The 63,822-nt window shown below is 41.4% G+C and overlaps 2 protein-coding genes across 4 annotated transcripts; one reads left to right on the top strand and one right to left on the bottom strand.

The window, feature by feature from the left end:
- Positions 1 to 9,429: 9,429 nt before the first annotated feature.
- On the bottom strand, positions 9,430 to 33,227 carry fam114a2 (family with sequence similarity 114 member A2). The gene is made up of 14 exons (XM_067996239.1): positions 32,978 to 33,227; positions 28,414 to 28,727; positions 28,103 to 28,202; positions 25,841 to 25,942; positions 24,250 to 24,359; positions 23,540 to 23,674; positions 21,861 to 22,019; positions 21,425 to 21,548; positions 20,577 to 20,662; positions 16,616 to 16,756; positions 14,686 to 14,825; positions 13,585 to 13,657; positions 12,839 to 12,892; positions 9,430 to 11,143 (listed from the first exon to the last, which is right to left on the bottom strand). The coding sequence occupies exons 2-14, from the start codon at positions 28,723 to 28,725 to the stop codon at positions 11,042 to 11,044; spliced, it is 1,638 nt and encodes a 545-aa protein (XP_067852340.1). The 5' UTR covers positions 28,726 to 28,727; positions 32,978 to 33,227; the 3' UTR covers positions 9,430 to 11,041.
- Positions 33,228 to 33,392: 165 nt separating this feature from the next.
- LOC137332421 (microfibril-associated glycoprotein 3-like) lies at positions 33,393 to 44,159 on the top strand. Of its 3 annotated transcripts, none has more exons than XM_067996240.1 (3): positions 33,393 to 33,514; positions 36,847 to 37,347; positions 38,491 to 44,159. In XM_067996240.1, the coding sequence occupies exons 2-3, from the start codon at positions 37,068 to 37,070 to the stop codon at positions 39,222 to 39,224; spliced, it is 1,014 nt and encodes a 337-aa protein (XP_067852341.1). In that variant the 5' UTR covers positions 33,393 to 33,514; positions 36,847 to 37,067; the 3' UTR covers positions 39,225 to 44,159. The 3 variants fall into 3 exon arrangements, with proteins under 3 accessions (XP_067852341.1, XP_067852342.1, XP_067852343.1); XM_067996241.1 differs by lacking the exon at positions 33,393 to 33,514 and adding an exon at positions 33,546 to 33,771; XM_067996242.1 differs by lacking the exon at positions 33,393 to 33,514 and adding an exon at positions 33,831 to 33,869.
- The last annotated feature ends 19,663 nt before the right edge of the window (positions 44,160 to 63,822 follow it).

Raw genomic sequence — 63,822 nt, 5'->3', positions numbered from 1 at the left:
TCTATTCTTCCTAGAAAGTGAATAACCTCACATTTCCCCACATTATACTCCATCTGCCACCTTTTCGCCCACTTAACCTGTCTATATCCCTTTGCAGACTCTTTGTGTCCTCCTCACAGCTTACTTTCCCACCTAGCTTTGCATTGTCAGCAAACTTGGTCCCTTCATCTAAGTCATTAATATAGAATGTAAATAGCTGAGGCCCAAGCACTGATCCTTGTGGCATTCTACTAGTTACAACCTGCCAACCTGAAAATGACCCATTTATCCCTACTCTCTGTTTTCTGTCCATTAACCAATCCTCTATCTGTGCTAATATATTACCCCCATCCTGAACAACATTTTAGAACCAAGACTTCTACACAGGGATACATTAAAACATAATCTACACCTTTTGTTAATTCATCACGGTACTTTTTGTAGGCAGCTGTTGCTTTGCAAATATATACTTGTATGCTTGAGAACCCATGTCTGTTTGAATCATTGGCCCCAGTGTTTACGGGGAGGCAGGGAGGGAGTGTGGGCGCCTGTCAGTGGCCAGGAAACCCAGAAATATGGGAAAGCGGATGTCCTGCTGAATTTAATGGCAGGACCTCATTAGAATTTTTTTACTCCAGCCAGTGGCTGCTGGGCATGAAAGCCTGCTGTAGAAGGCAGCAGCCGGGGACTGGGTGGTGGGGTGGGGGGGGCGGGCAGGCAGAGGGATGGAGGGACGGAGTGGGGAGGGATCGGGGGGGTGGAGAGAGATCGGATTGCGAGGGATGGGGGAAGAGATCGCAGGGAGATCAGATCGCGTGGAGAGATTGGATCATGGGGAGGAGAGATAGCTGAGGTGGGGAGGTTGGCAGATCGTGGCAGTTTTGCTTGGGGGGGGGGGGGTGGCAGGGGGAAGGAATCCTGCTTCTTCTGACCCACAAGCTGTGCTGGAAAAGCACTTACCTACTGGGTCAGGCAGTTCTCGCCTCCCTTCAGCTGCTGGGTTTTCCGGCCCGCAGCCGTTAAATTTAAATGGCTGCTAAAATCTGAGTAACGCAGCCTCATTAACATATTATAATGACTGACCCGCCTCTTGAGAGCATGTTACTCGACTGCCCCCACAACTTGCCTGGGTTAAACTGGAAGTAGGCCCGTTTGTGGCAGGTTGGGGTTGGGTTTCCCGCTCATCATGGTGCGGTGGGGATAAAATTCCCCCCGTTATGTTTGATATCATACATGTGGACCAAGTCTAATCTTTTCATTATTTCAATATTTTTCTCAATCAGATCTTCTCAAAGTCTACACTTTTCTGGAGTGCAATATTCTAGTTTTAGTTCATAAAATGGATCTAGTCAAATATGTAACTTTTATTAGTCTCAGAATAGGGTACTGCATGAATCTTAGACTCTCAGTTATGGTTGAAGGGAAACAGATGGGTTAAGTCACTTTATGGGAAGCACTTCCCATCAGCAAAGCATCAAATGACCTTGTACGTTAACACTGAAGAGTCTACAACAAGGTCATACATTCTCCGGCAGCAGGAGGATGTATGGACAAAAACTCGTGAGCAGTGTAAATGGAAAATCAGAGCCAATCACATTTTTTTTCTTCAGGGAATGAGACTTTTAATCTATAAAAGTAGTTTTAAATTAATTTTTTTTGCAAAAAAAAACACTTTTTATGTTAGATCCAGTTTAATCTTCGCTATTTAAAATTTATTTTTTATTCGTTCATGGGATGTGGGCGTCGCTGGCGAGGCCGGCATTTATTGCCCATCCCGAATTGCCCTTGAGAAGGTGGTGGTGAGCCACCTTCTTGAACCCCTGCTGTCCGTGTGGTGAAGGTTCTCCCACAGTGCTGTTGGGAAGGAAGTTCCAGGATTTTGACCTAGCGACGATGAAGGAATGGCGATATATTTCCAAGTCGGGATGGTGTGTGACTTGGAGGGGAACTTGGAGGTGTTGTTCCCATGTACCTGCTGCTCTTGTCCTTCTAGGTGGTAGAGGTCGTGGGTTTGGGAGGTGCTGTCAGAGAAGTTGGCGAGTTGCTGCAGTGCATCCTGTGGATGGTACACACTGCAGCCATAGTGTGCCAGTGGTGAAGGGAGTGAATGTTTAGGGTGGTCGATGGGGTGCCAATCAAGCTGGCTGCTTTGTCATGGATGGTGTCGAGCTTCTTGAGTGTTGTTGGAGCTGCACTCATCCAGGCAAGTGGAGAGTATTCCATCACACTCCTGACTTGTGCCTTGTAGATGGTGGAAAGGCTTTGGGGAGACAGGAGGTGAGTCACTCGCCGCAGAATACCCAGCCTCTGATCTGCTCTTGTAGCCACAGTATTTATATGGCTGGTCCAGTTAAGTTTCTGGTCAATGGTGACCCCCAGGATGTTGATGGTGGGAGATTCGGCGATGGTAATGCCGTTGAATGTCAAGGGGAGGTGGTTAGACTCTCTCTTGTTGGAGATGGTCATTGCCTGGCACTTGTCTGGCGCGAACGTTACTTGCCACTTATCAGCCCAAGCCTGGATGTTGTCCAGGTCTTGCTGCATGTGAGCATGGACTGCTACATTATTTGAGGGGTTGCGAATGGAACTGAACACTGTGCAATCATCAGCGAACACCCCCATTTCTGAACTTATGATGGAGGGAAGGTCATTGATGAAGCAGCTGAAGATGGTTTGGCCCAGGACACTGCCCTGAGGAACTCCTGCAGCAATATCTTGGGGCTGAGATGATTGGCCTCCAACAACCACTACCATCTTCCTTTGTGCTAGGTATGACTCCAGCCACTGGAGAGTTTTCCCCCTGATTCCCATTGACTTCAATTTTACTAGGGCTCCTTGGTGCCACACTTGGTCAAATGCTGCCTTGATGTCAAGGGCAGTCACTCTCACCTCACCTCTGGAATTCAGCTCTTTTGTCCATATTTGGACCAAGGCTGTAATGAGGTCTGGAGCCGAATGGTCCTGGCGGAACCCAAACTGAGCATCAGTAAACAGGTTATTGGTGAGTAAGTGCTGCTTAATAGCACTGTTGATGCCACCATCCATCACTTTGCTGATGATTGAGAGCAGACTGATGGAGTGGTAATTGGCTGGATTGGATTTGTCCTGCTTCTTGTGGACAGGACATACCTGGGCAATTTTCCTCATTGTCGGGTAGATGCCAGTGTTGTAGCTGTACTGGAACAGTTTGGCTAGAGGTGCGGCTAGTTCTGGAGCACAAGTCTTCAGCACTACAGTCGGGATGTTGTCGGGGCCCATAGCCTTTGCTGCATCTAATGCACTCAGCTGTTTCTTGATATCACGCGGAGTGAATCGAATTGGCTGAAGACTGGCTTCTGTGATGGTGGGGATATCGGGAGGAGGCCAAGATGGATCATCCACTCGGCACTTCTGACTGAAAGTAGTTGCAAACGCTTCAGCCTTGCCTTTTTCACTCACGTGCTGGACTCTGCCATCAATGAGGATGGGAATGTTTACAGAGCCTCCTCCTCCCGTTAGTTGTTTAATTGTCCACCACCATCACGACTGGATGTGGCAGGACTGCAGAGCTTTGATCTGATCCGTTGGTTGTGAAATCGCTTAGCTCTGTCTATAGCATGTTGCTTCCGCTGTTTAGCATGCATGTAGTCCTGAGTTGTAGCTTCACCAGGTTGTCACCTCATTTTTAGGTACGCCTGGTGCTGCTCCTGGCATGCTCTTCTACACTCCTCATTGAACCAGGGTTGATCCCCTGACTTGTTGGTAATGGTAGAGTGTGGAATATGCTGGGCTATGAGGTTACAGATTGTGCTGGAATACAATTCTGCTGCTGCTGATGGCTCACAGCACCTCATGGATGCCCAGTTTTGAGCTGCTAGACCTGTTCTGAATCTATCCCATTGAGCACGGTGATAGTGCTACACAACACGTTGGATGGTGTCCTCAGTGCGAAGACGGGACTTCGTCTCCACGAGGACTGTGCGGTGGTCACTCCTACCAATACTGTCATGGACAGATGCATTTGCGACAGGTAGATTGGTGAGGACGAGGTCAAGTAGGTTTTTCCCTCGTGCTGGTTCGCTCACCACCTGCCACAGGCCCAGTCTGGCAGCTATGTCCTTCAGGACTCGACCAGCTCAGTCAGTAGTGGTGCTGCCGAGCCACTCTTGGCGATGGACATTGAAGTCCCCCACCCAGAGTACATTCTGTGCCCTTGCTACCTTCAGTGCTTCCTCCAAGTGGTGCTCAACATTGAGGAGGACTGATTCATCAGCTGAGGGAAGACGGTAGGTGGTAATCAGCAGGTTTCCTTGCCCATATTTGATCTTATGCCATGAGATTTCATTTTAAAATAGCAGCCAAATAAATTGAAAGTGCCCATGTACTGCTTCCACCATTAAATGATTGTCTCCCTGCATTACACTAATGCAAAAACACTGTTGCAGCAATTTCACTTTGATGCTTTATGAAGACAGCAATACATAATTATTCATGTTAATATTTCTTTCAGCTCATTTTTTTAATTGAATGCATGAGAAAACAAAGGATAAACCATACAATCAGAACTATTGAAAAATTGCAAAGAATTTGATCCTGTCTTTGTTTTTATGTTATTTCTGAACAGTTTCGTTTAAACTGTGAGTGAATATAACATTGACAAGGGAACTGTCTTAGCAAGACTAAAAGTGGAAGGGTGTTAATGAAGATTTGAAATGCCACAATAGTTGAAGCACCCCTGGCTAACGACTGTGAGTGTGATTTTCTATTAGAAAGAAAGGAAGACGCATTTATATAGCACCATTCACGACCTCAGGACATGCCAAAGTGCTTTACAGCCAATGATGTACTTGAAGTGTAGTCACTCTTGTAATGTAGGAAATTATTAGGGAGGAAGTATGGGTTGACTCCCAACACAAATCACTTGTCTGATTTTGGTTAATTTCCATTTCTGGCTGCAAGACCATTTAATTTTCTCCTCTTATCCCTCCTCCTCACGATGATGGATCATACTGGAGTACCATTCCACACGCTGACAGTCCATCAGTATTTCACCCAAGCAGCACTTTTTTTTAAGTCCGGACATCTGAGCCCTGGCAGTCTATTCAAGCCAAACCTGGTCTGGTTTTACCTAATCTACATACATGCTCCAGCAGAGTCATTAAACAGCTGTCAGGAGCAGAATGCCTGGCCATTCCCATTTTCTGGTGCTATTTAGTTGGGCGTGAATCCAAATTATGAATACTAACAGAAATAAGGAAGGATATCTGGCTTAGTAACAAAGTACAGGCAAGAATGTTGTGATTTAAGATATATTTTAATAGCTGATTTGCAACATGTTAACCAAATGTAAAATGTGCATTCTTAGTAGCATGAAGGAATAGTTTAACATTATGGTATACTCTAGGCTGGGTTTATGTTTACATGAATGAAAATATTCTCATTTCCTACTAAATGTGTACTAAATGTGTAAATAAAGCAACCCCAGACTATGCAAGCCTGCTATTTTAAAAACAGGAAGTTTACCAAAATACCTCTGTGAATAAGCTCATTCCTGTAAGTCTGCACATCCTTCTGTACACCAGATTTGATTTTTACTGTTACATGAAGGAAAATGGCCAATAAATTAAAATAAGGAGAACGTGATGTTCAGGGTTCATAAAAGAACAAAAATATTACAAGGGAAAAGTCAAAATCCTTTGAAAATGTATGGAGACTATAGAATCACTCCTTCCAGGATTTTACTAGTCCATGCCTTCTGGAATCTATTACAAATTTACATTCTCTCACATTTATGCTTTTAACCACTGCCCTTAGTCATGTTGCCAATCCCATGGATCACCAATTTGTTTGTGGGATTTGTTAGTTATGCTCTGCAATCACACTTGTAATATATGGGCTTTGTCTAAACCTCTTCTCTTCCCTTATCCCATCCCCCCAAAAAAGCATTTCAATTATTCTTAGAAATTCTACATATCATGTACACATCATCTTGTACACATCATCTTCCTAATGTTAACAGGTGTTGTGTAATCATAATTGTTGGGTTCATTTAGGATATTGTCATATATCCCTATTGCCCTTATGTGGAAGTATTATAGGATATTGACATACATCCTTTACCTCTAATACAAATTTGAGGAGTAGGACTCATTCTCTTTACTCAGAGCGGCGAGAATGTGGAACTCGCTACCACATGGGAGTGGTTGAGGCAAATAGCATAGGTGCATTGAAGGGGAAGCTGGGTAAGTAGATGAGGGAGCAGGGAAGGATATGTTGATAGGGTGTGAAGATGTAAGGCGGGAGGAGGCTCACGTGAAGTATAAACATCGGCATAGACCTGATAGGCCGAATGGCCTGTTTCTGAGCTGTGAAATTCTATTAAAACACTGAAAAATGTCTGGTTGTTACTTTTTATTAAATCAAGTCAATGAGATAATTAAACATAACTTCTTACATGCAGTGTACTTGAGATATAGGTACTAATTATACTCACATACCTCACCAGATTGCAAGCATGTCATTTTTACTGCTTATGCTAGACTCAGGAAGAGCAGATTGAAGAATCCTCCCTTGAGCTTCAGAATGTTGTATTTTTTAGGTTAAATTATGTGGGACAACTGTGTGTACCATATGTCATCATCACTACCTCTGCATATTGATACAGCTGCAATTAGTTGTTAATGTGTTGTGTATGCCTGTGATGTCTTATCTCTTCCAATCTTTATTCTCTTATTTACACTGGCAATTAATTCTTTCACACTGCTGAGTGAAAGCCTCTCTGATGTGTCTTTCTAGTGTGTTTTAACCCAACAACTCTTGCTCACTATTGGGGCAGAAATTGCTTCTGAAATAAACGGAAGAGCTCAATAGAGCCCTCCATTTTTTATGGCGAATTGAAGGAGAAAGTTCCCGCGTTTGCACGTGTGCACTAAAACGTGGAAGTCGTGAACTTGCTCCTCCTGGTTTGTCAGCAATTTGACAGCTGCGAATTAAAAGGGTCATCACACTCTACAATCATTGAAATCTTTGAAAAATCGCAAACGTGCTCATTCGCCCAGCTGGAAAATAACTAATTACGCCACCAAAAGGTACGCTTAGAAATACCAGGTCTAAACTAAGTTTTAAAAGCGCGATAACTCTTAATGACTGCCAAACAACTAAATATTGAATTTTAAAAATGTGGAGACTCATTACTCTTTATTTTAAGTTTTTGGTCATTAAAAAAAAATTTAAATTAAAAAAGTTAAATATTTTCTTTACTTTTCCCTGCTGTCTCTTTAATTTAATTATTTCTTTGGCTTTTTATAAAACAAATGAAGTCTGCTTGCCTACTTGTGGACGTGACTTCTCTTCCAGATTTTGTAGGCGTGTCTTCTATTCTCACAGACTGTTCCATGTGCATCGACTTATCCTGCTCAGAGGCTGAGTTGATTTTGAACTTTAAAAAAATTGTGTGCAATCAAGCAAGTTGACATCGCAGAGCCCGCAGTAAGTACGTTGGTTAATTTAATTCACCGGAGCTGCAGCGATCATTGTCACGCTACTCTGCGCAAGTTCTGGCCCATTATATAATTCTATACGTTAATCTATCTTTACAATATTGACCTGTGAAAATTGTCTTAGTCATTTTAGCTGGGTTAATATATTTAACTGTGTGTTATGTGAAATGATCAAAAGGTCGATACCAAAAAATCTGTATACGAACTGATTATACATACATGTACATGAACTTTTAAAAAATAAAGTTCACTGTTTACAGAACGTCATCCCTCGGCTTTGCTTGTGTTCTGGGAGTTATTCATGTTAATAATTAAAAGCTTCAACGGTCACAAGGGACAGGAACAACCATTATGTAACATTCAATATTTACAATTATTTATGTACAGGTACAGACCACTGACTTTTGGGTGCAGCCCATTTCCTGTAGTGCTTAGTTCCCCAAACCACCTCATACAATACTCTGAAAACACTATTTTAATAATATTCCAAATTTCTACCTCGAAAATGTGCTGTGAATACATTCTAAAAACTAAGCTTGTAAAGGCACTGAAATAGGATGTTCGTATTATTAGCACTGAAAGAATCATCTAGTTCTAATATTTAGAATTCCAAACAGAGTAACAGAAATTTAAATTAATATATATTCACAATGGATGTATCTGGCCACAATTTCAAATTTGACTCTGGAATAGGAGGAGTTTCAAGATAGTGAACAAAATCTGGAGAGATGACAGATACTAAACAGATCTCCACTTTTATGACAGTACAAAGTAAATTACAACTGATAAAATCAAAAAACATAACTTAAAATTATTTATATTTATTAATAATCTTATGTTTGCACACACTTCTTGCCAACTTTCTTCATTATAAATTCCCATGTCCACATTTATAATCAAAACTGTCCATACTAACTTTTAATTACACCCTTCTGCTGGTAGTGCTGCAGCACCACCACTGGCAGAGCAGTGTAATTACAAGAAGTTTTCAGTGACAGCACTCACCTCCAGGTCAGAAGGTTGTGGATTCAAGGACCACTCCAGGGACTTGAGCACATATTCTCGGCTAACACTTCATTGCAGTACGGAGGGAGTGCTACACTGTTGGAGGTGCTGTCTTTCAGATGAAATGTTAAACAAAGGCCCTTGTCTGCCCTCTCAGGTGGACGTAAAAGGTCCCATGGCAACATTTGAAGGGCGGGGTGTTCTCCCTGGTGTCCTGGCCAATATTTATTCCTCAACCAACATCACTAAAACAGATTATCTGGTCATTATCTTATTGCTGTTCATGGGATCTTGCTGTGTGCAAATTGCTTTGGGATGTCCTGAGGTCGTGAAAGGCACTATACAAATGTCTTTACAGACAGTTTCTATTACAAATATAGGCATGGGAATTTGTAACGGTCATGTAAAAAAAAAATCGAAGAACACAAAGCATGAATTTAAAACAGGGACTGAATTACATCTACGTGGCCTGGTCCAATTATCCCCTGGTTTCTAACCCTGCTTCAGCTAAAGACTGAACTTGGTTTTAACTCTGTGTGCAATGTTATCGGAGATTAGTTGGCATGTAGAAGCATATAAGTTGATGGCAAACACTGACTGCAGAATTTACTCCATTTATAACCAGTACACAACTGATTTATTCATTAACGCTCACTCATGACGTAAATGCTATATTCAGTGACTTATCTCTGAGCATTCTTTGCATATTATTACTGGGTAATGGTTAATAAACGAGATAAGCACAAACAGGTTGTCCATTTCCTGAATAAATCACAGATTACCACAAATCATCAGTAACATAAAAAACCTTTACAAAAAGACAGTTTACATAAACTTTTATTCTGCAAGTGTTGAACTTAAATAGGTTGATATGACAAAAATATTTTGAAGCAATGTATTTTTTTAAAAAAAATTCACGAAAAAAAGATTCTAGAGAGTCATGAGAAACAAGATAAAGTCAAATAAATTATAAAGTTCTGGTAGTTTTTTTTTTACAAATGAAGCCATGAGAAATGTACATCATCACTAGGTACCACAGATATTACATGAAAATGCGAATATTCATAATAAGAGAAACAGTTCTATATTCCTCTACACTCCTTGGTGACCATCAACTTCCTGAAATTGAAAATATGGTTAACTAAATACTATTTTCTCCAGATGATATTGGACCCACTTAAGGGAAGCAGCCACTTTAATTTGCGACAGCTGATGAATAGGAACCCAAATAAGTGACAGGCACTGTTGTATCCTCCAGCAGCTGGATGCATGTAGGATATTGCTGCTGGTGTGGTTGAAGTATTAACCTCACTTTAAGACAATACATTAAATAGGTGTTGCATAACTAGATAACATAGCAACAAAAGAACAGGCTTCAAAACTCAAAAGCGCTATTTTTTTTACCTGTGTGTGGGAAGAGGTAAATGACACAGCTTATGTAGCTGCTACAAATACACTTCTTTTTCTTGATTATGGGCGGATATCAACATTACTTAAGAAATAAAAAAAACCTTGCATTTATTTAGCACCTTATCATGTCTCCTGTAGGTACATACCACAAAATGCACACCTTAAACAAATATCTGTCAACGGGCCATTGCGTCTCAAGTACAGTGAATTACTTTGAAGTGTGGTAAGCAGCAAGGTCCACACACACACACACGCGCACACACGATGATTGACTAGTTTATCTTTAATGGTATTGGTTGAAGGAAGAATGTCAGCCAGGACACCGATATGGCTCCCTGCTCTTCTTCGAATAGTTCATGGGACCTTGAACTACTGAATCAGACGGATAAGACCTTAGAGAGTCACAGCTCATCTGAACGAAAAATAGACAATGTTCAGCTGGACTTCTCACAGCGCAGAATTCACTTTTAACTACATGTCAACAGTCACTTCAAAGTAATTCATTGTACGTGAACTGCTTTGAGATGTTTCTGAGATACATGATAAGAAAATATAGATGTGCATAAAACTGCATTTTGCTAAATGACCAGTGATAACTGGCACAACACAGAAAACTGGTGGCACAGTATTTCACTATAGTTTGGTCACTTCCGTATATTTTTAATTACTTTATAATCTACATATAGCAATAGCCAATAAATATTTCACACTGTAAAAATCAGTAATAATGAAAAAGAACTTTTGCTATGTATAGCTATTATTTTATACTGGGTATTAAAAAATAAATTTAGAAGCAATTAATTACGAGGAACATGAAGCTTTCTATGACTCAAAGACAAAAGGTCGGATTTTAAGAAAATCTTAGCATCAGAATCACATGCTAGACATGAATATCTGAATATTGTAGTACATTCTGGCAGAAATGGGACCGAAAAGAGAAAACAAACATCTTATATATTTTTACATGCATCCATGAAGCATCTAGGTTTTTATTTTGAGCAGAGACATTTTCCTGCGCTCTATCAAACTCCATCTCTCATCAGAATCCATGTCTAAATGAGCCCCCGATTGCTGCAAAATGCATTCCAACATAATCCACATTTGCAGATAAATTTTTGGCATAAAATTCACAAAAAGTTTTAATATCAAAGACAAGAAAATTAAACCAGTCAGTGTCCTGTGGTGTCTGAGCAAGTCTGGATATGAGAGATTTGAAGAACTGGAAGCAGGAGCTGGAATGCATCCTGAATGTAGGTTGCACTGTTGGAAGCCTGGAAGAGAAGTTTAAATACATTACAAAATGCTGCAGGCTAGATTTGTCTTTGGTCAAGAAAAATTACATTCAGATATTCACAAGCATGACAGTAGAGGGATAAACAGGTGCATGTTGCAATCTTGCCTCTTCATCTGAATTACAGGATGAATTTTACTAATGCAGTGGGTGCTGGGATCTCAGAGCCTTTACTGAATGCCAGCAGACCTTGTTTTTTTTCTTCTACATTTTCTTTTATCGACAAACCAGAGTGAAGGACCAAGACTAATAATGAGGGACACTCCAGGTTGTAGGAGATAAGAAACACAGAGGAAGGCAAGAACTGGCAGAGTTCTGTGGTGCTAGAACAGCATTTCACCCAGCCCTCAGTGGCTTTTAGTATTTGGTCCCATGAGTAATTTGATCTTTTCCTCTATGCTCTCAATGGCTGGCTCACATACCAGCTCACGAAGCAGCAGATGCACATTGCAGGTTTTCATCGGGTGAGGTGCAAAAGATGCACATCATTTAGTAATCTATGGATTGTTAAAAAACAAATTTGAAAAACAGTGAAAACAGAAGTGCAATGGGCCACTGGCCGACTATAGATGTTTTTTGATTTACCCGTGCATTTTGTGGCATATTTCTCAAGGAAATTGGGTCCACTGGCAAATTGCATAATTTTCCAATATTCTTTATGGTATCCAATTTACAAATGCTGTATACATGAGCCTTGATGTAGAAATCAAATACATTTACAAACTGCTACATAATGTACTCGAAATATTTCTGTAATGAAGTCTAACAGCACTTCACTAAACCAGCCTCGTCATCTTTTAGAGTATAAGAGCTGCCAATTTAGTTTTAACAGAAAAACGTGCATTTATAAAGGTCATCATGCCCTTAGGATGTCCTACAGCACTTCATATCCAAAGCATTTCTTTTGAAGTGTAAACATTGTTATGCAGGCAAACGTGGCAGCGGATTTGTGCAGAGTATGATCTTCCAAACAATAAATAAGATGAAATGACCAATCTATTTTTGCTGCTGTCCATACAGAGAGATATTGAGCTAAAATTTGTTCTCCCAGCTAGATTTTCTATGAAACAGATTAATGATCTTCAATAGGAGCAAATAATTAGTTTGACTGTTTAATTGGATTTCAAGTAAATGATCATGTAGAAAGAAGAACGAACTTTTATCTATATAGCACCTTTCACATTCTCTGGTCTTTCCCAAGTGCTTCACAGCCAATTAATTACTTTTGAAGTGAAGTGTAATTACTGTTATTATGTAGGCAGCCAATTTACATACAAGGACCTGTAAACAGCAATGAGATAAATGACCAGTTACTTTGTCTCGTCTTTGGTGGTGTTGGTTAAGGGATAAATTTTAGCCATGACTCTCCTGCTTCAAATAATGCCATAGAATCTTTTTCCTCCATCTGAAGGAGCAGGTGGGGCCTTAATTTAACGTCTCACCTGAAAGATGGCAACTCCAACAATGTAGCACTCCCTCAGTACTGCATTGATGTCATCTTAGATTATGTGCTTAGGTCCTGGAGTATGGCTTAATTCCACAATCTCCTGATTCAGAGGCAAGTGTGCCAGCATGGAGCCAATCTGACACTTATGTAGTGAGATTTTGGCTCATGTATGATGAATATAACCAGTTACAGTTTGTAAATTAATCTCACAGATTAGATAAAATTTACCTCCAAAAATACTCCAGTAATTAATGGATTAAGAACCTCTACCTTCTCTTTAGCCTGTAAAGAAAACAATGAAAGGTATTTTATACAGGTATATTCATTCACAGAAACTTCAATGAAAAATAGTGGAAGGAAAGAGAGTATAAACTTATTGAATAAAGAGAAGAAAACTAAGCCATGGCCAAGAAACAGGAAGAATATATAATTCACCTCATTCAACTGAGAGGGAAGAGCAATTCTGATCACAGGCTTCTTTATCACTGCTGAGGAGTGAATCAGGCGCATGTGCAGCAGCGTCAGATGAACATTTAGTTTTTTCTCCCTTCTCCAAGTTAGGAAGCTGCTATAATGAAGCTCACCTAACAAAACATCCCAAATACGATAAGCTGACAGTCCCACAAAATGTAACATACAGCCATCTATTTAGGATGTCAGAGTTACACAGAATTTTACAGCACTGAAACAGGCCATTTGGCACAACAGGTCTATATCTGTGTTTATCCTCCACACGAGTCTTCTCCCACCTTACATCATCTCACCCCATCAACATATCCTTCTCTTCCTTTCTCCCTCATATACTTATCTAGCTTCCCCTTAAATGCATCTATGCTATTCACATCAACCACTCCATGTGCTAGCGAATTCCACATTCTCACCATTGTAATCTCAATGCTACAGCACCAGCCGCTTTAACAGATTTTATAACTCTATATAAAGTTCTGCATCAGAAGAAAAACTCAGTTTCTTACCCCTATTGTTGTCAAACAGGAGGTAAATTGTTTAGAAAGAGCAGCCACTTCCTTACATAATACAACAGTCACTCTGTAAAAGGAAACTGAAATTAGGAAAAAACGTTCAACAATTTTTAAAAAATAAATATGTCCTTGAAATTTCCCAGGTTGTTCTTTCCTCTTCCTGCCCCCGACAAAGTCTTTTATCTCATTACATTATCATTCAATTGGGAGAGAAGGATAATCCAACATGAGATAATTCTCAATCTCAGCGCAGCCAATCAATAAAAGAGGAGGGTCAGGGGAAGAGAAAAGATGGGCAGTATCAGTTTCCCTTCCACTCACACAAGATAGAATGCACTATTGTGATGCACTCCATCAAGAACTGATTACATTTACCAGACGGATCCAAGTATATAGCAGCCCCACTGTACTGGATAAACCATGATCAGGTAGACAAATTAGTATCCCAGGTTGCCTCAAAAAGCACTTGGTCATTCGTAAGACTAGAAAGCTATGCTAAAATTACAACATTTTTAAAGATAAAGTTCTGTGCTGAATGCCATTTATGGTTTTAGTGTCCTTTCTATAATTTGATGCCCAAAACTGCATATAGTACTCTTAAGTGGCTAAACCATCTCCTTGTAAAAGTTTATCACAGCTTCTTTACTTTTTATGCCCCTATTTATAAAACCTAAAATGTTATTGGATTTTGGAATGGCTTTATCTTCTTGACCCTTGTACGGTTTTATGGAGGTGAAATTTGTGTTGGATGAATGGAAGGGGGCAAAGAATTGGCATCCCATTTTATGCCCATGATTTTCTTTTCCACTGCCTTCAATGGAAAACAAAATCAGGTGGTGTGTATAATGGGCTGCCAATTCACTATCACCCGTTTTGTGCTATCGCCCAAAACCAATTTTCACCCGTTATGTATTTGTATCCCCAGGTCATTCTGTTCCTCCACATGCAGTACTGCATCTAGTGACATAACCGGGAATGAAGCTCACAATATTCCACTCTGAAGTACATGTACTTCCACTCGAACTAGCAGACCACTGTTAAAATTCCCAAGCAAGCCTCCTCTGGCCATTGTAGGAATGGTTTAAAATGTCATACTTAGAAAGTGTTTTGGCACGGTCCAGTGCCCCTACATCTTGGTCCGGACTGTGAAGGATTAGTTCTGCTACTTTATGGAATTGTTCAATGGATCGAGCAGTGAGTTCCGCCAGGCTCCTGATAGCAGACGTATGGATATTCTGTGAAGTACACAGAGACAAATGATCATATTAAATTTTGAGGTTAGAACAAGCAGTGTACTGCCCTTGCCCCTCAATCAATTCATATATTTAAAATCAAGAATTGCAGTTAAGCCAGAGTTCAGCTTACTTATTGAGTAATGAGGTTTTATGAAAAACCTAATGCCATTTTCTGAGATTCTGATTACAAACCTTTGTCTTCCCTGTTGAATACCACACACTAGGTGATGGGAAAAGTACAAATCACATATGAAAATACAATACATGTTTACAAGGTGCATAATTAGTTTCTTTGCCATACAAGAATGTTACACATTGGTGGGTGTGTGTGCAAAGGATGGCTCAGTATTAAAAGAACCATTATGAATGTGCTGGCCAGAGATAGATGGAGCAAACATGCTTATTTACAAAGGAATAACATCATCTGGTGCATGTTTGCTTAATATATTTCTAAACTTTTTTGTGATCAAGACAATGCATTGTACAGAGTTGCTTAGACAGGCAACTCATTATCAACTGTGGTGACCCAACATTTTTCTTGTTAAAAATTTTCAAATACTTGATGCATTAGTAAACTGCTGATTCACAAGCTATTTAGCAAGTCTGTTTAAGCCAGCAATTGTATTATTTACTAACTAGTTGATGTCCTCTGGCATTGCTCCTGCACAAGCTTTTTTTTAAAAAAACGAATTCAATAGACCGTAGTAACCAACAACCGACTGGCCATGTGCATAAATTGAGTCCCAGGCTTGAACAGGCCAAAATCTTGAACTCAGTAAATAAATTTGGTTATAACTTGATTTTTCTTTTTAAATGATTTCAACTACTTCAACTGACTTAGTTAAACTTTTGGTTACCATCTTTGACTGGTTAGTCATTTGAACTTAAACTTTCAATTGGTGTAGATGTGTGCTTGCTGCCTTCGTTTTTTGTCGATTACAGCTAATGACACAAAGTAGCTCATAGCAAGAGTAGTATATCAGGTTATTATGCAGCATCACTATTTTCCATCTCCTAAGCTGGAATACTCAGCCAATTTAATACTTGGCTTCATATAGCAAGCTGTGACAGATGGATTTGAGTCACTAGCAGCCCAGCTTATAAACTGTTTTCTTATACAAAGACTTATTTAGTGATGTTTTAACAAAATTCTGCTGCGAAAGCAATCTGCCATTGTTGCCTTATGTGCCAAATTAGCAATTGCTAAAAGCTAATATTTTACTGTATTTCTCTAAGGAAGTGGAATAGTCTCAGTTGTCGTCTCCCTGTGACTTTTATCAATACCATTCTACGATATGTTAACAGAAGGTATGATTTGAGAGAGGCAATCGTGATTCTATCACGAATGCCTTCTCCTGCTCTGTTCTCTTTACCTCTCCAGTCATCATCACCTTTGAAATGGAGCTAAACAGTTTGGCAAAGATCTACGAAACTCTGCTTGCTGAAACGGTGGAGCTGAAACGACGGGCAGCCACATTATCGTCTAACAGGAAGTCGAGTGACCAACTGATGGAGCTGCTGCAGTAAACAGCACATTTAAACCTAGAAATGACTGTTGGTGATATTAGCAGATTTTACATATTTGTAAAGCATTCCTTTGCCTCCTATTTTAGCAGAAGTGTTAACTCATTTAAAAGAAATAGGCTAATGCCAATGTTAAAATAGGGGCTATAGCAATGACATATTAACATGTTAAACATTTGCTTGTCATGTTACTGGAAAGTAATTTCTAAGCTTTAACCACTATTGGAGACCCAGTTCGCAAGGAATGACAATGCAGGTTCCATTACCTCAACTGAAAATTTCTGATCTTTGCTAAAGTCATCAGACACATCCTGTTCTTTCTTCTCTGGATCATTTGACATCTCTTCTTTTTGTGCAGGCGAGATAGAGTTTACTTCAGTTATACAATCATATGCGTTCTTTCTGGACTGAAACAGACACAAGTCTTCGATCATTCAGCGCACCAAAAAAATTACAAAAACTGTTCACAGGTGAAGCAAATCATTGAGGCAGGGTAGAAAGACCTGGTGTGCCTATGTTATAGCTGACCTGAGTGCTTGATGCCTAAAATGGGAAACTATTCTATTCCTTTGAACCAGAAGTAACCAAAACTGCATTGATTATTCTTTGGATCATTCAATGGTTCATTTCTTTTTAAAACAAAAACACAATATTGCAGATGTTATACAATACTTAGGGACCTTTAAATCAGTTTTTACCAATTCCCACCAATATTTTTTTTTGGGTGATGAATTGGTAAACGACTGAATTCCTCCCGAAATTGAGAACAAAAGCCCTTAAAATTTCCCATTGTTTTCTTACCAAAAATTAAGTCCACAGATACATGCTCATTGCGTCCATAATGTCAGGACACACATCGAAGAGCCTTGGTAATGATTACAGCAATGTTATTAACAGAATGTATACACTGCATATGATGATCCAAATATACCATTCATAGCACATACTGAAAAATTAAGTTTTAGCATCAACCATTTTATAATTCAAAAATATTTGTATTTACAGTACTACAGTGCTGGTGTGCCACTTCAAACATTAATTTTAGCAGTCGACATTTTGCAGGACACAGTTCTTTCACAAATACCATTAATGTATTTTATTGCTAAAATAAAGTGAGAATATTTTATGAGCACAGTATCAAAGTATGGTACAGTGCAGGAGGTCATTCAGCCCATTGTGCCTGTGACGGCTCTTTGAAAGAGCTATCCAATTAGTTCTATTCCCCTGCTCCCTCCCCATAGCCCTGTAAATTTTTTCCCTTCAAGTATTTATCCAATTACCTTTTGAAAGTTACTATTTGAAGCTGTTCCCACCACCCTTTCCGGCAGTTCATTCCAGATCATAACAACTCGCTGTGTAAATTTTTTTTTCCTAATGTCGCCTCTGGATCTTTTGCCAATCACCTTAAATCTGTGTCCTCTGGTTACCAACCCTTCTGCCACTAGGAACAGTTTCTCCTTATTTACTCTATCAAAACCCTTCATGATTTTGAACATCTCCATCAAATCTCATCTTAGCCTTTTCTGCTCTAAGAAAAACAACCCTAGATTGTCCAGTCTCTCCAAATACTGAAGTCCCTCATCCCTGGTACCATTCTAGTAAACTTCTTCTGCAACCCTCTCTAAGGCCTTATCATCCTTCCTAAAGTGTGGTGCCCAGAATTGAACACAATACTCCAGCCGAAGCCTAGCCAGTGTTTTATAAAGGTTTAGCATAACGTCCTTGCTTTGGTACTCTTATGCCTCTATTAATAAAGCCAAGGATCCCATATTCTTTTTTTAACACCCTTCTCAACTCGTCCTGCCACCTTCAAAGATTTGTGTACATACACCCCCAGGGCCCTCTCTGTTCCTGCACCCCCTTTAACATTGCACCATTTAGTTTATATTGCCTCTCCCCAGTCTTCCTACCAAAATGCATCACTTCATGTTAATTGTATCCAAGTGATTTATATCAATTAGTGTTAACTGTATTCAGGTGGTGTGTAGCAATTGGGGCTCTCTTGTATCCATATATAAGAGAGCTTATCTAGGTTGTGGTAGGTCTAATGTGGAGTTTTGTGAATAAGGGCTTGGAAGCAACTGAAGTCCAGGCTCTAGTATTCTATCCCTCCCCCCAGGCCATCCAGCTTATAACACTTCACACTTCTTTGCAGTAAATTTCATGTCCATTTCACCAGTCCACGTCCTCCTGAATTATTATCCTCCTGTTATTATCCTTCACATTGTTTACTACATTTCCGAGTTTTGTGTCATCCGCAAACTTTGAAATTGTACCCTGTATACCCAAGTCCAGGTCATTGATATATATCAAAGAGCTGTGGTCCTAATACTGACCCTTGGGGACCACCACTGTATACTTCCCTCCAGTCTAAAAATCAACCGTCCACCGCTACTCTCTGCTTTCTGTATTTTGTATCCACACAGCCACTGTCCCTTTAATCCCATGAGCTTTAATTTTGCTAACAAGTCTATAATGTGGTACTTTATCAAACGCCTTTTGAAAGTCCATATACACAACAGTAACCGCACTACCCTCATCAACCCTCTCCGTTACTTCATCAGAGACTTACATTACATATATATAAAAAAAGTGTGAACTACATTACAGTGTGAACTGTGTAATTATTGGTTGTCATTTAACTTAACTGTACATTGTTAGTCCCTTACTGTTTTCTTGGTGTTTCGTGATGTTCAAAATGAAAACTGATTTTCTCTGAATTTACCCAGCTTTTCGGGGTCTAACCCCCACCACCCCCCGCCAATTTTCTGCCAGTTTTTGATGCTAAAATAAAAACAAAAACAAAAATACCTGAAAAGTCCAGCTTTTTAAACCAGCAATAAAGATTGAATTTAAAGGCTCTTAACAATAGTGCTAGGATTGAAAGGTATTTCCACTTTTAAACTCCAAAATGGGGATAATTTGACTGAATTTAACAAGTGATTTTGTTCAAAATGTTTCTACTTTCTTGGTGTTGAAATAAACAGTATGGAAAAACAGAAAAAGTTCCAGTGAAAAAAGCAAATTAATTTCATTTATGTTTCAAACAATATAATGAAAATTTTTGAAGCGATTGCTTTTTAGTACAATTCATTTTCCAGCCTGACAATCGTCACATTATTGGACATAGGGGAAGATGACCTCTATGGCATAATAATAAACACTATGGCTAAGACATCTGAAAGAGGTTTCGTAACTTTTTTTTTAAAAAAGCATATTTTTAATGCTTACTTTTTCAATGTTTAAAGCTACTCAATTATAACCTTTAACAAAAAAAAACTTTGATGCTGCAAAGCTGATTCTAATGAATGGTCTACGCTTGATTTTTCCGTTCTCGGACCTGCCGAGTGTTTACTGCGTTTTCTTGTTTTATTTTTGTGATTTTCGTTTTCTAATGGTTTTAAAATATTCTTAGCAATTTAAAAAAATGATGTTGATAAAACAGATTTATAGAATCATAGCATTTTACAATATAGAAATAGGCCATTTGGTTCATTGTGTTTGGTGACAGCTCTTTGTAAGTGATAGTCACTTGGTCCCTTTACCCTGCCCTTTAAAGTTTTATTTTTCAAATTTTGCCCACTTCCTTTTTTAAAACCATAACGATTTCTGCTTCCACCACTGTTTCTGATAGGGCAGTCCATGAACTAACAACTCTGCACAAAAAAATTCTCCTAACCTCTCTCTTCGTTCTTCTGGTGATATTAAATTTATGTCTTCCAGTTACTGACTCGCAAGCCAGTAGAAATATTTTTCCCTATTTACCTAAAACTCTTGATAATTTTGAACACCCCATCAGGTCTTAATCTTGGTAACAAGGTTAGCTTCCTAACAGACAAAAACTGGAGTTTTCAATATCCAGGATTTCTTTAGGCTTTCAAAGGCACCCTAAACTTAATAGCCATTCTCCACAAATAGTTACAAGCGAAGAGCACATTCTGTAAGCAGCACATAGGCAAGAAAAGCACATTTGTTCTTAAAAGCACAATGCAAAATACCATATTGAAAACGCCAGCAATAGTATACTAAATTGACATGGAAATGGTTACTTGGTATGTTCAGCTTGTTAACTGATTAAGACCACTATGCTTTGTGTACACTGGAAACATGGCTATTATTGAAATGCCCCCCACCCCACAAAAGAATTCAAGAAACCGCATTTTGTGAAAAAGTAGCCTGATGAAATTAAATGGTTTCAGTGACGCAATCATATCAATGTAGACTTACTTTACCCAGTTTGTCAGACGTTGCAGCTATATTCAGCTCGGATAACAACTCAGACAGTTCTTGCACAAACTCAGACCCATCATCCCCTGTAAAGCCAATCAAAGGATTTGTCAGAAGTGGCGAACCTTTTGCTTTAATTTATTCTTGGGCAACACTGGCATGACAGTATTTATTGCCCATCCCAACTTGCTCTGAGGGCATAAGAGTCAACACATTAAGTGGCATTAAGATTGTGGGACTCGAGTCACATGTATGCCAGACCTGATAGGGGTGGCAGGTCCTTCCTTGAAAGACACTAGTCAACCAGTTGGGTTTTTACGACAATCCAGCAGCTTTCAAGGTCATGTTTTCTGATGCCAGCCCACAAATTACTAGATTTACTGAATTCAGTTTCACAACTTGCCATGGTGTGATGTGAACTCATAACCTCTGGGTTGCTAGTCCAGTACCATAACCACCAAGCAACTACACCCTAATATTGATCTCAGCATTACTCTAATAATACTGCAGTTCTTCTCATCATGAAGTCCATAAGCAGTCTCTTCTACAATTCCCCTGTTGGTCAATCTGTGTAAGAGGGAGTTATATTTTTATTATTTACTTTAAAAAGAAATGTAAAGCTAGTAATCGATTTATAACGCAATGGAAAGTTAAAATGGCTTCTGATATTTAAGAGTGAAAGGCTATTAAAAACGTTAAATACAGAAAAACACCCAATTCCATTGACCTATTACAAACTACTGTTGAAAGGTTATGAAGGAGCTGATAAGGACCATATGGTCACTTAGTGAATGATAAGCTGAACTCATAGAAAAAACTATATACAAAGCATTTTTTTTTAGTTTCACCTTTGTTGTCCTCTTCCTCCTCCTCATCAAATTCAACCAAAGAAAAGGCCTCTTTAACGGCTGCCAACTCCTCCTTCAATTTCTCCACATCTTCTCCAGACAGAGCATTCAGTACTGATTTAACCTACAGAATGTAATGAACAGCCACATATATATTTAGAGGACATTAAAGTAAGTATGAAGGTATGACATATACCAGAATAAGCTACATTTACTATATACAGCATGAGCTAGAACATATAAAACTGAGATTAATTTAATAATAAGCATCACAAAATATACCAATATTACATATCTGAATGATCCATATTTCTAATAAAGTACAATTCTCTATAAGTTAGGAATTTGTGTGCACAGATTTAAAGCAAATTTCTGGCAACGAACACTGAACAAACATGCAAAAAGTATAAGCTGGGTTTCCTTGTTCATTATTTACCTTTACTTCACTTTCATTGGACAAAATCTCCAAAGCTTCCAGATGGGACAGTCCTTGAAACTCATCAAACAACATTCCATAATGAGCCTTCTTTTCTGTATCCACAGAAACCTCATCAGCTGTTTGCTGTTCTTCTCTTTCTTTTGCCTCTCGCAGAATCTGCACACAGAGAAAATAATCACTTTCAGGATTATCTACTATTCAGGAAAGTGGATAGCACTGGCGTTTGGAACACTATCATTTCATGTGTCTTACCTGTGTTCCAATTTGGCTTAAGAGATAGAGGAGAAAAATTCTCATAAGAAAGCCATAAATAAGATGATTTTGATGGATTTCTACCTAATTGCCCGTAGGCTTAAGAATCCATCTTAAATCTGCTTAGAATTCAACAATTGAGCATTCCAATAAACAATTTAACACTGAGTTCTCAAAGCACTTGGAATTTAGTAACTTACCACTATAATAGCGTCCATCCAGGAAAGAAGTGCCAAAAGTAAAATATATCATTTAAATTTTAAAATATCAAAATGGTGGTATTTGTCATCAGTTTCACTAATATAATGTGAATATTGGGAAGGGCTGTCAATTACAAAAAAAAAAGTTCAATATACAACCTTCTGACAGCAAGGTTAGCACTTTAAAAGACATAGCCAGTTCCTGGGTCATGACTGCAAACAAAGGCATAGTGCTTTCCTCAGTGTCCCCCAACAACCCCTTCCCACTGTTCCCATCATCCAAGGATACTCCTACCAGTACTCCCACACCCAGTGTTCCCACTCCCACCAGCACCATACCAGTTCTCCCACAAATCAAGATCACCTCTGACCATTGCCATACCCAGCCCCACTTCCCACTACACAACCCCCAGGACTCCAATTCCCCTCTCACTGCTACAAAATCCTCAGATCACCCTCCCCAATACTCCCACGCCCTTCATTTGCTCCTTTCAGAAACTACCACTCCCTCCAGCTCTTCTCATAACTCTAGACCACCCCCTCAACACTACTAAACCATATCACCACTCCCTCTTTAGTATCACCACCTTCCTACCTGCAACCTAGAACAGCTTCCTTACCATCTTACTTCTAAAAAAGATAGATCATAAATTTTAGTACATATCTTAACATAATACATGGCTACTGATTTATGATTTCTACAAACATGTGGGCATAATCACACAATTTGAACTCAAAAATACAGTGAACACTCCCATAATACTTAGTAATAAAAACAATATTTCACTTATTCAGTCCCATAATTCAGTGGCCCTGGTAATATATTGTATGTTGCAAAGCATAAAAGAACATATTCTCCAACTCACTACGAGCAACGCCACAGGAGATCCACTAAATACAAAAAGGGGCCTTTTGGGGAGTTGTCAGACGGCCTCAGTAACTGCAATAGACTAGTTTGGAAACTTGATTTTACAAACGTATCATTCAGGAAACTGTTACACTCCAGCACAAACTATTGCAATGCAGTTTTCATGGCACTACAAATATGACCGCTGGCATTATAATGTCATTGCAGCACCAGTCATATCATTGTGCATCTGCTTATAAACAGTAAACACAATGGTTCTTCAAGGCAATCAGAAATTGCCGTGCAAGTGACACGTTCCGACACTGATAAGAAACATCAATGGTTTTATTTTAGTCACTGCGAAGTTTAGAGAGTACCTGAGACAATGTTGTAGTCCTGTACATTAGTCCTTTTGTCTTCTTGAATCCAGGATCCCCTTCTGCGATAACATCCATGGTCTTTTTACCAATAAACTCAAGTGCATCCAAACCACCACTTAGTACTGTTTTCCCCTGAAAATAAAGTGATCAATATTTATATTTATCTGTGGACTGTGTACAGAAAAGGTTTGATTGAACACTTTCATTGAACATGAAGGTCAAAGTGTCAGTATGGTTGCAGTTTTAAAGCTTTGGATAGCTTATACTGCAGAATGCAAAGTTCATTTGCCTACCTAGTTAATACATTTATAACAAAATGGTATTTTGAAATTTCAAAACATATCCTTGATAATTATACAAGCACGAGGTTCTAATATTCTCCTGAACATTTTTAGATATTTGAGTGACCATTATGCATATATTTTGAACTTTAAAGTGTAATGCAAGACAGTCATGATATTAAAGCACAGAAAGCTTCTGAATATGAAAATCAACTTAGAGATGTGGGAGCAGTTTAGTTAAAACCAGAATTCAGAGAAACAGAATATTAGACATGTGGTGGGAAGAAAGGAAAACACTGAACTGTACTGATTAAGTTATGATTCAGTCCTCCCTAAACAAATTAAAATGATCCAAATACAGTATTAAATATCAACCACAATTATAAAGGTCATTAACCATCATTTTAATAAAAGACGCATACTCACAGTGCTCTGAACTGCACTAGTGATGGTAGAAAACATCTCAAATGCTCCACTGGTTGGGGAGGAGATCCCGCTCTCTGCTTTAGGGCTGTTCTCAGAGTTCTCTAAGTCTGCTGTTTTCCAAAAAGAAGCAAACATGTCTGCAGCTCATAGAATTATTTATTCAAATCAAATAAACCACACATCATGTAATGACATTTATGGAAAGCCATAAGCGTACTCCAAGGCGGCCTTCGAGACACACGACAACGCAAAATCATCGAGCAGAAATTGAAAGCCAAGTTCCGCACCCATGAGGACGGCCTCAACCGGGATCTTGGGTTCATGTCACGCTACACGTTACCCCACCAACGAACAAATTTTATCTGTTTTTAATATAACGGGTCAGTTGCTGTCTTTTCTATGTTTCTACCTCTCTATCTCTGTTTTTTTTTGGTGATTTGTATATTCGGAGACCTTGCAGGTAACACCTGTCTGTCTGCACACTGATTGCCTTGGCAACGGGCAGTTGAAAAAAACTGTCTGTAATCACCAAGCATTGTTCTGTGATTTATAAATGCGATTTCATTTCGAGGATTTCATTTCCAACAACGTTCACCTGAGGAAGGAGGAAGCCTCCGAAAGCTTGTGAATTTAAAATAAAATTGCTGGACTATAACTTGGTGTTGTAAAATTGTTTACAATTTATGGAAAGAACTTTGAATTCTTGATAACAACAACTTGCTTTTATATAGTGCCTTTCCGACTTTCTACCTCTCCACCTTTAAGACCCTCCTTAAAACCTACTTTTGGTTACCTGTCCTAATATTTCCTAAACAAAAGCAAAATACTGCAGATGCTAGCAATCAGGTCAGGCAGCTTCTGTGGAGAGAGAAACAACTTTGTCTCTCTCTCCACAGATGCTGCCTGACCAGCTGAGTGTTTCCAGCAATTTCTGGTTTTATTTCTAATATCTCCTTACGTGGCTCGGTGTCAAATTCTGTTTGATAACACTCCTGTGAAGTGCCTTGGGAGATTTTAATACATTAAAGGTGCTATATAAATGCAAGTTGTTGTTGTCTTTAATCTAGTAAAACATCCCAAGACACTTCACAGGACCGAAATCAGACAAAGAAATTAGTATATAATTTTAACATGTTTACCAGTCAGTTTGTTACCAAACAGTACATTTTTATATTTATTTTTGTGAACACGTCATTTCTGGCCTTCAGAGTCACAAAGGTGATCAGGTTCAGCTCGCATGACCCCAACATTACCGTAAGGACTCACATGAAAAATAGTTGCTTCGGCAAGGTACCAAGATGACCACAGCCCATGAAACCATTTCCCAACAATAAGTCAATAACTTTATACTAGAAGAGGGAAGACATAAAGGTTCATTATCACTGTACAGCATAAACAGAATTCACAATAAGGTGGGATACAAGATTATTCTCATTAAGTGGCAGACCGTCATGATTTACTTTATTTACAGATTCTATCTTAACGTTCCCTATAGCATCTTCATCTTTATCCCTGACCCTATCACAGGTTTAATCATTTATAGAGGCTAACTTTTCAGAAATCAGAGGTATCTCTATTGTCAAGTCATCACCTTCGTCTCCGTCACTCATTTTCACTTCTGCTGAAACTTCTACAGGGTTGGGAATTCCAAGAGAGGACTCAGCTTTTTCAATCACATGGGAAATCCCATGACCTGCAGAAATAAAAATAAAACACAACAAGAAGTTGTAAGAATAAATTAACAAAGCAGGCAATTCAGTGTCGCCAAACTGATGTGATAAATATCTCATTAATAATCGCCAACGGAAGCCAAATTACATGGGGTGGGAGTTCTGTTTTGCTTTGCAACCATAAACATCCCAATTTATCCGGATTTTGTTTGTTTTGGATAAACTAAATGCTCTTGACGTCGGTAAGTTCTACTGTAGAATTTGGGGTGACAAATCAAAAACTGCCGTCAACCCATCTTCTTCCTGCAACTGCCCCACTCTTCCACTTAGTTTCAGTTGCACTTACTTTCCATTCACCATATTAAAATGTTGCCAACTTGAAATAGGTCTTTCAAACCCAGTGAAACCACAGGACTCTATTCAGAATTACAGCTAACTGCACAACCAACTGGATTACTGGATTCTACAAAAACTAATAAGCAACATCAAGATCAAGGACAGGATGAGTTATAGCTTGGAAAAGGAACAAACCCATTGGTTGAAACAGGAACTTCAAAATGAAGAAATCTTTAACTCTGGGCCTTCATTATGCAACAACTATAAGCAAATAGAAATGTAAAAAGCTACGATTCCTTCAGCAGAAGAAATAATTACCCAGCCACTGTGTAATTTACATAGAATTTACAGCACAGAAACAGGACATTCGGCCCAACTGGTCGACGTCATTGGGTATGCTCCACACGAGCTTCCTCCTACCCCTCATCATCTAACCCTATCAACATATCCTTCTATTGCTTTCTTCCTAGTGATTATCTGGCTTCCTCTTAAATGCATCTATGCTATTCGCCTCAACTACTCCTTGTGGTAGGGTTTTCCACCTTCTTACAACTCTTTGGGTAAAGAAGTTTCTCTTGAATTCCCTGTTGGATTTATTGATGACTGTCTCTTATTTATGGCCCCTAGTTTTAGTGGAACTAAAACTAGGGGCCATAAATAAGAGACAGTCCCTAGTGGAATAAGCCCCTAGTGGAAACATTTTCTCTACATCTATCCCATCAAACCCCTTCATGATTTATTCTATAAGTTCACCCCTTAGCCTTCTCTTTTCTGGAGAAGAGTCTCAACCTGTTGAGCCTTTCCTGATAGGTATAACCTCTCAGTTCTGGTATCATCCTTATAAATCTTTTTTGCACCCTTCTCCAGTGTCTCTACATCCTTTTTATAATAGAGACCAGAACTGTGCACAGTACTCCAAGCATTGTCTAACCAAGGTTCAATGCACGTTAAACATAACTTCTCTGCTTTTCAATTCTATCCCTCTAGAAACGAACTACAGTGCTTTGTTTGCTTTTTAAAAAAATGGTCTTACTAACTTGTGTGGTTACTTTTAGTGATTTGTGTATCTGTACCCCCAGATCCCTTTGCTCCTCTTATTTTCCAAGCCGTATGTGGCCTCCTTATTCTTCCTACCAAAATGTAACACCTCACACTTATCTATATTGAAATTCATTTGCCAATGACACGTCCCTTCTGCAAGTTTATTAATGTCCTCTTGTATTTTGTTGCAATCTTCCTCAGTATTAACTATACCACCCCAATTTCTGGAAAGAATAATTGTTTAGGAACAGTGCGAAGTTTAGAAATGCTCTGAGTATTAAATACAAATGGGACTGCGCTACATAAAATATAAAAATAGAATAAGGAACAAATTTATTGCAGTATAGGTTTAAAATTCAAATTCTTTGAAACTTTAATAAAATAGAAATTATGTGGGGCAGTTTTTTAAAAAATTTGTACAATAGGTTTACACACTTTCTCAAGTCATGGTTTGACAAGAGTACATGCTATAAAACACATTTCACAATAGTTGCAGGTTCATGCAATGAGAGCCATGCATATCATACATCATAATATTCTAATAGTTTTAACTTAGGAACATAGGAATAGGAGTGGGCCATTCAGCCCCTCAAACCACCTCCACCATTCAATTAGATCATGGCTGATCTGTACCTCAACTCCATTTACCTGTCGTAGCTCCATATCCCATACCTTCATCTAACAAAAACAAAACTTACAATGTACTCTATCTTTAATGCAGCTGCTTCACTTATGAAATGAAGCAGTAAACGAGCTTTGAATGATAAACTGTTTAATATATTTCTGCAGAGCACCAGTGAACTCACCAACAGATGCAACAGTGGCTGTTGCTGTAGAAAGCAATGACTTTCCCCAATTTCCCCAGTAACCCCAGCTTCCTGCCTCTTGACCAGAGACCTCTTGCGCCTGTAAAAGAGATCAACCAGGGTTTCTGTGGTTATTGAAACACTTAACAATATTTCACATTCTTAGACAGGTACTTGAAGACTAATGTATACAGCTAAGTTCTGGCAATACAAGTAAGGTAATACTGAAGCACTATCAAGCACAGATCAAGCCAAGATTTGTAAGATAATTTAAAATAATCATGAATACAAGAACCTCTAATATTGCTTACCTTGTCAGCAACCCCTAAGGGTTGTTGTTCAGTTAACCCAGGCTGGCTGGATCCCTTTGATTCTGGTCTCTTTCTCGTCATGCTGCTTGACTCCCTCCCTTTATTTGCACTGCTTTCAGGTATGCTATCAGCAGACCCACAGCCCTCATTTTCGACATTGCCAAGTTCGGTCTCAGAGTGCTGTACTAATTCAATATCTTGTTTACAGTTTTTTCCCCTATCTGCTCCAACACTGAAAGAACTGCCTTCCGCAACTACAGATTCTTTATTCACAGGTACCTCAGTAGTCCCAGTACCTTCCAGTTCTGACATACCTGTAAATGAATGAAATCCGTTAATAACAATCAGTTGTGGTTGTTAATAAATTTAAATCACAGTAGTATTTTAAATCACCGAGGGTATAAAAGAATACAGAACTTGAAGTTGATTTTACTCATTGCAAAATAATCAGGGCAGATCTTCGAACAAAAAGCATGACTGTTACTTACATATTTTATAACAAATTTTCATAAACAATAGGTAGAGTTCTTCAGTCTGTTTTTTTTTAAATTTCCTAGAATGTTTTTTTCATAACTGAATCCTTGTGAAAAAGGGAACAATGTACTTTCAAAGGGAAAAAAATCAAAATAAGAGGGGACTTACAATAACCAAGGAAAAACTTTTACACACTTGGCCTCTTTTATTGGTTTTACAATTTATTGTTTTTGATCAAATGAGGCCATATGGGTTGAGCTAACAAACAAAAAAGGGGCAGTCACACTGCTGGGAGTGTACTATAGATCCCCAGTCAGAGGGAGATAGAAGAGCAAATATGTAGGCAAATTTCTGAGAAGTGCAAAAACAATAGGGCAGTAATAGTAGGGGATTTCAGCTACCCTAATGTTAACTGGGATACAATCAGTGCAAAAGGTATAGAGGACGCAGAATTCTTAAACTGCATTCAGGAGAACTTTTTTAGCCAGTACGTAGCATGCCCAACAAGAGGGGGGAGGGGGACAGTTCTGGATTTAGTTTTAGGGAATGATGCTGGGCAGGTGGAAGGAGTATCAGTGGGAGAGCATTAGTGATCATAATTCAGTTAGATTTAGCATAGTTATGGAAAAGGACAGAAATAGAACAGGAGTAAAAGTTCTAAATTGGAGAAAGGCCAATTGTACTAAGCTGAGAAGTGATTTAGCAAAAGTGAACTGGAAACAGCTACTTGAAGATAAATTAGCATGACAGCACTGGGAGGCATTCAAGGGGGAGATTCAAGGGGTTCAGAGCAAATATGTTCCCACAAAGAAAAAGGGTGGGACTGCTAAATCTAGAGCCTCCTGGATGACAAGGAGCATACAGGGAAAAGTTCCCAAAAAAGGGAAGCTTATGTCAGACACCAAGAGCTGAATACTGCAGAAAGCCTAGAGGAGTATAGAAAGTGCAGGGGTGAAATTAAAAAGGAAATTAGGAAAGCAAAGACAGGGCATGAAAAAATACTGGCAAATAAAATTAAGGAAAACCCAAAAATGTTTTATAAATATATAGAGAGCAAGAGGATAGCTAAGGAAAGAGTTGGGCCTATTAGAAACCAAAAAGGTAACCTATGTGTGGAGGCGGAAGATTGGGTATGGTTCTTAATGAATACTTTGCATCCGTCTTCAGAAAAGAGGGGGACGATGCAGAGATTGTAGTTAAGGAGGAGGAGTGTGAAATATTAGATGGGATGAACATAGTGAGAAAGGAAGTAGTAAGGGGTTTAGCATCTTTGAAAGTAGATAAATCACCAGGCCTGGATGAAATGTATCCCGGGCTGCTAAGAGAAGCAAGGGAGGAAATAGCGGAGGCTCTGACCATCATTTTCCAATCCACCCTGGCTACAGGCGTGGTGCCGGAGGATTGAAGGACTGCAAACGTTGTACCGTTGTTTAAAAAGGGAGAACGAGATAGACCGAGTAATTATAGGCCAGTCAGACTAATCAGTGGTGGGCAAATTATTGGAATCGATTCTGAGACACACTGTAAATCGTCATTTAGAAAGGCACTGGTTAATCAAGGACAGTCAGCATGGGAAGGTCGTGTATGACTAACTTGATTGAATTTTTCGAGCAGGTAACAAGGAGGGTCGATGAGGGTAACGCATTTGATGTGGTGTACATGGATTTTAGCAAGGCTTTTGACAAGGTCCCACATGGCAGACTGGTCAAAAAAGTAAAAGCCCATGGGATCCAAGGGAAAGTGGCTAGTTGGATTCAAAATTGGCTCAGTGGCAGGAAGCAAAGGGTAATGGTTGGCGGTGTTTTTGCGACTGGAAGGCTGTTTCCAGTGGGGTCCCGCAAGGCTCAGTACTAGGTCCCTTGCTTTTTATGGTATATATTAATGATTTGGACCTGATTGTGGGGGGGCTTGATCAAGAAGTTTGCAGGTGATACAAAAATTGGCCGCGTGGTTGATATTGAGGAGGAAAGCTGTAGACTGCAGGAAGATATCAATGGACTGGGCAAGTGGGCAGAAAAGTCGCAAATGGAATTCAATCCAGAGAAGTGTGAGGTAATGCATTTGGGGAAGGCAAACAAGGCAAGGGAGTATGCAATAAATGGGAGGATACTGAGAGGTGTAGAGGAACAAAGGGACCTTGGAGTGCATGTCCACAGATCCCTGAAGGTAGCAGGACAGGTAGCTCAGGTGATTAAAAAGACATATGGGATACGTTCCTTTATTAGCCGAGGCATAGAATATAACAGCACAGAGCTTATGCTTAGAACTGTATAAAACATTGGTTCGGTCAGAGCTTGAGTACTGCGTACAGATCTGGTCACCACATTACAGGAAAGATGTGATTGCACTGGAGAGGGTACAGAGATTTACGAGGATGTTGCCAGGGATGGAGAATTTTAACTATGAGGAAAGATCGGATAGGCTGGGGTTGTTTTCTTTGGAATAAAGGAGGCTGAGAGGAGATTCAATTGAGGTACATAAAATTATGACTGGACAAGATAGGGAAGACCTATTTCCCTTAGCATGGTGGTCAGTGACCAGGGGGGATAGATTTAAAGTAATTAGTAGAAGGATTAGATGGGAGCTGAGGAGAAATTTTTTCACCAAGCGGGTGGTAGGGGTCTGGAACTCACTGCCTGAAAGGATGGCAGAGACAGAAACCCTCAACTCATTTAAAAAGTACCTGGATGTGCACTTGAAGTGCTGTAACCTACAGGGCTACGGACCAAGTGCTGGAAAGTGGGATTAAGCTGGTAGCTCTTTTTCGGCCAGCACGGACAAAGGGCCGAATGGCCTCCTTCTGTGCTATAATTTTCTATGATTAATAATTGAAAAATCGAGAAATTTATTGGTGAAAATCAGTTAAAATTGAAAATACAGGTGTCAACAAGCAATCACATCCTTCCAAAAGCTAAATGACAGTTTCCCTCCAAGTTAAATGAAATGATTAACATAGTATTTCAGGGCAGTGCAAAACTGCTAAGTTTCTTGTCGATTTTGTTGGAGGCTTATCAAGCATTTGACTAAACTAAAATCAATCTTTACTTCAAAAAAACTTACATGTCAAATGCTCCACATTATTGTTCCATAGCATGTGCAACAACTTGCATTAATTTATTGAGCATCTTAAATTAATGCAAGGTTATGAGGGAGACTGGAAACTTCATTAAAGAGTTGAGTTTTGAGAAGATTTTCGAAGGACAGCAGGAGATGCAGAGAGGTTTAGAGTGGGTATTTATAAGAGTAGGACCCAGGCGTTTGAAGACTCTACCGATGGCTGGGCAAAGGGCCGAGAGGTTGTACAAAATGTCAGGGGAACGGAGAGTGTGGGGGGTGGGGCGCGGACGGTTGGGGTAAAAATATATATATTTTTTTACACAGGTGATTGTGAGGCTGTGGAATGCACTACTGAAGTTAGTGATTGAAGCAGGTCAGCATTTAAGTCACATTTCACGGTCCAGAACATATGATCAAAATAAACATGATCAAACCAGCAACTAAGATTTAAAATTGTATTAAATATTATCAGGCGCCACCGCTTCTTGTCCTCGTAAAAAGGAGCCTACACTGCAGTAAATGGGCTGAAAGATCCGCAGACTTTCTGCTCCCTCAAAAGCAAAATACTGCGGATGCTAGAAATCTGAAATAAAAACAGAAAATGCTGGAGAAGCTCAGCGAGTGAGGCAGCATCTGTGGAGAAAGAAACCAGAGTTAACGTTTCAGGTCGAAGACCTTTAGTCAGAACTGGGAGGTGTTAAAAAAAAGTTACTCCCTGTTCCCCTGACAGCCATTAATGACAAGTCGCCACTTCTCGGGCAGTCGGACTTTCACCGCAATTAATCGGTTCCATCCCGCCAGAGCCCGGCACCTGGCGCCTCACAGAAACAGCCCACGGAGCGGTGACAGACCCGCTTCTTCAGTTCATTCCCACACAGAACAACACCTTCTGACCGCGCACAGTCCTGCGGGTGACAGCCGCACCTTCCGGACGGCGGCCCGGCCCCAACTGACCGACCGACCGACCAACCACCCCGGCTCACCTGGAGCTCTCCCACTTCAGATTCCTCACAACCGCAGCCACGTCACTCACCTTTCACCCGAGGAAGTAGTAAACCGCGTTCAGCCGCCCGCGCCTCGCTCGACAATCCTCTTTACGTATGCGTCTAGGTTTACACTTGTCCTTTCATGGGAGACGTTGAAGTGGATCGTAAAAAAATATACGTCTATGTTTTTTAAAAATCTTAAGCCACTGTAAATATGTTTCCGTTCAGATTTAGGGAGCTCGGTGTGCAATAAAGACTGGAAGAAGTCCGCCGTTAGGTCTCCATAGCGCCTCCCTGTGGAAGGACAGAGAAAGGAGGGTAACCGGTGTTCAGTGCGCATGCTCTTCACAGTGCCCTCTGTGGTGGAGTAAACAGGAGTCAGTGCGCATGCTCTTCACAGTGCCCTCTGTGGTGGAGTAAACAGGAGTCAGTGCGCATGCTCTTCACAGTGCCCTCTGTGGTGGAGTAAACAGGAGTCAGTGCGCATGCTCTTCACAGTGCCCTCTGTGGTGGAGTAAACAGGAGTCAGTGCGCATGTGCTAGTTGTTGATTCCGACGAAGAGAAGAAAAGAATTGAATTTGAGGTCAGTCCGCAGGAGGACAAACCGATTGATGGATTTGGTGTTTTTAATATTATTTAGACATATAATAATGTAACTTATTGCGGTTACACAGGGCAGAATAAGTTTGTTCCGGCGCGAGGACTGTGGAAATCTTCTGTTATTCGATTGGTGTCACTGCCGTTGTCAGTGCAACGTATGAAATTGCGCATCCGCAAGTGCTCACGGAAATTCCAGCTCTTTTTAAGTTCAGAGACGTACTGTCTAGTTTTCATTTTAATGTAAGACTTTCAGATCCAGTAATTTACATCCGGTCAGTTTGAAGATGTACCCTTTCCAGTAAAATAAATTTGTGTAGAAGAATGGAGTTTGGATGAATGTAAGTTTGATTCGTGAAGGGCATTTGATATTCCAAGGGTTTGTATGGCTGCAGTAACAATTATTTTTGCTGTTTGACAAATAAGTAAGGCTTTCCCGTTTAAAATTAAAATGGCGCTATCGATGTACAATGATTAGTTGGTTAGTTCGAATTTCCAGATGTCTGGTATACATAAGGCTTCTTAATACAAGAAGCTGCAATAAGTGGTAACTTGGCCATAAATAAAATCTGCCAGTTAATTTAGCAAGTGACATCTATGATTTTGTTGGGATAATACTAACAAATAGAAGCAATGGTAGTCTCCTGACATCTAAATCATTAGTTTTTAGGATTGTTGACAAATTCCTTGAACTTAACAAGAGCTGGAAAATTGTACTCAAAGTGTCAGTCATCATAGATGAATAAACTTGTTCTAACACTGCATTTGGGGGATAGAAATGTGCAAATTTATATTATCAAAACCTATATTGTTAGATAGGGAAAGTAACTTAATAGAAAACCAAAGCAATCAGTGTTCAGGCAGACTCATAGGCCTAGAAATTTTATGATGCTGCTTCCTTTATACAGGTGTAAAATGGATGTAATATCATCCATAAGAACATAAGAAATAGGAGCAGGAGTAGGCCAATCGGCCCCTCGAGCCTGCTCCACCATTCAATAAGATCATGGCTGATCTGATCCTAACCTTAAATCTAAATTCATGTCCAATCTCCTGCCCGCTCCCCGTAACCCCTAATTCCCTTTACTTCCAGGAAACTGTCTATTTCTGTTTTAAATTTATTTAATGATGTAGCTTCCACAACTTCCTGGGGCAGCAAATTCCACAGACCTACTACCCTCTGAGTGAAGAAGTTTCTCCTCATCTCAGTTTTGAAAGAGCAGCCCCTTATTCTAAGATTATGCCCCCTAGTTCTAGTTTCACCCATCCTTGGGAACATCCTTACCGCATCCACCCGATCAAGCCCCTTCACAATCTTATATGTTTCAATAAGATCGCCTCTCATTCTTCTGAACTCCAATGAGTAGATTCCCAATCTGCTCAACCTCTCCTCATATGTTCACCCCCTCATCCCCGGGATTAACCGAGTGAACCTTCTTTGTACTGCCTCGAGAGTATGTCTTTTCTTAAGTATGGACACCAAAACTGTATGCAGTATTCCAGGTGCAGTCTCACCAATACCTTATATAACTGCAGCAATACCTCCCTGTTTTTATATTCTATCCCCCTAGCAATAAAAGCCAACATTCCGTTGGCCTTCTTGATCACCTGCTGCACCTGCAAACTAACTTTTTGATTTTCTTGCACTGGGACCCCCAGATTCCTTTGTACTGCAGTACTTTCCAGTTTCTCGCCATTAAGATAATAACTTGCTCTCTGATTTTTCCTGCCAAAGTGCATAACCTCACATTTTCCAATATTGTATTGCATCTGCCAAATTTCCGCCCACTCACCCAGCCTGTCTATATCCCCTTGTAGGTTTTTTATGTCCTCCTCACTCTCCTTTCCCTCCCATCTTTGTATCATCTGCAAACTTTGATATGTTACACTTGGTCCCCTCCTCCAAATCGTTAATATAGATTGTAAAGAGTTGGGGACCCAGCACCGACCCCTGCGGAACACCACTGGCTACAGGTTGCCAGTCCGAGAATGTACCATTTATCCCAACTCTCTGCTTCCTGTTAGATAACCAATCCTCCACCCATGCCTATGCCTCTCCCACCTCCTCCGATGGCTCCGCCTCTCCCCCCTCCTCCGATGGCTCCGCCTCTCCCCCCTCCTCCGATGGCTCCGCCTCTCCCCCCTCCTCCGATGGCTCCGCCTCTCCCCCCTCCTCCGATGGCTCCGCCTCTCCCCCCTCCTCCGATGGCTCCGCCTCTCCCCCTCCTCCGATGGCTCCGCCTCTCCCCCCTCCTCCGATGGCTCCGCCTCTCCCCCCTCCTCCGATGGCTCCGCCTCTCCCCCCTCCTCCGATGGCTCCGCCTCTCCCCCCTCCTCCGATGGCTCCGCCTCTCCCCCCTCCTCCGATGGCTCCGCCTCTCCCCCCTCCGATGGCTCCGCCTCTCCCCCCCTCCTCCGATGGCTCCGCCTCTCCCCCCTCCTCCGATGGCTCCGCCTCTCCCCCCTCCTCCGATGGCTCCGCCTCTCCCCCCTCCTCCGATGGCTCCGCCTCTCCCCCCCTCCGCCGATGGCTCCGCCTCTCCCCCTCCTCCGATGGCTCCGCCTCTCCCCCTCCTCCGATGGCTCCGCCTCTCCCCCTCCTCCGATGGCTCCGCCTCTCCCCCCTCCTCCGATGGCTCCGCCTCTCCCCCCTCCTCCGATGGCTCCGCCTCTCCCCCCTCCTCCGATGGCTCCGCCTCTCCCCCCTCCTCCGATGGCTCCGCCTCTCCCCCTCCTCCGATGGCTCCGCCTCTCCCCGCTCTCTTTCTCCCCCCGCCCCAATCACTCCTTCCAGCCCTCTCTCAATCGCTCTTCTCCACTCCCCCACCCCCCTCCTCTCCAAAACCTAGCTGAGGGGTTGCTGCCAGCGATGCAGTGGCCTGTAATTTAAAATATCCGGCAGCGAGCTGCCTGTGGAAGCAGGTGTTTGCAGTTCTCCGGCCTCATGTAAATACGGCCCGAGGTCCAATATCGGGTGGGCCTCTGGCCTACCCATTCTGACACAGGGATCATTCCGAACCAGGCCAGCGCAAACCAATTTCTAAGCCAATGTTTGAACCTGTTTGCTTAGCTATTAATATATGCTGCAAAGTATTTTTGGGTGAAACATGATATGTCAGCCTGGCTCTGTGGTGGTAGTCTCTTCTGTATCAAGGTTGTGGTTTCAAGCCCCATCTCCAAGAATTGAGCACAATTTATGATGTTAATGGACCCAAGAGTATTATCTTATGCTTAGTTTATGAAAAGATATGTTGCACCATTGACACTTCACTCTTTGTTATGCATATGTATCATGGATTTTTGTTTGTATAATTACAGGTTATTAATTGACCTTGGACTTCCACGTGAGAATCAAGATCTGGGCTCCATGTGAATACTTCAAAACTGATAAAGGGCATTGACGAACTGATTGGTGTAAAGCTGTATTCAGAATCCATAAGATACATGAAACTTACATCACATTGCATTGGATTTGCAGTAGATTTACATAAGTAATTAGACTTGTCTGTTGTAAATGCTTAAAATCTCATTCTTTTCCAATGAAGCACTTATGTTTAACAGTAACTTTATTTTTGAACTGCTGTACTTTTGTTTGCACATTATATAATGGTGCAAATCACAGTTATATCAGTTCAGAGAGGACCGGTTCTGTGGCACACATAGGATCTCGTTTTCTTTCAAAGCTACCTTCACACCATGACCTAATAGTGAAGGAAGGGACCAGTGTGTTAATTGAATGCAATGTGAACAGCAGCCAGCTACATGATATTCTGTGGTACAACTCAAAGGGAAATCTGCTAGAGGAAAGCAGAGAAAGAGGTAAAGAGTTAATTTTAGGTCATTTAGCTACAAATTATTGTTGAATACTTGGTATCTTTTTAGAACAAATGCATAAGGTGATTAATTACTTTAGAAACGCACACATGGGATAATATAAAAAAATTGAAGTTATTAGAAGAATTATACTTGAAAAGTCACCAGATTGTTTTTTTTTGTCGTTATCAAGGTTCTGGGATGTCAGTTTTAGGGATGGTAACATTTTTCCAGGCACCCAGTGTCAGTTTTGGTGTTTGTAAGTCTGTTATGGTACTACTGTGGGGTAATGTTGTACCTGTGCTAACAAAGGTAGAACATTGTGTTCTGGAAAATTTTTAAGTTGGGGTTGAACTTGCAAAAAGTGGCTAAAGTTTATGGGATCAGCACAATAAACTGTAGCGCATTAGCGTCATTTTCTGCCACTAGCTGGTAAAAAGATACTACTTCCATACTTTACAGAGCATTTAGTGTCACAAGTCTTTAAAAATGGGAAAACCATTACATAATACTACAGCATTATAACAGTAGATGATCCTTTGAAAAATGCCCAAGAACACTGTCATAGGTGCTGCACTAGTGTGGTTCCCAAATTTATTTTTCACCATTTGAGTTTCTTTTATGTCTCTGTATCACACATAAGTTACTGGGTGGTCAGCAAGTATTAAATAATTGTGAACCTGTATTTTATGTTGTAGATAAACCAAAAATTTCAGGGCATTCTTAAAATAACATGGAAATAGTGCAACCATGCTTGAACTACCAAGAGCTACTAATTAGAAATACATTTTAAACATTAGAACCTTAGCATTGATGTCCTTTTTATCTGACCCTGTCTTGGCGCTATTATAATGTATATGTAAATCTGTCTTTGTCTCTGATTGCATGCCAGGGTTGATTGAGCACAAATTTATTTTGTACATGTGTATCTGCCATCATTTGGCAGCCATGGAAAAATGAATCCAGATTTATTTACTTAGAATATTCCATTAAAGAATGTAGTTTCTGGGTTGTACTCGATAAATAAATAAGTATTCAACCCTATTTACTATGTTACAGCCTTATAATTACCTCCACAGTTACATATATATATTTAAATATAAAATTTGTACTCCTATGAATTCTGATTTCCCCTTCTTTATTATGCAGATGGAAAATGGCTTATTTTAGACAGTGGAGAACTGAACATCACCAGTATTACATTTGCCGATCGAGGTCGGTACACATGCGTCGCAACAAACTCTCATGGCACTTTAAACTACACAGTCACCCTGCGTGTTGTCTTCACCACAGGCGACATGGGTGTTTATTATATGATAGTTTGCCTCATTGCTTTTACAATTGTTATGATATTGAACATCACTCGCCTCTGTATGATGAGTAGTCACCTCAGGAAAACTGAAAAAGCAATCAACGAGTTCTTCAAGATGGAAGGAGCAGAAAAATTACAGAAGGCATTTGAAATTGCAAAACGCATTCCTATCATCACATCTGCAAAGACTCTCGAACTGGCCAAAGTAACTCAGTTTAAGACCATGGAGTTTGCCAGATATATTGAAGAACTTGCTCGCAGCATTCCTCTGCCACCTCTTATCTTGAACTGTAAAGCCTTTGTAGAAGAGATCATTGAGGCTGTACGGATGGAGGATGCAGAGCAGGCCACAGATGAAGAAAACAAAGAGGAACAAGCAGTTGGGGGCAACGATGAGATCTACACTATTGAGTCTGAAATGCAACGCAGCAGTTCACCTGCAGGAGAATCTGATGATTCATACATGCATGAGGAGCACCAAGAGATTGCTGTTCAAGTCTCAGTACATTCTCAGTCAGAAAAACAGAGCGTTGACACACTATCCCAAGGAAGCAGCCAGTTCGAAAACTGAAGAGAATTTGTCCAAGATACAGACGAACAAAACAGATGGTGTAGTATATGAAAGTCATATAGATTGTGTAAGATATCTTTGATGTGGATTAAAATTGTGAGGGAAATGTTCAGTGTCCAAAGGCAAACTTAAAACGACAGCAGAACAATTTTTAAGAAGTCATGTGGACTAGATGACAACTATATTCAACCCACATCAAACTATTGTGTATAATTGGCACCATGATGCCAGTTTTAATAGAAGTGTATATGTAGCTTGTAGCCACTTGCATACTGCTGCTGAAGACGCTAATAGTCACTTGTATCTAGAAGATGCAAGGTGTCAGTATAAATGTTTTTTACGGTGCTGTGTGGCTATTGTTTGATATTCGTGCTCTATTTAATGGATGTAAAGATGGTTTAACTAAATTTATAGAGAAAACAAAAGGAGTGTTGTGTAGTGGCAAGTGATATGATGCTTTGCAATACCATCTTAGAGATTTGAATTTATCATATCGTCTGGGGTATATTTTAAATGATAAATATTATAATATGACTGAATTTTCAACTTTGTCATGGGACTGATTACAGATCTCAAGAATTTGTAGCCACTCTTGAGATTTTCTATGATTCAGTCTAGCCTTGAGTTCTGGACCTGTCCATAGATAGTTTAAACAAAGTCTGCCACCATTAACTCATTGGGATAAATAATCCCCAAGAACAGGTTGGGTGGGGGCAGGTGGGGAGTAAAAATCCTCCGTTTTCAGTGCAGGACTGCATCTGAGCTCCAACACGCCTGCTTCTGGGTTTAACCCAGGCAGGTTTGTCTGCGTGTGGAGAGCAGACACCAGGAAGTCCCGCCCCATTTAAGGCTGGCAGGCCGATATGTAAAAGGACAGTGTACCTCATTGGGATACTTGAGGTGCTTAATATTTTGTGCATTGGAAAATTAAAATGAATTTAGGCTATACCTAAATTCGGGTTTCCCATCACTTTCCATTCATGGCAGGGGGAAGGGCTGTATCCATGAGCTGAGTGCCTTTATTGCAATACTTGTGGGCCCGGAGGAGCAGGAGTGCTTCATCCAGGCCCAACAAGCTCACCTGGCCGACAGGACCCCCCGATCTAAGTTATTTTTTGTTCAGCTTAATTCTGCTGGAATGAACGAATCTCCGAGGAACTCGTTACATACTAACAAAAGGGTTGTCCTGAAGATACTTATTTAGAACAGTAGGCCGGCAACATTTATGCAATAGGTACAGAAAATACCCCTGTGGCACAGGGTATAACCCCCCCCCCTCAACTTCTCCTCCCCTGCCCCCCCCCCACCCCCCGCCCCCCCAGCAATGGTGAACCCCACCTACCTCCGACTCTACATCTGGCCTCCAGTGACCCCACCCCCCGCCCGATCTCGTTCTTAGCACCCCCGCCCTCTCGGATCTCGTTCTTAGTCCCCCTGGCCTATGTTCCCTTCCTTCCTCCCTTCCTCCCTCCCTCTGATCCCCGGCTGCCAATCAGGCTGGCTGCGGGTGCAAAACCCGGAAGTACCATTGATGGGCCTCATGATTGTCTATTTACCTTTTGGGTTTCGTACCCGGAAATTATCCCCCTGCTCCCTTCCGGGCTGGAAGTTAAAATTTACCCCATAATTTCCCTGCTAACCCCCCACCCACCAAATTGTTTACTGGAAGCCTGGGAAAAGTGATTATTATCTATTACTAGCCCATGATTGTTTGGAACATCCATGTGATAAGTTACAACCTTACTGGTAACAGTTATCATAGAATGGTTACAGCACAGAAAGAGGCCACTTGGCCCATTGAGCCCGTGCCGGCTCTTAGTAAGAGCAATCTAGTTAGTCCCATTCCTCCCACTCTTTCCCCGTAGCCCTCCAAATTTTTTTCCCTTCAAGTATTTAATTCCTTTTTGAAAGCCACGATTGAAGCTGCTTCCACCACCCTTTCAGGCAGCGCATTCCAGATCATAATTATTCACTGCGTAAAAAAAGTTTTTCCTCATGTCGCCTTTGGTTCTTTTGCCAATCACTTTAAATCTGTGTCCTCTGGTTCTCAACCCATCCGCCAATGGGAACAGTTTCTCTTTATTTACTTTATCATGATTTTGAACACTCCTATCAAATTTCCTCTTAACGAAGTCCCTCATACCTGGAACAATTCTTGTAAATCTTTTCTGCACACTCTCTAAGGCCTTCACATCCTCCCTAAAGTGCGGTGCCCAGAATTGGACACAATACTCCAGCTGTAGTTGAACCAGTGTTTTATAAAGCTTCACGATAAGTTCCTTGCTTTTGTACTCTACGTCTCTATTTATAAAGCCCAGGATCCCGAATGCTTTTTAAGCACTTTCTCAACTTGTTCTGCCACCTTCAAAGATTTGTGCACATATACCCCCTTTAGAATTGTACCATTTCATTTATATTGCCTCTCCTCATTCCTCCTGCCAAAATGTATCACATTGCACTTTTCTGCGTTAAATTTCATCTGCCCATTATTGTTTCTGAAGCAACAAAAAGGATTAAGTTAACAGCGCTGTTTCCTTTCTGTTCTAAAAAGTATATTTTAACATACACTTCATGATCTCATGCTATACTGAGGCGTGCAAGGATTTCTCACATTGCTGTTTATAGAAGACCTGAACCTTATTGAATTTTCAAGTGCATGATTATGTTCTAATATCTCTTAAGCAATGAAGTTTTGGGTTAAAGTATTTTCTACATAATGTATGCAACTTTTCCTACATTTTGTTACTTCTCTTGTATTCCACATGTCTACCAACCCTAGCATACTTTAGTATAGCAGCTATGATCCAAATGTTTGATGAAACAAGTCTTCTAGGTATGCCTTCTCAACTATATTTGAGTGATTTGTTACAAATCTGTATTAATGGCATTAACTAAGTGGCATGTAGCAATCTGGTACAAATGCAGTGGTGCTTCAAATTGAATTCTCAGTAAACTGCATTAGATGACTGAGTGACTTAGTACCTCAACTATTTCCATTTTACTTTTTTGAAGATAAAACAATCTGATTCAATTAGATTAGTTGTGTTTAAACATTTCCATGTATGCTGGTGTAAATGGTGATGTTTAAACTCATTAGCAGCACAGAATAATCCAGGGACCAATAGTAGTAGTACAGTAGTCTTAATGACTGCTCACAGCATAACACATTTTGTTTCTCTTATTTCACCTTAATTATCCTATCTTTAAATGATGGCTAATTATAACTTGGAAAATTAGGTCCATGAACTTTCTACTTTACTCAGTTGGAAATGTTAGCCATCAATAAATTTTTATAGCCAAAGCAAAAATTGTACTTTCAACTGAAGTTCTGTTATGATCTATGTTGTACCACTTTTATATGAACTAAAAGTTGTTAATAGTTGATACTATGATTGTTTCACAGGTTATGTTCTGATGTTAAATAATTTGTTTCATATACATTCCATTTTACCAATGCAATCGTATCCTGTCAGTTAAACTTGCCAGATATAAAGGATGAAACATCCTAAAGGGATATATGCAAATTCACACATGCTTAAGCTGCTTTTCATACTTTATAGGGCAGTTGGTGCTGCAGTGACTAAAATTACAGAATCTTGTAGTACTGGGGTATGCTTGGAAGCTGTTGGATAGTTTTAAATATGGCACTGAAACTGGTATTGTACTTTATGCTTGTGCTATTTTCAGTATAGTTGTAACCATTTACTATTACGAGTTCAATAGCAGGTTGTACAGTAGATTAAAGTGAAATTATTTGGGATAATTTGGCATGTGTATTTTTGAAATATTTATAACCATATTTGCATGAATTTGGATATATTCAAAATTTTAGTTTTTCATATTTGATTCCCCCCATTCACTCAGATGGATGCTATTGTCTTTCAAGCAAGACACATTTTGTGGGTCATAATCAGTACCCCTCAGATAATGAAGCAGTCCGTGCCCGCATGCAGCAAGACCTGGACAACATCCAGGCTTGGGCTGATAAGTGGCAAGTAACATTCGTGCCAGGCAATGACCATCTCCAACAAGAGAGAGTCGAATCACCTCCCCTTGGTATTCAACGGCATTACCATTGCCGAATCCCCCACCATCAACATCCTGGGGGTCACCATTGACCAGAAGCTTAACTGGACCAGCCACATAAATACTGTGGCTACGAGAGCAGGTCAGAGACTGGGTATTCTCCGGCGAGTGACTCATCTCCTGACTCCCCAAAGCCTTTCCACCATTTACAAGGCACAAGTCAGGAGTGTGATGGAATACTCTTCACTTGCCTGGATGAGTGCAGCTCCAACAACACTCAACAAGCTCGACACCATCAGGACAAAGCAGCCCACTTGATTGGCACCCCACCCATCACCCTAAACATTTACTCCCTTCACCACTGGTGCACTGTGGCTGCAGTGTGTACCATCCACAGGATGCACTGCAGCAACTCGCCAAGGCTTCTTCGACAGCACCTCCCAAACCCGCGACCTCTACCACCTAGAAGGACAAGGGCAGCAGGCACATGGGAACAACACCACCTGCACGTTCCCCTCCAAGTCACACACCATCCCGACTTGGAAATATATCGCTGTTCTTTCATCGTCGCTGGGTCAAAATCCTGGAACTCCCTTCCTATCAGCACTGTGGGAGAACCTTCACCACACAGACTGCAGCGGTTCAAGAAGGCGGCTCACCACCACCTTCTCAAGGGCAATTAGGGATGGGCAATAAATGCTGGCCTCGCCAGCAATGCCCACATCCCATGAACGAATAAAAAAAAAGTTTGACTTTTTTGCCACCCCTCCCTCCAAGATGCTCAGCTTAGTGTCAACAACAATTGAAGAAAGACTTTGTGGTGTTTGGTGCTGGTACTGAATAATTGGTTGAGAACATGAAATGTAGCATCCATTACAAATAAAAATATTTAGCATGTATTAGTTTTTATTCTACTTTCCAGTCCTTATTTTATTTAAGTCTTAGCTCCTGTTGGGGTACAGTTGGTGGGCCTCAAGTGCACTGCTCAAGTGATTATTTCAGTGACCATTAACAGGCTATACAACCATGGGATGTGACCTTAAAAAAATGAGATTCACAGATTACATAACTATGGGTCCATTATAGCCACACTCCATCCTGTCCTCACCCAGTGTCCACATGGGGTATTGGATGGGAAACCTGGCTAATTCTGTTCTTTCCCTTCCTACACTGAGCACACAAGTAAATTATAATGCCTCTGCTTAGCAGTGTAAATCAAGGATCATACTTAGGACCTGGTCTTATGGTTAAGTGCAGAACCTGTAGTGTATTTATTGAATTAGCTACTGGAGAATGGATTATAATACAGTACCATAGCACTTTGAGAAGGGAAGATTTAATGAACAGAAAGTCCTGATTTTGCTTTTGTTGAATCTCCTAAGTCAAAATGAAGTTTAGCATCAATAACCAAAACTGAGAAAACTAATATTTCCACTCTTCGGGCCTGATATTACCATGGCGGCAGGTTCGCGGCGGGGGGTCGATTGGGCGTGTGGGTAACGCGCCCGGTGAAATCAGTCTGCTCTGCGCGCAATCGTAGGCTGATTGGATCCACTTACCTGGTCTTCCGGGTTCCTCGCTGCTGAGCTGTGCGGCGGGCGGACTGCGCATGCGCAGTAAGGTCTGTCAGCTGGAGGAGCTCTATTTAAAGGGGCAGTCCTCCACTGACTGATGCTGCAAGAAATAGGAAAAATTACAGCATGGAGCAGCCCAAGGGGAAGGCTGCTCCCAGGTTTAATGATGCCTCACTCCAGCTCTTATTGGATGGAGTGAGGAGGAGGGGGAGGACAGAAATCTTCCCCCCCCGGCAGGCGGAAGGCAGCGGCCTGCCTCTGCCACCAAGAAGGCCTGGCTCGAGGTGGCAGAGGAGGTCACCTGCACCACCAACATATTGCCCACCTGCATAAAGTGCAGGAGGCGCTTCAATCACCTAAGTAGGTCAGCCAAAATAGTATACTCATTCCCCTACACTGCTTACATCACCGCCCCCACCACACATCTTCTGCACTGCCAACACTACTCTGTCACATCACCCCTCACATCCACTCAAACCTCATCCTCATCTTACCTGCACTTACTCACCTCGCCAGTACTCATCCCGCCACTACCACTCAACCCAATCCTCATACAATCTCATGGCTCGATCTCAAACTCACCCTCTCATGCATCTCTTTCACGGTCAGCCTCACTCAACCTGCCACTACCTGTGCTGCAGCCACAGGGCATGCATCACATATGTGCAGTAGGAAGCGTAAGGCAAACGTGTCGTGAGCATGAAGGGGATGCACAAGGGTGTTTGAGGGTTTGTCATGGTTTTTACTTATATTTAATTTCTGATCAACTCACATAACATATTATATTGGCATCACTGCTGCCACGTCTTTGCGAATCTTGTCTGGTTTGTGCAATAATGCCCTTTCCTGAGGATCATAATAAAGACCCACAACTGATGCCACCCATTGTGTCACTGCAGAGTGGGTGTAGGTGTATTTGCAGGGCTCTTTTGTGCAGACGACTGAGAGACGTCGGCGATGTCCCCGGTGGCACCCTGGAAGGATGCGGAGGAGAAGTTGTTGAGGGCAGTGGTCACTTTGACAGCGACAGGTAAGAAGATGGTGCTCGGGCCAACCGGGAGGAGCTCGGCATGAAGGAGGCTGCAGATGTCCACGACTACATGTCGAGTGACTCTGAGCCTCCGTGTGCACTGCTGCTCAGAGAGGTCCAGGAAGCTGAGCCTCGGTCTGTGGACCCTGTGGCGAGGGTAGTGCCCTCTGCGACTCATCTCTCTCTGCGGTTGCCCTCCTACTGTGCAGGTGGATGTGTCACAACACTGTTGTGGAGCTCCACGTGTCAGAGGTAGACGGCGTGGCTGGCGAGGCTGGTGATGTTGTTCGTCCTCCGAGGAGGTCATGACTGCAGCTACGGCGTCCCCATCCGGAAGATGTACATCTGAGGGGGTCCGCAAGGTAGGTACATGTGTCTGGACACCGGGGTAAGTGTGCAAGTTGGTGAATTTTGTTGTTAGGTGGAGGCCAAACTTTGTTCAAAGTGACAGAGTGGCCTCCTGCAATGAGTGAGGGTCTCCCCACCACCCCCCACAACCTGTCAAATGGACCTTTGAAGCTGCCACAGGCTGATGGCTGTAACACGTCCATTTGAACTGGGAGTGTTTCCCCCAGTACGGGAAACAGTTCTAGTCAGTTGCAAAATCCCATCCCTGCTAAAATAACAGATCGATCAGGTCTGTAAACAACCTGAAGTACCTATTCAATTACTTTAAGTGACAACCCGCCGGCTTTAATTGCCGGCGGGAGTCCCACATGCGGGGGCTGCGCGCGCATGTCAGCATGTCAGTGGGGAACCCGGAAATGGGGCGGGTTGGAGCCGGGCTCCCGACCTGCCCCGGGAATCCTCGATTTTCGCAGCCCCCCCGCCACGAACGCACCCGATCGCTGGTGCTAAAATCGAGCCCTTCATCTCAGGTTTAGGTACGTAAAATGTGTTTTTGATAACCCTGTGGACTAAAGACAACTAATATTTACCCTATTACACAACAAATAGACATTACTGTTACTTGTGTTATAAGGGAAGATTTTCTTACATCTGTGCACAGGCTCATTGGATCACCAGGGCACAGTGAATATCAGGAAAGTAAGATGAGTCGGAGCGCCGCCTGTGACAGAACCTGTCTGATTTTCTATCCATTTAAATTAATGGAAGGAAAATCAAGTGGTTTCCTCTACAGTCGTGCTTCAGCTGCCTAATTTTCCGATATTCATTGCACCCAATCGCAAACCCAAACAATCTCCTCTTTACCCTTTGATCAAGCAGAATTTTCCATATGTGTCTGCTTGGCACAGTTGGTAGCAGACTTGCCTCAAGGTTATGGGTTCAAGCTCCAGGACTTGAGCGCATAACTAGGCTCACGCTCCACTATTGTGTTGCAGGAGTGTTACTTTGTTCTTCAGGTGAGATGTTAAACAGAGGTTCTGTTTTCCGTTTATGGTGGTCCAGATCGATGTTAAGCAGCCTGTGGCTGTATTCAAAGAAATGCAGGGAGTTTTGGTGTCCAAGCCAATATTTCCCCCTCAACAAATACCACCAAAATATAGATTAACTGCTCATTCATTTCATTGCTATCCATGAGATCTTTTTGTGCACTAAATGCCTGCTGTGTTGCTCACATTAGAACAAGTGATTCATTGCATTTGAATGAAGCATTTTGAGATGTTTCTGAGAGGCGTGTTGAGGTGCTAAATAAATACAAGTCTTTCTTATTAGTTACTTTCAGTGATGAAAGTGGTCTTGCAGTTCTTTACCACAATGTTCTGCGAAGATTTCACTTCTGCCAAGATTTTTTACCATCTACAGTAGTGATTCTCAATTCTATTGGGCTGGGCCCCAATGGAAAAAATCTCATAGCATTTCAGGTCCCACGATCTAACGTAACACTATTCATCAGCTCTACATATTTTTGCTAGGATTACCACCTTCTGCAATGGAGAAAAAAAAAGCTCTAAAGGAGAACATGATCTGGGGTGATGGTGTCATAGAAACATAGAATAGTTATAGCACAAAAGGAGGCCATTCGGTCCATTGAGCCCATGTCGGCTCTTTGTAAGAGCCATCCAGTTAGTCTTTCCCTGTAGCCCTGCAAATTTTTTCCCTTACTTCCCTCAGCAACTTAGGATGCATCCCATCTGCCAGGTGACTTATCTACTTTATGTACAGCCAGCCATTCTAGTACCACCTCCTTACCAATTTTTAGCCCATCCAGTATCTCAGCTATCTCCTCTTTTACTGTGACTTTGGCAGCATCTGCATCCTTGGTAAAGACAGATGGAAAGTACTCCTTTAGTACCTCAGCCATGCCTCTGTTTCCATTCGTAGCTCTCCATTTTGGTCCCTAATCGAACCCATCCCTCCTCTTACTGCCCATTTACTATTTATATGCCTATAGAAGACTTTTGGATTCCCTTTTATGTTAGCCGCCAGTCTATTCCCATACTCTCTCTTTGACCCTCTTATTTCCTTTTACATTTCTCCTCTATTTTCTACATTCAGTCTGGTTCTCACTTGTATTATCAACCTGACATCTGTCAAATGCCCCCTTTTTCTGCTGCATCTTACTCTCTACCTCTTTCGTCATCCAGGGAGCTCTGGCTTTGGTTGTCCTACCTTTCCCCCTCATGGGAATGTACCTAAACTGTATCTGAACCATCTCCTCTTTAAAGGCCACCCATTGTTCGATTACAGTTTTGCCTGCCAATCTTTGATTCCAATTTACCCAGGCCAGATCCGTTCTCAACTCACTGAAATTTGCCCTCCTCCAATTAAATAGTGTTACACTAGATTGCTCCTTGTCCTTTTCCATAACTAATCTAAACCTTATGATACTATGATCACTGTTCCTTAAATGTTCCCCCACTGACACTTGCTCCACTTGACCCACCTCATTCCCCAGAACCAGATCCAGCAATGCTTCCTTCCTTATTGGGCCGGAAACATACTGATCAAGAAAATTCTCCTGAACACTTATCAGAAATTCCTCCCCCTCTTTGCCCTTTACACTATTATTATACCAGTCTATATTAGGATAGTTGAAGTTCCCCATTATCTCTACTCTATAGTTCTTGGACCTCTCTGTAATTTCCCTGCAAATTTGCTCCTCTATATCCTTCCCATTAATTGGTGGCCTGTGGAATACACCCAGTAGTGTAATGGCACCTCAATTGTTTCTTAACTCTAACCAAATAGATTCTGTCCTTGAGCCCTCAAGGACATCCTCTCTCTCCAGCACTGTAATATTCTCCTTAATACTGCCACTCCTTTTTTTTCCTTCCCTATCTTTCCTGAACACCTTGAATCCAGGAATATTTAGTACCCAATCCTGATGTTTTTTCAGCTAGGTCTCCGTTATCGCCACTACATCGTATTCCCATGTGGTTATTTGCACCTGCAGCTCACCAACCTTGTTTACCACGCTTTGTGCGTTTACACACATGCACTGTAAACCTATCTGAGACCTTCTTGTATTTTCTCTTATTCTGATCCCACCTATTACTGTACTATTTCTTGCTCTAGTGCTATCTTTCTCTCCCAATCCTTTGTGCACCTTGTTTTTCCTTTCTAATGCTACATCCTGGTGCCCACCCCCCTGCCAAATTAGTTTAAACCCTCTCCTACAGCATTAGTGAACCTCCCCGCAAGGACATTGGTCCGACTTGAACAGGTCCCTCCTGCCCCAGAACTGGCCCCAATGCCCCAAGAAACTGAAGCCCTCCCTCTCGCACCATGTCTCTAGCACGCATTAACCTGCCTTATCTTCCTACTTCTGTACTCACTGGCGTGTGGCACTGGGAGTAATCCAGAGATTACGACCTTTGAGGTCCTGCTTTTTAACTTCCTCCCTACCTCCTGAAACTCTAGCCGCAGGACCTCATCCCTTTTTCTTATGTTGTTGGCACCCACATGGACCCCGACTTCTGGCTGATTCCCTTCCTCCCGGAGAACGTTCTGCCCCCTCTCCGTGATGCCCTTTACCCTGGCACAGGGAGGCAACACACCATGCGGGACTCACGTCAGCGGTCACAGAAACGCCTGTCTGTCCCCCTGACTATCGAATCCCCTATGACTACTGTATTTCTATATTTCACTGTGCCCCTTGTGCAATTCTTTGCCCCATGGTGCCATGCTCAGGTATTCAATGCTGAATACTGATTTGAAAATGCCACACACACAAGATTCCTGCCCTGTCTGCCTCTTCCTACCCTTTCGGATGGCCATCCACTTGCTATCCTGAACTCTCTGTGGCTGCAGGGTGAAAACCTCCTGGAACATATGATCCAGGAAACCTCAGCCTCCCTTATGCTCTGCAGTGACTCCAGCTGCCCCTCAAGCTCAGAAACCCTCAGCTTGAGCTCGAGCAACTGGAGGCATTTCCTGCACATGTGGCCCTCCAGGACACATGAAGCGTCCTGACGTTCCCACATGGCAGCGCAAGATTCGCAGGCAATGGGTCTCAGCTGCCCGTCCATTATATTTAGAAACCTTTTTTTTTCTAAACTCCTTTAGATACTTGATTATTATTAATTTACTTACTGTTTACTTACCCCGAATAACCTACCCTTTTATTCCGGGTCTCTCAGAACTCCTCCTCTCTGTTCACTGTCCTTCCCCCTCTACACCTAATTCCCCCTCTCACCAAATTCTCAAGTTCCCACTCGGCTCACAATCCATTATGTTTGCAATGCACTGTGTGCTTCAGCCCTCCTGTCACTCCTTACTGGCCAAAGGTTGCAAGATATTGTAGCCAAAATCAAAAACAAAAAAAAAGTGCAATCACTATTTTGTTGATAGAAAGCAAGTAAAGAACAAATGGCTGACTATTTGTGACTTTGCTGACTTGAATTTGTCATTTGACTTGGCAGGTGCAAGCAATGATTTTTCTTGAGTGACCGCTTGACAGCTGCCATGCCCATCTTGTCTATCTGGCTCCTACTTTCAAAGAGAGCACCTCTCCACCAGTCCTGCATTAAAACTAAGACTCTCTACCCACACAACTTCTAAACTCAAAGTCTCTTATTAAGCCGCCTTAAGCTGATTAGGTAGAATACACGAATTAGGTGAAAGGGTTTCTGGGTTTATAAAAATAAAAATCATGCTCATGTCAGTGTATTTTTGGAGAGCCAGGGTCACTTGACCACATCATTTACTCTACTTAAAAATTCCCAACCAAGTCACACACCATCCCAACTTGACATATATCACTGTTCCTTCAATGGTTCTGGGTTAATATCGTGGAATATCAATGTTGGAGCACTATCACCACAAAGACTGCAGTGGTTTAATGAAGAGGCCCACCACCATCATCTTGGGGCAACTAGGAATGGGTAATAAATGCACGTTTGTCATTGTCAATGGCAAAGATTACTGGTAAGCCCGAAGATTGGGAAAACTTTAAAAACCAGCAAAGGATGACGAAAAGAATAATAAAGAGGGAGAAAATAAATTATGAGAATAAACTAGCAAGAAATATAAAAACTGACAGTAAAAGCTTCTACAAGTATATAAAAAGGAAGAGGGTAACTAAAGTAAACATTGGTCCCTTAGAGGATGAGACTGGGGAAATAATAATGGAAAACAAGGAAATGGCAGAGGAATTAAACAGATGTTTTGTATCTGTCTTCACAGTAGAAGACAGTAATAATATACCAATAACAGTAGAAAATCAAGGGGCAAAGGGGAGGGAGGAACTAAAAACAATCACTATCACTAGAGAAAAAGTACTAGGTAAACTAATGGGTCTAAAGGCTGACAAGTCCCCTGAACCTGATGGCTTGCATCCGAGGGTCTTAAAGCAAGTGGCTACAGAGATAGTGGATGTATTGGCTCTAATTTTCCAGAATTCACTAGATTCTGGAAAGGTCCCAGCGGATTGGAAAACCGCAAATGTAACACCCCTATTCAAGAAGGGAGTGAGACAGAAAGCAGGTAACTATAGACCAGTTAGCCTAACATCTGTCATTGGGAAAATGCTAGAATGCATTATTAAGGAAGCAGTATGCAGGACATTTGGAGACTCATAATACAATCAAGGAGAGTCAATATGGTTTTATGAAGGGGAAATCATGTCTGACAAATTTATTAGAGTTCTCTGAGGAAGTAACAGGCAGGTTTGATAAAGGGGAACCAATGGATGCAGTATATTTGGATTTCCAAAAGGCATTCGATAAGGTGCCACATAAAAGATTACTGCACAAGATAAGAGTTCATGGTGTTGGGGGTAATATACTGGCATGGATAGAGGATTGGCTAACTAGCAGAAAACAAAGAGTCGGGATAAAAGAGTCATTTTCAAAATGGCAATCTGTAACTAGTGGGATGCCGCAGGGCTCGGTGCTGGGGCCTCAACTATTTTCAATATATATCAACGACTTGGACGAAGGAACAGAGTGTCTTGTCGCCAAATTTGCTGATGATACAAAGATAGGTGGAAAAGCAAGTTGCGATGAGGACACAAAGGGCCTGATATTAGGTGGGCGGCGGGTTCACAGCGGGGGGTCGACTGGGCGCGTGGGTAACACGCCCGGTGAAATCAGGTTGCTCCGCACGCAATCGCAGGCTAATTGCAGCCACTTACCTGTGCTTCTGGGTTCCGCACTGGAAAGCTGCGCAGCGGGCGGACTGCGCATGCGCAGCATAGGCTGTCAGCTGGAGGAGCCCTATTTAAAGGGGCAGTCCTCCACTGACTGATGCTGCAGAAAATAGGAAAAATTATAGCATGGAGTAGCCCAGGGGAAAGGCTGCTCCCAGGTTTAATGATGCCTCACTCCAGGTATTATTGGATGGGGTGAGGAGGATGGGGAGGACAGAGATCTTCCCCACGCTGGGCGGGAGGAAGCGGCCTGCCTCTACCACCAAGAAGGCCTAGCTCGAGGTGGTAGAGGAGGTCACCTGCACCACCAACATATCGCGCACCTGCATACAGTGCAGGAGGCGCTTCAATCACCTAAGTAGGTCAGCTGAAGTGAGTACACTTACTCATTCCCCTACGCTACGTCTGCCACATCACTGCCCCCACCCCACATCTCCTTCTGCATTGCCAACACTACTCTATCACATCACTCCTCACACCCACTCAAACCTCATCCTCATCTTACCTGCACTTACTCACCTCGCCAGTAATCATCCCACCACTACCACTCAACCCAATCCTCATACAATCTCATGGCTCTATCTCATACTCACCCTCTCATGCATCTCTTTCACGGTCAGCCTCACTCAACCTGCCACTACCTGTGCTGCAGCCACAGGGCATGCATCACATATGTGCAGTAGGAAGCGTAAGGCAAATGTGTCGTGAGCATGAAGGTGGATACACAAGGGTGTTTGAGGGTTTGTCATGGTTTTTACTTATATTTAATTGCCGATCAACTCACATTACATATTATATTGTCACCACTACTGCTACGTCTTTGCGAATCTTGTCTGGCTTGTGCAATAATGCCCTTTCCTGAGGATCACTATGAAGACCCACAACTGATGCCACCCATTGTGTCACTGCAGAGTGGGTGTAGGTGTATTTGCAGGGCTCTTTTGTGCAGACGACTGAGAGACGTCGGTGATGTCCTGGGTGGCACCCTGGAAGGATGCGGAGGAGAAGTTGTTGAGGGCAGTAGTGACTTTGACAGCGACAGGTAAGAAGATGGTGCTTGGGCCAGCCGGGAGCAGCTCGGCATGAAGGAGGCTGCAGATGTCCACGACTACATGTCGAGTGACTCTGAGCCTCCGTGTGCACTGCTGCTCAGAGAGGTCCAGGAAGCTGAGCGTCGGTTTGTGGATCCTATGGCGAGTGTAGTGCCTTCTGCGACGCATCTCTCTCTGTGGTTGCCCTCCCTCCTGCGGTGCAGGTGGATGTGTCACAGCACTGTGTTGTGGGGCTCCACGTGTCAGAGGTGAACGGCGTGAACGGCGTGGCCGGCGAGGCTGGTGATACTGTTTGTCCTCTGAGGAGGTCATGACTGCAGCTATGGCGGCTCCCATCCGAAAGATGTACATTTGAGGGTGTCCACAAGATAGGTAAATGGTGTCTGGACACCGGGGTAAGTGTGCAAGTTTGTGAATTTTATTTTTAGGAGAATGGTGGTGGAGACCAAACTTTGTCCAAAGTGACAGAGTGACCTCCTGCAATGAGTGAGGGTCTCCCCCCCAACCTGTCAAATGGACCTTTGCAGCTGCCCAGGCTGATGGCTGCAACACGTCCATTTCAAATGGGAGTGTTTCCCCCAGTACGGGAAACAGTCCCAGTTGTTTGGAAAATCCCACCTCTCCTAAAATATCATGTTAATCAGGTCTGTAAAGGACCTGAAGCACCTATATAATTACCTTAAGTGGCATCCCGCCGGCTCAGGGGTACGAAAATCGAGCCCAAAGTGTCTGCAAAGGGATATTGACAGGTTAAGCGAATGGGCAAAAATTTTGCAGATGGAACATAATGTGGGAAAATGTGAAGTCGTCCACTTTGGGAGGAAAAATAAAAAAGCAAAATATTTTTTGAATGGAGAAATACTACAAAATGCTGCGGTACAGAGAGATCTGGGTGTCCTCGTACATGAAACACAAAAAGTCAACATGCAGGTGCAGCAGGTAATCCGGAAGGCAAACGAAATATTGGCCTTTATTTCTAGAGGGATGGAGTATGAAAGCAGGGAAGTCATGCTACAGCTGTACAGGGTGCTGGTAAGACCACACCTGGAGTACTGCGTACAGTTCTGGTGCCCTTATTTAAGGAAGGACATACTTGCATTGGAGGCATTTCAGAGAAGGTTCACTAGGTTGATTCTGGGTATGGAAGGGTTGTCTTATGAGGAAAGATTGAACAGGTTGGGTCTATACTCATTGGAGTGTAGAAGAATGAGAGGAGATCTTATTGAAACATACAAGATTCTGAGGGAACTCGATAGGGTAGATGCTGAGAGGACGTTACCCCTCATGGGGGAATCTAAAACTAGGGGGCATAGTCTCACAATAAGGGGTCGCCCGTTTAAGACGGAAATTAGGAGGAATTTCTTCTCCCAGAGGGTCGTGAACCTTTGGAATTCTTTACCCCAAAAAACTGTGTAGGCTGAGTCATTGAATACATTCAAGGCTGAGTTAGACAAATTTTTGATCAGCAAGGGAGTCAGAGGATATGGGAAAAAGGCAGGAAAATGGAGTTAAGGTAAAAATCAGATCAGCCATGATCTTATTGAATGGCGGAGCAGGCTCGAGGGGCCGAATGGCCTACTCCTGCTCCTATCTCTTATGCTGTTATGGTCTTATTATCAGCTGCAATCCATGAATAAATAGGCTCAGGGGGTGTTCTAATTCAAGCTGTCTCATAGGCATGTGGAACTGCACCTTGTCGAGTTAGTGAGCAGCTGTCTTTATAACAGCAGCTCATTGGCCACCAATGGAAAGGGCATACAATAGAAAGGAGCAGAGAGAAGCAGTTAAGTAAAGGTTTTCTTACCTTAATTTGGAGCTAGGAGCAGTGGGACTGCTCCTCCTGCCTCCACTAATACTGCAGGCTGCTGCCAGCCTGTGCTTGCCCCTCACATTCGCCTCCACCCCTCCCCCCAGGAGTCATCTGAGGGTTGTGGTTGGTGTCTGAACTGTCTGATTTTTTTTTCCCGGCTCGACTAGCGAGCTGCATCGGAGTACCCATTTGGTGCCCACAGCTCATTAGGTCAATGAGGCATGAGGACCAATATCGGATAATTCCTCGGGTCTGCCTCTTCCAGCAGGTGCATCAATCGCCACAGCCATTTCGCTCCCATGTTGGAAGTGCTTAATGCTGGAACTGGACAAAAAAAAACAGTAAAATTGCTTTCCATTTCTTAAAATACCTTTCACCATGACAGGTGCAAATTCATCAAAACAAAAGAAAAATTCTTATTACTCTGGTATACTAGATAGGTAAAAAGTACCAACAGAAATTCAAGGTCCCAATTGGTAGGAATAAAGCTTGTTTTAATGTCCATAGTGCTACACATTGAATTAAGTGCAGAATATTGAGTCCTTTACATTCTGAAATGACCAGCTTGCTGTGAAACTTATGCAACACTTCTATTCACAGTGTGTATGGTTCTGTATCAAACTTTTAATGTTGCAAAACGAATGGTTGACTGCACAACCAATTGTGCACAACTGACAAAACTTCAAGCACTTTGATTCACAGTCTTATATGATTGTATTGTTAATAGTCAATACAGAGTTCCCTATTGAAAGAGTGCTGCAGTGTCAGAGATACTATTCTGTGGATGTGCCATTAAATTGAGATTGTCTCTGCCTGTTCAGGTGGACATTAAAAGGGTAATTTTCTGACTTTGTGTTCCTGGCAGGTAAGGCTTCACACTGGGCATGCAAAGGCAGAAAATTAGCCTGAACACTGCAATGGGGAGACGGTAAAGTTAGTGTGTAGGAAGGGTGAGATTGGATGGACTGAAGAATGTTCTTCATCCAAACCTATCTTAAATAAAAGTAATTGTGCAGAGCAACATTTAATTGCACTCCACAACATTTAATTTTGAATAGATATTGCAGTTTTCAAAATTGGCTCTGCTTTTCTATCCAGTATCTACAAACAATTATTTTCTTCTGCTGAACACTGAATGTAGATCTGTTTTGTGGTTACTTATCTTCATTTGCATCATTACCAGTATACACCTGCTCCATTGAATTCTAATTTTCAATGCAAAAAGACTGCTGTTAAATCTATGAATTCCCAGTACAACTATTACAACACTAAAGAGCTTCACTGCATATGGAATTGAGAACTGAATTTAAGTCAATTAGACTACTCATTCCCAATTGCCCGATACACCAGAATATTTTTATTGCTACTTGATCACAGTTAAGTTAGTATGATTTATGACACTGGGTTGTGTGTTTGCAAGCAAAAATGCGGCAAGCACATCTCCATGAAGATAGTGCCCTAATTTTTATGGCTCGTAATTACATCTAGTGAACACCAGAGGAAGCCCTTTTCTTGTCATAGGTTTCATCTTCTCATATCCAACTGCTGATGATTGCAGTTGCATTTCTAAACCAACAGTTTTTAAAACACAAGGACAGATTGTAAATGCCTCCACCAAATGAGAACTGGATAATAGAACTGCGAAAATCACGATGCTATACTTAACGCCCCATTTCCGTCCTGATCCGCCTGCTCCCATTTTGATGGGGGCTTTCATGAGGCCAGCCAGGGAGGAGCGTCATTAATATATTTAAATCGTAGTCCCATGACTTCAATTGTACCCTTACACCACTTTCACTGGAAAAAGCAGAAGTAATGCACAGTGCTGTACCTGCCCAATACTAATGGGCGGTAAAGGCTGTAAACATTTTTTGGAAGCGCTATTTAAAGGGGCACTCACCAGCAAGTACTCAGGTTATTGGAATCTGATTGCAATTTGCCTGGTTGGACTTTCAAAAGTTCTGCCTCGGAAATCATTGTATTTCTGCTTTAATTCTGCTTCAAAGCCTTCAAGCTCAAGGGGGGGATAGCACAGTGCTCAGCTTGGGAGTCATTCTGGATACTCCACTCTGGCTGGAAAAGAGTTGTAAACAATTTTACAACACCAAGTTATAGTCCAGCAATTTTATTTTAAATTCACAAGCTTTCGGAGGCTTCCTCCTTCGTCAGGTAAATGTTCAGGAGCTCCTTGAAGCCTACGCATTTATACATATAGAACAATACATGGTGTTTACAGACTGCCCCTGCAACTGCCCGTTGCCAAGGCAATCACCGTGTTCAGACAGAGAGGTGTCACCTGCAGAACCCCCGAATACACATTCAACAAAAAAACAAACAGGAAAAAAAAAACAGAGAGAGGCAGAGACATCCGGAAGGCAGAGAAAGCCAGCAAATGACCCATTATATTAAAAACAGATAACATTTGTTCGCTGGTGGGGTAACGTGTAGCGTGACATGAACCCAAGATCCCGGTTGAGGCCGTCCTCATGGGTGCGGAACTTGGCTATCAATTTCTACTCGACGATTTTGCGTTGTCGTGTGTCTCGAAGGCCGCCTTGGAGTACGCTTACCCGAAGGTCGGTGGATGAATGTCCATGACTGGAAAAGAGGAGGAAGAAGAGCAGCAGCAGGTCGGGGAACCTCAGGGAGCTTCAGTAGGGAGTCTGAGGAGACCACAAAGGAAGGGGGTGGGGGTGCTCACAGACTTCCTTACCCTGACCATAGGTCTATAGGGCCAAAGTCAAATATCTCCAGTCTTCTGAGGAACAGTGGGGATAACCTTTCAATTCGCCCCTCAGGCTGTTTATTGGACTATGAACGCTTTCAAACTCTTTTAGTGCTCCTTTGTGATTTGTTGACATAAGGTACACTTTTAGAAAAATCAAGAAGGTATATTTGTTGATAGTATACATACAGGACTATTTCCATTTCAATATTTTTTTGTAAAACAGTCTTGTCAGTTAATGATTCAATTCTAATCCCTCATCATCATCTTATAAACCCTTTTCCTTCTATTGTGATGTTTAAAAAATATTTTGTTGACTTTAAATAACCAACTTCTACGTGAAACATTAAAACGGACTCTTCTCACTGTGCAGTTGACTATGATTGGTGTCAGCCGTGGCTCAGTCAGAATCTAAATCTGAGTCAGAAGGTTGTGGGTTCAAGTCCCACTCCAGAGATTTGAGCACAAAAACTAGGCTGACACCAGTGCAGGACTGAGGGAGTGCTGCATTGTCGGAGGTGCTGTCTTTTGGATGAAACGTTAAATTGAGGCCCTGTCTGCCCTCTCAGATAGATGAAAAAGATCCCATGGCACTATTTTGAAGAAGAGCAAGGGAGTCCTCCCCAGTGTCCAGGCCAATATTTATCCCTCGTCACTATGAGATTATCTGGTCATTATCACATTGCTGTGCGCAAATTGGCTGCTGTGTTTCCTACATTGCAACAGTGACTACACTTCAAAAGTACTTCATTGGATGTAAAGCACTTTGGGATGTCCTGAGGTCGTGTTAGGCGCTATATAAATGCAAGCCTTTCTTTCTATTGGCAGAGCAATGAAACGCAGACACACTCCACTGATGTCTGCCACTTGTAAATACAATAAAATATATTTGGGAGTGTTTTGAAGGATATAACATGCTTGGAGTTTGAATATGTGGTAATTTCACGATCCTGCGTTCCCAGCAGTGAGCTGTGCTCACAGGGATAGCAGGTCAAAGAACTGGGGTGACAATGTTGTGCCTGTATCTCCGAAATGTTTTTCCTGTGAACACAGGTCCCTGCTGGAAGTGCAAGATTGCAGAATAACCCGTAACATAGAATCATAGAATCAGAGAACTGTTACAGCACAGAAGGAGGCCATTCAGCCCGTCCAGCCCTTGCTGGCTCTCTGCAAGAGCAATCCAGTTAGTCCCAAATAGAGCTTCAGACTCAAACTAATGATATCTTGTTAACAATCTTTTGAGTGTGACAGCCCTGTAACACAGTTAGCCATCTATGATTTTCTATTGAGCCAATTCAGCTATCCTGGAAAAAAGCTATTAAATCTGCTGCACAAGCCCAAATCTCACACCACCAATCGTTGGATACTGTAGGGCTAGCTCCTAAATATAGCCCTGAAACTCCACGAAGCCAGTTGCCCCGATGATCTGCTCCTCAGTTGGGGCCTCCTCATAACACTGTAATTCTGAATGGGTTAACCTTGTGATGGTATAAATTGTATTATCACAGATGTTGGTGAATAAAATAATTAGTTAATGCTTTTCTGTGTTCATCTTCATCTGTGATGATTGGCAACTAGGAGTATTGCATTCATTGTACTACATTCCAGTTGTGATTCATCTGGGCTTGTGTAACTGTTAATACAGTTTGGACTGGGCTATGAAAGATGGTTCAAAGGCAAATTAATGAAAGGAGAAAAGATTCATCAATACCTTTTGATGAAATTCCTTACATATTTTGTGAATTTATCAGTCTTCACATTCTTACACCAGTTAACATGTTTGTGTCAAATTCTTTTCTGTAATATTTTAATCGTTAACCCATTCGAAAGAGAATACAGCAATTCCAACCACAAAATGTCCTGAATGAATTATTTCAGGTTTATTCATGAAAACACAAACTTGTTCTAATTTTTAATCCAGTTTGGGTTCTTAAGGAGACTTTGGCTTCCTGTAAATTCAGATTTTAGGCCACTGAAGCAAAAGTCTCAAAGAAACCATTTCTCTACTTTCCAAATTAAGCTGCTGTTAACTAAAGCACAGCAGTAGTATTACTACTGAATACCATGGGAGAAGTAGTATTTTAAATTATTTTAGTGGCTTCTCATGTGACATTATTTACTAGTTTAGTATGGACTGTCTTTCAATTCTTAATTAATTAGGTTATCTATTTACTGCACACTGAGCACCACTATTTTTAGTTCTTCATTTATTCAGCATAAATTGTACTGGTTGATTAGCGCTGTTCACCATTCTACGTAAAAAAAATCTATATGATTGTCAATATATCCAGAGAAGTGATGTAGATAACTTGATATAGATAACTGTTCTTTATTCATTATATCACTGCAGGAATAAAGCTATTCACCCAATCATTTATTTTTTTTAACACTGTACAGACAGACGTTTCTGCTCTGTGAGACTTTTGCTGGAATTTTGTGCAGTACATGAACAAAATGAAATATGTGATACATAAAATTGATACATGAACAGCAGAACATTTTGGTCTCTCAAGATGTTGCTTGGGCAGTCAGCCAACAATGCATCACATTTTTCCTATTATTCATTGACTTAAGTCCTGCTTATTCATGTGTTAGCATAATTGATTCTGTATTTTTCTTCTGCTGTTTACAAGGTAAGATTTAGTTGATCTTATCATAGTAAAATATTTGAAAAAGTGTATATTTTAAGTGGAAATTTCAGGATCATATATCCTTAAATTGTTTTGAAACTGGTAGGAGCACTAAGCAGACCAGTTAAGACATGGATTAGCCAAGTTAAGCATCTGCAAAACAAGAATCACAAGCATAAGCTCAGAAAAGTTCATCAACTTTGAGTTACCTACTCAACTTTACCTTCTCTGTCTTTTGAACAAGTTCTCTTCACTTCCCTAATTCCCCCCTCACCTTTTTCATTCTCATTTCCCTTGCACCTTTCTCTTACTTACCTTTCTTTTCTTCCTCTTTCCTTTAATCTTTTTATTTAACTTCCTTCCATTTTTTATATTCCATGCCACAACGCTCATACCATCTTATAAACTACCATTTCACTATATTTATAAATGATTTAGACAAGGGAATAGAGAGCCATATCTCCAAGTTTGCTGATGACACTAAGTTAGATGGCACAGTAAACAGTAAATAGATGGGAGCAGAAAGTTGCAAAGGGAGTGGGCAAAACTGTGACAGTTGGAATTTAATGTGGGGAAGTGTGAGGTCATCCACTTTGGACCTAAGAAAGATAGATCGGAGTATTTTCTAAATGGCGAGAGGCTAGGAACTGTAGAAGAACAGAGAACTTTGGGGGTCCATGTTCAAAAGTCACTGAAAGCTGGTGGACAGGTGCAAAAATAATTTAAAAGGCGAATGAAATGTTGGCCTTTATCTCAAGGAGGCTGGAATATAATAGGGTAGAACTTATGTTACAGTTATATAAAGCTCTGGTTAGATCCCATTTGGAATACCGTGTTCAGTTTTAGGCACAGCACCTTGGGAAGGAAATATTGGCTTTGTAGAGGTGCAGCGCAGATTTACCAGAATGATACCAGGGCTAAAAGGATTAATTTATGAGGACAGGTTGCATAGACTAGGCTTCTATTCCCTTGAATATAGAAGGTGATCTAATTAAGGTGTTCAAGATGATTAAAGGATTTGATAGGGTAGAAAGAAACTATTTCCTCTGGTGGGGGAGTCCAGAACAAGGGGGAATAACCTTAAAATTAGAGCTAGGCAGTTCAAGGATGGTGCCAGGAAACACTTCTCCACACAAAGGGTAGTGGAAATCTGGAACTTTCTCCCCCAAAAAACTGTTGAGGCTAGGTCAATTGAAAATTTCAAAACTGAGACTGATTGTTTTTTGTTAGGCAAGGGTATTAAGGATTACAGAACCAAGGCAGGTAAATGGAGTTAAGATACAGATCAATACAGATTGAATAGCGGAACAAGCTCGAGGGGCTGAATGGCCTATTTCTGTTCCTATGTTCCTATTCAAATATGCTATGTGGTTACCTACTTTTATAGCATTAATTTTATAAATGCAAAATTGTTTGGTATTTTTGGCCAGGCTTAACTACTGTAATGCACAGAATATTAATTCAGTAAAGTAGGTTACAATTAATTATTCATACCCACCTGGGCAACATGTAATAGGAATATTGAACAAATCACATTATGTAGAACTACAGTGGAAATGGAAGGTTCAAAACTCTCAAATCATATGAGACTAGCAGGAAGTGTCACGAAAGCACGGAGAAAATAGAAAGAACATTTTGATTTGTCTGAAACAGCAACAATTTCAGAGGCCAGTACTTTACTGTATGCTTTAGGTGTGGAAGCAATAGAACTGTATCATATGTTTACATATGAGGAGGGAGGGGATAAATGGAACCTGAAAGTTTAAAGGACAAGTTTGAAGAATATTTCATACCTCAAAAGAATATATACATATGAAAGACGTGTTTAATTACAGATTTCAAGTTCAAGGAGAAAACATTGATTACTATGTAATAAATTTGTGAAGAAAGGTCAAACCTTATGAATACGGATCCCTCATTAACAGCTTCATTAAAGACAGAATTATAATCAGTATAATAGATGATCAACTTCGAGTCAGATTACTAAGAGAAAAGAGCCTGGTTCCACAGAAAGCAGTTGATATTTGCAGAGCAGCTGAAATCAGCAAAACACAACTAGAATACCTGTGCATTACCAACAACACTATGAATAATGTTAGTGAAGCAGGGGTGCCACTTCATAATGAAAAGTAAGTCAGATCAAGTTGGTTAATAGGAGATCACAGATTTTAAGTACTTTGGTAAATTGCATAAGGTGAAAAATGTCCAGCATATGGCTAAACATGCATGTTGTGTCAAAAACAAAACTATTTTGCTAAAGTATGCAAAGCCAAAGCAAAACCACACCTGTCAGACAAGCAAACAGTAAAAGAAAGTTCATAGAGTGACAGAGCAGTCTGGAAGTGAGAATAATTTTAATGAAGGTGATTAATGAATCGGCTAAGTCATAGGAAACAGAGGGTATATGTGAAAGGCTTTCTTTTTCAGACCGGAGGAGAGTATACAGTGGTGTTCCCCAGAGGTCGGTACTGGGACCACTGCTTTTCTTGATAAATATTAATGACTCGGACTTGGGTGTACAGGGCACAATTTCAAAATTTGCAGATGACACAAAACTTGTAAGTGTAGTAAACAGTGAGGAGGATAGTGATTGGCTTCAAGAGGACAGAGACAGGCTAGTGGAATGAGCGGACACATGGCAGATGAAATTTAACGCTGAGAAGTGTGAGGTCATACATTTTGGTAGGAAGAACGAGGAGGAGCAGTATAAACTAAAGGGTACAACAATAAAGGGGGTGCAGGAATAGAGAGACCTGGGGGTATATGTACACAGGTTGTTGAAGGTGGCAGGACAGGTTGAGAAAGCTGTTAAGAAAGCATACAGGATCCTGGGCTTTATAAATAGATGTAAGGAATCTTACAACACCAGGTTATAGTCCAACAAATTTATTTTAAAATCACAAGCTTTCGGAGATTATCCCCTTCGTCAGGTGAATGAGTGAAAAGGTTCTCAAATCGCATATCTTATACTAGGCTGGGACAGCATCACACCAATCAAAAGGTGTCGTTGTTGTTCAAACAGGCCAGTCACGGAGAACAGTACGTCCCAGTACACTGGATATACATTGTGTCAATTACACAGACAGACAGAAAGAAACCCAAATGGCAGAGAGAGAGAGGGAGAATATTAAAAACATAACTTTTTTTCCCCTTTTTTGCTGGTGGGGTTACATGTAGCGTGACATGAACCCAAGATCC

Source organism: Heptranchias perlo, chromosome 14 (genome assembly GCF_035084215.1).
Source record: "Heptranchias perlo isolate sHepPer1 chromosome 14, sHepPer1.hap1, whole genome shotgun sequence".
NCBI lineage: Eukaryota > Metazoa > Chordata > Chondrichthyes > Hexanchiformes > Hexanchidae > Heptranchias > Heptranchias perlo.
Note: the sequence above shows the minus strand (reverse complement) of the source record. Positions and strands in the feature narration are given on the sequence as shown.

Excerpts from the sequence above, each read along its gene's own strand:
- fam114a2 (XM_067996239.1), bottom strand. The coding sequence starts at position 28,725 with ATGTCAGAACTGGAAGGTACTGGGACTACTGAGGTACCTGTGAATAAA. Across the intron at positions 21,549-21,860 it reads CCAATGAAAGTGAAGTAAAG|GTTAAATCAGTACTGAATGC; the intron begins GTAAATAATGAA and ends TACATTCTGTAG. Across the intron at positions 13,658-14,685 it reads CGTGCCAAAACACTTTCTAA|AGTGACTGTTGTATTATGTA; the intron begins GTATGACATTTT and ends TTCCTTTTACAG.
- LOC137332421 (XM_067996240.1), top strand. The coding sequence starts at position 37,068 with ATGAAGCACTTATGTTTAACAGTAACTTTATTTTTGAACTGCTGTACT. Across the intron at positions 37,348-38,490 it reads AGAGGAAAGCAGAGAAAGAG|ATGGAAAATGGCTTATTTTA; the intron begins GTAAAGAGTTAA and ends TTTATTATGCAG.